Here is a 72,089-nt window from a genome sequence, read left to right on the forward strand (position 1 = left end):
ATTAGAACCAAAGATAAGTAGATCATCCACATATAGGCTAATAATCACATGTGCATTTTCACAAGTTTTATAGTATATGCACTTATCACATTCATTAATCTTATAGCCATTCTCAAGCATGCAGGAATCAAATTTCTCATGCCACTATTTAGGAGCTTGTTTTAAACCATAAAGGGATTTAGTTAGCTTATATAGGTTGCTTTCTTGGCCAGGCTCTACAAACCCTTCGGGTTGGTCCATGTAAATCTCCTCATCTAGATCTCCATTTAAAAATGCTATTTTTACATCTATTTGATGAATTTTTAAATCATGAATTGCAGTCATTGCTATTAACAGTCTAATGGATGTAACTCTAGTAACCAGAGAAAAAGTATCAAAGAAATCAAGATTAACTTGTTACTTAAAACCTTTAGCGACAAGTCTTGCTTTATATTTATCTATAGTTCCATCCGGTTTAAGTTTTTTACGAAGGACTCATTTACACCCAATAGTTTTACAACTTGGAGGTAAATCCACTAGCTCCCATGTTTTATTTGAAAGTAGTGAATCTAACTCATCATTTACAGTCTCTCTCCAGAAAATAGCATCAGGTGATGATAAAGCTTCTTGCACTGTAAGATGAATTTCTTCCACATTGTAAAGATAATAGCCAGAGCCAAAATCTTTTTCAACCCTAGTGCGTTTACTTCTTCTTGGTTGAATTTGAAAATTTTCTTTTTATTGAAAAACTTGAGAAGGAGTAGAAGAGCTAAGCATAGATAAAATATTTTCTGAAATTATTTGACCCCCACTATTTCTAAATTTGAAAGGAAATTTATTTTCATGAAAAATAGCATCATCTTATTCAAAAATAATATTATTTTCCATATCAAAAAATCTATAAGTCGTACTATGCAACGCATACCCAAGAAAAGCACAGGTGATAGCTCGTTCACCCAATTTAGGTCGTTTAGGATCTACAAGCCTCACAAAAGCTAAACAACCCCAAACCCTCAAATAACCTAGATTTGATTTATGCCCCTGCCACAACTCATAAGGTACAATTTTAGTCTTTTTGTGTGGCATTCTATTTATCACATGGCAAGCTGTAAAAATAGCTTCGCCCCAAAAATTTGAGGGAGCACCTAAATCAATAAGCATAGCATTCGACAAGTCAATTAATGTTCTATTTTTTCTTTCAACTACACTATTAGATGAAGGTGAATATAGTGGAGTAGTCTCATGAATAATTCTCAAAGACTGAACAAAAAAGTTGAATTTAAGAGATTCATACTCTTGGCCTCTATCACTTCTAATTCTTTTAATCTTTTTACAGAATTGACTTTCCACTTCAAAAAGGAATTCTTTAAATTTCTCAAAAGCATCACTTTTATTTTTAATAAATATACGTTTGTGTATTTTGAAAATCATTAATAAAAGTGATAAAATATCGGTTACCATCCCGAGTTAAAATTCCTTCAAACTCACACAAATCAATATGAAATAATTCTAGCAATTCGGTATTTTTTTCAACACTTTTATGAGGCCTCTTGGTAATTTTGCTTTACTGCAAACTTCACATTTCTCAAAATTTTTTGTCACTTTAGGAATTAATTCTAAACTACTCATGATTCCCACATATTTACTGTTAATATGACACAAACGAGCATGTAAAAAATTAATAGAAGACAAAGTGTAAGTAGTGTCATAGTAATAATCATAAAATTAATCAGCAAGTAAATTTAAGAGATAAAAGCTACATTTATACTCATCCGTATTATAGAAAGCCACTTTTACTTCATGTGCCTCGTAGTCTTCATCATTTATCACATCGGTTGGGATTTGGTTTCGATTCTTCTCGGTAAGAACATATGCAACTTTCAAAAGGCTAAGGTAAAAAATAACTTTTCCTTTTCACCTCTTAAAATGAACTCCTTTGAACTTGAAAGGCTTGTTAAGATCTCCAATTCCATCATTGATTTTTTCTGGTACTTGTTCCGGGCTTGATCTCCTTAAAATTGTTGGTGAATATACCAGAAAAAATTATATTTTATTGATAAATAATGCAAAGAAAATGAAATACAAATAGATCAGGCTGAGGCACAGATATCTCATTTTCTTTAAAGATATCAAGCCTACTGCGGTAGGAAGAACCCAAATACCGATGCAGCAGTCACAAAACTATAACTTGTCCCCTCCAAGATACAACAGCCCGATCACTTGTCGTATGGTTCAGGCCAACTCTGCACAAGATGGTGAACCCAAATCTCCACCAAGAAAAACACCCTTCTTTGCTAGTAATCTCTCTTGTATAGAAAGTAGTTGATGTGTTGGTGTAAAAAAGAGTAGATGAGAGGAACTATTTATAGGCCATTAGGACCTTACAAATTACACCAAAAAATAATGACCATTAAACAAGAGAAAATGGAGAGACTCCAAATAATAACTCACCACTAAGTTCATGAATTATAATTAACCTCCATTCATGAACAAAAGAAGATTCATGAACAAAAATATATAAATAAATAAATAAAAGATATTAAAATGATTCAACAAAAAGATATAAAAAGTAATATTAAAAAAAAATCTTAAAAACTTCATTAAAGACAAAAATATTTATATGTTTTTATTTTATTTTTATTTTTATTTTTGCAGTTTGTCTAGTAGAGTAGAATTTAAAAATAAATTAATTTTTTTTAATAAAAATTCATTGAAAACATAAAAATCATGAAAAAGGCCATTCCAGAAATCTATATATTATATAAATAAAAAGGAATTTTTAGTGATAATAGCTAAGAGAGATCTAAGTGCCCAATCTATGTTTCTTGATTTTTCAATTTAAAAAATAATCAATAAATCACACGCTAACACTTTCTATTTTAAACAAAGAGTACATTTTTTATTTCTAAAATCATTTCATTCCTTACCATCAAGCAAGGAAAGAGTTTTTCAATTAAAAAAAAACAAAAATGAATAATGCTATATGCACTAATTGGTATACCAATTAGTATACAAACAGATGATGTGACATAATTTTAGAAGTTTTGAATATTTTTAATTTGTATAATGGGTGAGATCATAATTTTGAAGTAATAATGTTATAACATATGTTAGTACACTAATTGGTATACCAATTGATGCATGTAGCACCACCAAAAAATAATTAATTAATTACACACTCAAAAAAGGAGTTTTCCAATTAAAAAATAATAATAAATCACACACTCAAAAATATGTCATCATAAAATATTTTCTGTTAAAATATTTTAAATTCTTCACCATAAAGTATAAAATAAATTATATAATTAAAATTTCGTAACTTTTTTTTTTCTTTCACCATGGCCATTACTACTCAACATATATATATCATATTTCATTATTTTCATACACAATAAACGTTAATAGGGATTTTTTAAAGTTCAAACTCTCAACTCAATTTTTTTTTTTTAACTTTTAATTTTTTGAATAATAAAGATACTAAGTGTTATTATGTGTTGCATTTTAATTAGTTCATAATTAAAGTTATGAAGTTTATATTAAACCCTTAAATTATGCCACCTTAATTACCATTTGAAATTATTTCTTTAATTTATGTTTACCATTTCAAATTTATTTTCAAAATTGCTTCCCAAAGATTGCATTAATACATGATTTTGATATATTCACACATACACATATGTAAAAATAATTAATTTTTTAACTTAAAATTTAAACATTATTGATTCTTTAACATGGTTTGGGCTTCTCTCCAATCCTCTATTGGACTGGAGAGGTGCTGTTGGGCCTCGTGGGCCAACTTTTGGATCCCATTTTAATAATTTGAACTATACAGATTTTAGAATTCATCGAGGACATCATCCTTATAAAAAATTCAAGTCGATCAGATAACGGTAATCTTGTATTTGTATCAATTTTGTATGAAAAAAATGAACGGTGAGAAAAATAAACGGTTCATACAAAGTTGATTCAAATACGTGATTTTCGTTATCTGATCGACTTGATTTTTTACAGGGATAATGTACTCGACGAACTCTAAAATGTGAACGGTTCGGATCATAAAAACGGGGTCCAAACATTGGTCCATTGAATGTTTAATCCGATATTAGAACCTCCAAACTAACTCATACCGGTCACGAATCGATAAATCATGATATAATTTATACATAATGTCTAAATTTATTATTATAAAATATTTTTACTAAGATTAAAGCTAAAATATGACATATAATTTAGTGCAGCTCTATCTTAGATAATTTTTTGATATATGAATATATGTAACTATTTATTTCATAGTGTTAACATAAATATATAATTTTTTACCTAAGTTCAAATTTTTTAATAGATATGCATAAAATATGTTCACATTTCTTATTTAAAAAATAAAAAATACTTATAGATATTTATTCATCAATTTAATAAATAAATAGGTCAAATGATTCATAAGTTGGGGCATAGACCAAGAAAATTTTTAATGATTAGGTGAAGGTCATGTTGGCATAAATATACAAGTCATTTATGTGTAACTCTGATAAAAATGAATAAAATCTAATTGATTATAAATCATTTTCACTACATATTTTAGATAAATTTTATATTATTATTTAATTTTAAAACTAATTTTTGATTATTTATTTATATTCGTGCATAGCACTACCAAGACCACTTTACCGGCTCTTGAAATAAAATTAAAATGAAACTAAGGATCCAAAAAGAAAAGTGATTTTTTTTTTTAATTATTTAGTAGTTTCATAATACAAAAATTGCTCAAATTTATAGGTATTTACACAAAACAAAATTAAAATGAAACTAACTAAGATTTTAAAAAGAAAAGTGATGCTATTTTTTTTTAGTTTGTAGTTTCAGAATATAAAAATGGTTGAAATTTATAGGCTATTGATACAAAAAAAAAAATAAAAAAAGTGATCCCTTTATTTATTTATTTTTTTATAAAAATTAAGTAGCTTTAGAAAACAAAAATTGTCAAAAATTATTAGTAGTAGACACAAAATAGAGTAAAATTTGTATAATAAGATATCATAAATGCTTGTTTTTTAACTACACAAAATTTAAATTTCAAAAAATTACAATTGTCATTTAACTCTTATCTAATTTTTAACTTATTGCATCTCAATTCTTATTTTTGATATATTTTTTTTTTTACAAATTTTAAAAAATTATAGGTGGCATTTCACTCTTATCCAATTTTTAAACTACTACCCTCTTTTGTTCTTCTATTATCAGAGTTATATTAATTTTTTTTTCCAGATTTATCTTATTTTATTTTTGAATTTTTAAAATTTAACTTGATTTCTTTGTTTGATGTTTACTGAATTTCTCTTTACCTTATTTTTCTAGAATTTAGTTTATTTTCTCTTTCTACATTCTCATATTTAATCTTCAAATTTAAACTTAATTTTTTTTTTAATCTTCATCTCATATTTACTAAATCCCACTCTCACTTTTGATTTTCAGTTGAGTTTATTCTTTTTCAAAAATTTATCTAATTTTCTATTCCTATACTCATCTTCAAATTTAAACTTAATTTTTTTTTTAATCTTTATCTTATGTTTATAGAATTTTACTTTTACTCTTCCTTTTCAATTGAGTTTATTCAATTGAGTGTATTTCAAAAAAATCAATTAGTCCTGCATATCTATATAAATATAGTGAAATCACTCAAATCTATTATTTAAATACCCATCTAAATTAATATCATAATATTTAATTAATTTTTAACATGTTTAATATTATTTATCATATTTTGTTACCTGTCCGTGCATAACCCGAGTTTTACGCTAGTACCTTATGAGACTCTTTCTAAAGTAAAAATTGACAATTTCTATCATATTATGAGACTCTTTGTTATACTCCTATTATGAATATCTGTTTTAGATTGATCTTTGTTGCACTGATTATGAACTTTCCTCAGATTGGTCATTGTTGGGTTTGCTATAATAATTGCACTCTAATTATTCAGATGTAATTCATTTTATATGATAAAATATCTTCTACTAATTATATATATATATATATATATATACATTTTAATTATCTTTATATTATAAATAATCTAGCGTCGACAAAAACAAAAGAACATTAATCATACAACTTTGTTTAGAACATTATCTCAAAGATAATTGGAGGTATAAGGTAAATAATCTTGATTGGTCATGTTTGATTTTGAAATGACTGGGTGGAGAAATTAAAAAGATTCCAAAAATGAAATTATTCACACTTGGCATGACTTAGACAAGGACAATCACGATGTTGATAGAAGTAACTTTCATGAAATAACCTAGAATGGAGGGGAAAAGTAGGAAAGAAAGGTAGAGACAAATTTTAAGAATTCTTTTTATGCGCCTTGATTTCCGATTTCATAACTAAATAGGCATTATAACATATAAGATTTTTAAATATTAAATTTTTTAATGTTTAAAAGTAAAATTTTGTTATAAAAGATATTTAAGAACTAATTTTTATTATTGTGAGAATAGTCGTTAAAAAATTATCTCGAAAAGTCAGAAAACAATACTTTTAGCAACAAAATTTTGAAAATGTCATTAATAAATAGACTTTTAGGGACAAAATAATTTGATCTCAAAATAATTTCTTTTTTGAGACAATAAAATTTGATCCCAAAATGATAATAATTCATCACGAATGTTCAATTTTCGTTACTAAAAATATAATAATACACTTTTCGCAACAAAATTATTTGGTCCCTAAAAAATAATTTTGTCCTTAAAATTTAGTCTCTAAAACCTTAATTTTTTTTTTTTTGTAGTGAGGAAATTTAGTTGGAGAGCACGCGGCAGAATAGATTAAACCAAACACTTACCAACAAGAAGACAAGAATACCATGGTGACTCGTCTATCCAGGAGCACTCCGATGATCGAGTCAGTCAATTTTATCTCTCAAAGATATCAAACAAATACTCTATGCACAAGTCAAAGCATACCTTAAACCCATACATGTGCCTTACTTTTATAGCTAATAGTGACCTCGTCCCTTAGAAGTCTCATTTCATAAGACTCAAGCATAACGTGTATCTCGGATTCTTGGTTAAATATAGATGAACTCCTCAAAAGCCTCATCCTTATCCGAACTAAGCTCATTACTTATCTAGGATTCTTGTCCTCTATCCAAATATATTGGATTCTGATATTACCACACCATATCTCGGCAATACCATAATCATCTTCGCAATTTGGCTCGTCTACGTGGCACCTCGGCCACATCGAAAATACATCTCCACAACTGTCCTTAGGTTCTATTACCTTGACAACTTGAAGTGATGAAATCTATATCATTTGATCTTCTAACATGTCGGCTAAACAACATGTTAGAGATACTCATTCCACCGAAATCGTGACTCGTCAACATCAAGAAACGGGGACTCAAATGTCCACTCATCAAGATCAAGAATCAAGAATCAAGAACCAACATATTCTTTCATCTAAGATTCACATCTCAATCGAGACCGTACTACTAACCGACGTCATGACGCACTAGTTCAAGAATACCAAGAATCCCAAATGTGCATGAGTTGTCACGCATAATTATCCTAACCGTTTCATTTATATGTCATCGCCTAACTGGTCCATACTCGTCATACGTTAGATACATCGCTTCGCCTCTGGCCCACACCACTTGGCATCAATATGGGCACGTCTACCTAGGCGGTTAAATCATGGTTTTGCCGCCCTTTCATCTTTTCAAAAAAACTTCTCCCTCTCTCTCCGTCTCTTCACTTTTGCCTTTACCAATTTCTCTTCCTTCTTAGAGCCTCTCTCTCTAGACCTCCATTAACGGTCTTTGAAGCTTTCTGCAACCATCCATGTTCATCACTTCCAGTGAGCATTTAACCATTCCATTCTGATCAAAGACACCGTCTAACTTCGGCGAATGCGATTTCGGTGTCCATTTCTGCAACTTCCATCTGTAAGTCCTTGAATCTTTCCCTTTTTGATTTTAGTTCTTTACTACTTCTTTGTTCGATTACAATGAATCTTTACTCATGTTGTCCCCATGCTCATATCCTCTGATTTCATTATGAATTTCAAGTTCTGTTCTTCATTCTTCCATACCAAGTTCTAAATTCATGTTTATCATTTCTTCATGTCTCTATGTTTGAATCTGCTCGTACTTTGAATGTGTTCTTGCTTCTTCATCTTTTGAATCTATGCTATCTTTGTCTCTATTTCCAGATTTTTCCACCCAATTCTTGCTTATTTTCGTTGCTCTTGCATAGATTTAGGTTTGGGATTTGTTAGGTCAATATACACTTCAAAGAAATTAAAACAGATTGTGTCCTAAAATCTCCCATAGGTTTCAAGAATCCCTAACTCAGTGTCCCATAGGGTTACACTGAGGTTCATCAGTCGCCAAAAAACACTTCTGTACTGAAAATCGTATAAACCTACTCAGCCGAGGTCATGGATATGTTTAAATGGAAGGTAGATTCCCCTAGTAAACTAGAATATTTTTGCCGGGAGTTCAACATCCCTGCCGGCGTCCAGATTAGGTTAGCTGGTGAGAACGACTTGATTATGCCTGAGGAGAATTATATACATTTTCCTGTGGCATCAATCATTGAGGGTGGGATCAAATTTTCTCCTCAACATCCTCTTTAGAGAAGTGATGCACTTCTACAAACTCAACCCCATACAACTAGCCAAAAACACCTTTAGGGTTATTAATGGGATAACCCAGCTATGTTGCGGGCATAATGCTAGGATCACCCTTTCTGATATCTAATACTCTTACACCATGTGTGGCCTTAAATCCACCAACAGCTACACCTACTATCTCAAACCATGATCCACTGCTTACAAGTTGATATCCGAACTTCCAAACTCTAACAAGAGTGCTATAGAAGACTATCTCATCGTCTCGGGTAACTGAGAGTTTGTACTAGATGATGATCTTCGCCTCTTTCCCTTACGCTGAGGAGTCTTTAGGGAGGATGAGGGTAAGAACTTAATCCTCCCAAACCCCACATCCTAGACATTGATGCATATACTTAGTTCAATTCTAATGTCTTATCTTTTTCATTCTTTTTGTAGCGCTACCTTAACCAAACAAATCCTTCCGAAAGTCATACATCCAAAGCCAAGTCTTAACCCGACTTCTAGACTTACTAATTAAGGACTGCAAGGACTGCAAGGCCTGCATGGCCTGCATTTTGCTCAACTACATCCTGATGTACCGGTCTCCTCTGCCCGATGTCCCAACTAGAAGTAGAACTCCACTGTCTACAACAACTTCACCGACAACATTCTCTTTCTGAACAGACCAGGCTTCCACCTCTGACCCAGTATACCAGTCGTCTACCTCAGCTCCATCATAACACATTCCACCAGCTTAACACCAGCATCATCGCTGACCTTCAAACGCTTTGGCTGGAAGGACACGTAGCAAGAAGTGTCGAGGTGTAAACGCTCCAGCTTACAATCTTATCAACCCTCCTCTTGCTCTTCCTACATTCAAACTCGGCACCAGAGTGATCGTCGCCACCACCTTTACCAAAACGGGTCGTAAACCAGCGGTCGTCGAGGACTTATTCGCGCAGCCTACCTAATGTTATCACAGTCCAGTCCACTCATTCTCCTCAGCCTGTCTAGAAGACCATGAGGTTGAAGAAGGCAAAATCAAAAGCCAAAGTCATAGTCATCCCTTATGGTAAGGAGAGGGACTCTAAAGACTCAGTGCCAATCTCCAAGTTGGTCGAGGCCGAGAAGAGCCCAGCTGTGATTGATTTTATCAAGGCCCCTCCAACAAACAAGCCGAGGTCCGTCGGCCCTGATGGCAAAAGAGACGTTATCCCCGAAGAATCTAGGCTCTACGAGATCCAGGTGGGCGAGCGACTTCTAAAAGTAGGTGATAGTGCAATCAAAGACATCAAAGTCGGGGCAACACTGACCACGGGCCTCCTTCTGCCCGCCAACATGGACCAGATTAATGATTACAACCAGTATGAAAACTTTGCGTTTGTAGCGCCCCAAAGTAAATATACAAACCCATCTTATAAATGGAAATATAATTGAATTAACATGCTTTCATTCATTAGAGTTTAGTATACATGAGAGACAGATACAATAAGGAATAAAAGTTACATAGATATTCATTTGCCCTAATGGCTTACACTTTCCAAGTTGCTGCTTAGTTACAACAAAAATGAGCTTAGCTCAACACAATTTTAAGCCCTCAGCTATACAAAATAGATACAACAAAAATGGAAGCTCTTGCTCTAAATTCCTCCAAGTTACTGCCTTGGCGGAGGCATATCACCAATACCTTAAAATGGTTTTCCCATATAGGGTGAGTTAAAGCTCAGTAGAAACAATCCAGTACAACATATGAAACTTAACAAAGATATGAGGGTAAAGATGCAATTACAATGCCATTGATAAACCGTTTCATAATTTCTTTGCAAAACATGCAGCAGCAACAGTATTATTACACTTCATAACAACAGTCCATTTTATTCAGACAACCAAACTGAGATTACAACCTAATAAGTCTTTAACTAGAATAATCATCATACAATCACTTCTATTTGCCATTTTAAAGACATTTTGTCCGCGAGAAACGGCACCCATGTATAATAGTGATTTTCAGAACTTTCACCGTGGACGCTCTAGCCAACTTAATTCAATGGAGTCCGTCCCCTATCTCCTTCCAAACATCATGCATATACAATGTAATTAAAGACATAATCATGCATGGAGTACATCCCTATCTCCTCCTAAACATCATACATATACAATGTATTTAAAAACATAGTCATATTCAATGACAACAGATGAGAAATGAGTTTCAATTTACCTAATCCTCATGTAATTTCTATAACAATCATAGCTACCCTTCACCGATAACCTAAAACAGATATTTCTAAACAGATATACAATCTCAAGACAGATAAATTATCTAAATTTCCATGGGTGTGAGGTAATACATACCTAATTCCACCATTAATATCAACATTCATTCAATTTTACATTTACAATACCAATTTCGTTTATTTATACAAAATAAATATTTAAAACACTTTAGGCAAACTTCCTATTTTTCCAAACTATTCAACCCAAGTATCAAAATCAACTATTTTGTTACCATATAACCTCATAACCACTTCCATAACCATTTTCGATACTCCCATTTGAAAACCCGTCTTTTGAATTTAAACCAAAACCCTTCTTTTGAATTTAAACCAAAACCCTAGGTTTGTTTCAATCCTCCTAAAATCACAATGATGTTTATACAAAACAAATAACTGAGTTAAAAATCATATACAAACATAGAATATCCCTACCTCAAGTTTAGAAGACCAAAGGAAGCAATGGAGGGACTCCAAAGACATCAAAACCAAGTTCTATTCGAATCAAAATGTAACCCCTGAGATGCTCTACCTTTTTAACAAAGGCACACGGGTAGAGAAATCACTAGATCTAGGTAAAAATGTAGAGAGAATATAAGTTTTAGAGAGAGAGGCTCTAGATCTAGGGTTTTGAGAGAAAAAGATATGAAAAAGTGATGTAAAAAAGTGCTGCTGCGATTTGATATATGCACAGTCCGCTCGAGCACAAGAGTTGACGCTCGAGCGTTAGACACAATAAGTTGTTCCGCTCGAGCATAAGAAGTGCCGCTCGAGCGCCAAGACATAATGAAAAAGACGCTCGTCGCTCGAGCGCAAGAAGTGACCCTCGATCTTAGAAAACACACATTCAGTAGTTTTGCAAACAGAAGAACATCTTCGAGCGCAAGAATGGCCGCTTGAACGCATATTCGCTCGAGCATAAGAAATACTGCTCGAGTGTAGAATGCACTCTCCCAGTAGTTTTACAGACCTGTAAAAGTACTGAGTGTTTGTAAAGCCCGCTCGAACAGAGGACTAAAAATCTGGGCAACAAAAAATTTGAAAAATAAGCAACCAACCTGTCCAAACACAACCACAATAACCTGAAAGCCCAATTTAAGGAGATACAAGGGGATCAAGAGGTAAACAATAATGTGAAATCATTAAACCTGAATCTGGGATGCAACCAGAGTTTGGTTAAAACCGGGATCGCTATAACCTTCCCTCCTTAAAGAATTTCATCCCCGAAATTTCAAATCAAGTTTAACAGTTATGCTTAAAATAAACACAACATCGATAGATAATCAATTTCACCATCTTGACTCATTCTCCGGTCATCCATTCCCATCAACTCGATACACAAGTTTCAACATAGAAAGTAAAATTTACATTTTCCCAAAACATATGCAATGTTTATGATAAACTCGTATTTTTCCAAAACATAAACAACATATACAATGTTTCTACATTTTCAAACATATACAATGTTTTCGTATTCCATTTATCATAGTAATAATACACTAAATGTTCAAACATCAACAAATAGGTCCGGATACTTCTCACGAACTTTCAACTCACGTTCCCAATTTGTTTCCTCAACTCCGTGATGTTCCCACAGCACCTACCTATTAGAAACATCTTGCTTCACAAGACTTGACTCAACGACAAAAGGCGAACATGGATGCCTCCGTAACCGGCAAAACTCGCGGCGGTTTATGAGACAAGAACAAATATCCCCGATAACGATAATAATGGTAGCAATAACCCCAACAACAATAGCACTCTAAGACATCCACCACGTCTTGACTACCTATAATACCCAAACCACCATTGAGTGCTTAACACTCTAACATAGGTAATAAGGAAACCACTCGCACACAAGGCTTTCGGTTAACTCTCGTAGAACGAGGACGCAAAACAAAACACGATTAATTAACAACGTTATAGCACATCAATGCCCAATCATCTAAGTTCTTGCCCAAAAGACATACAACATGTAACTAGTAACTTAGGCTAGATCAAAATGCGACTTCTCAACATTAGATATAAGATATTCCGTTCAGGTTAAAGAAAATGCTTCATTTATCCACATTTGTCTCAAAACACTAGGTTTTCCCCAAAGGTGTTCAAACTTACACGGTCACAATTTCAAATACATTAACAATTGGCCACAGCAAAACTCAAAGATTTCCAAACTATTTTCCCTAAAACCAAAACCGCAAATTCACATTTCAATCCAAAACCGTTTTAGTTTATGAAAAGTACTCAAGGCTACAATACTAAAAAGAGAGTTTGGTTTTCCTCCAGACCTCATCAACATTCTTCTAGTGAATCACAACATAGTCACCCAACAAAACCCATCACATTCACGGTGGTTCCACAATACCCAACACAAAATTTCCATAATGAGGACCCATATAAATTTTTGAAATGCCAGCAACGCAATAACACGAGGGAAAAAAAAATTTCACACCACTAATCACATAATAGCGCAAAGCATTTATAAGACTAAAGTTCTCAACCGAAATTCCAAACCGGTTACTATAACTCAAAATAACCTTCTAACTATCCATACAAGACTTACATCTCACACCAAGACGCCGTTCAATTTCACAACCCTCAATTTCGACCTATTTCCGAGGTGACTATAGGTCAACCAACCCAGATACCAACCATCCAACACTGTTCACCCGCACCAGCCTTCAAAATCCATCATAACACTTAACTCCACCTAACTTAGTATTAACACCCACGTCTTGCCCAACCTCACCAACTCCAAAATGGAGTTCCATGTACAACCTCCCATGTCCATTGAATCACTCCGGATTCTTCAAAGTTAACTCACGATACTCTGATTCTTCGTTCACCCATCATACGTATGCCTATAAGGCACGCACATCCTCACTTCACATTTGAGTCCCAACTGGACTTCTCATGTTACACACAACACACCCTCTCAAGTCAACGCATACACCAGAACCTTATACCACACACACAAGGACCGAATGAGTCCAAACGACTCTGACAGAATGCACCACTCACTCCACACAGTCTTACTACCTCACTGTAAGTTCCACTTATCCAAACTAGACGACAAACACTCACACAAAAGTGACCCAGTACTATCGAATATTAAATTACTCAATTCAATTATTTAACCACACTATTGCCCTATGACCGATCCTCTTTTACACATCATCTAGCAACAATATACGAACCATACACCATACTTGCAAAACCACCTCACTTATTGCATGGTATCTTACCCTTAACCGCAAACAAGTTATCTTCATCCTGAATTCTTCATTCTGAGAATGTACTCATAACCTTGACAGAATTCACAATAACAAAAATCACTTACTTATTCTTTCGAACCAAGTCAACTCGTAAAGGCCTACTACATTACAACTCCATCGTTATCACTTAACCACCCAAATCGAACAGCATGTAAACACAACTCTTCTATCCCTCAGTAACCAATAAGGTCAACTCTTTAATCCACATTCTACTCGTCACTCAATACACGAGCACAACCAAAATATTAAGTCTTCTAGTCAATCCACCAGCTGTTAATACTTATTAAACCATTGCCTTGAACTAAGCCTCGAGCACGTACACACGACACCTACAAGGCTTTCAAAATCTTACCATCCTAACTCTATAGAAGAACAAAAGAAGTTCTCAACTTCCTTACCATCATTCCAAACCTCACCTCATAAACACAAAACCACTGTGACCCTACACATAGGTCACACACTAACCATGGATTATACACCCGACCAATCCTTCCAACAACATCTCTTAACTTAACCAGAATCGAGCCCAAATACAATAAAGGAATCCTAGAACCTAGGAAATGCCCACTATACCACTTTTCGAAATATAATACCAGCTATTCAGAACACGCCACCCACCAATGCCAACAAACAATACTACGATAAGGGACTAACATCTCTCCACAAGAAACAACCACCCAGATAATACGAAGATCCGCTACCATTACTACCACTTACAAGTCTACACCCAATGAAACTATACACGATTCACTCTTAAAACAATGCGCTGCATGTACAAAACCTAGTGCCAATCGTCCACTTCACATCCTTTCGAGGAATTCTCACGACAGTAGACCAAAACCTCTACCACACATACAAGACCAACGGAGAAACGCTTACGAAATTACACACACCCAGCAAGTATAACTGTTCTTGCCCCATGGTAACCCCGACCGAACACGCATCCTTCAATAATTCTTTTTAATTTCAAAACATGGCTCACTGGCCATCACCTTCCCAAACCAACTCACAAACGTATATATGTATCAATACGAAAATTTTTCGATTCCACAACACTTATCATATTAATAAAACTTTAGAGTCATTACATGCCCCAACCCGCTCAATCCATAGAAATAATAAGCAAAGGTACATATATACATACATATATATATATATATATATATATATATATATAAACAAGCAGCTACGATGTCTCAACATCCGCAAAATACATTGGTTACACAACAGAACATAATGATTACAAAACAATAACACACCGGTTACAAAACAGAATAACCAAAACGAAATCACCCCGTTGGTACTACCACCGTTACCGTCCCTCACTGGACCGCTAAAGTTGGTTATTCTCAACCCAAGATACCCTAAGAGCTCACAAGCCACAGACAAAGACTACTGATGCGTCCTAACTGGCCACACCAGGAACAGATGCGTAATTCCCTACTAGGGTTTGAAAATTTGGCTCTTCCAAGGCCCTTGAAGTCTAGCCTACTCGGTTCCCATAATGGTATTGTCCCTGCCTAAACGAATAAGGTTGAGTCTGACTAGGTTGCAAAACTCCCAGAGAATTCTCCTGTTGGGTACAAAGACGTTTAACATGACCCGATTGATTACACACCCAGCAAACAAGTGATCCTCAAATACATCACTAGTTCGAAGTCTGAATTGGTAAGGACCCCAATGACTATTCCCCCATCGAGCACTCTATGACTCCAAGTCTTGGCTGGTTAGATGATCCCTGTGGTGCAACTACTGGTTGAACCATCAACCCTGCCCTCTTCTTCTGTGGGCAAGCCAGAGACTTGTGACCCAGTTAACCATATTTGAAGCAAGTGAAACCCCTTTGCTTACCCTTCCCCGAACCCAAACTCGGCACTAGAAAGGTAGAACTAGACTGTGCTCCCTGAGACTGTTGTGGGTTGGAACCCTTCTGCCACTTAAATGGTCTACCAACACCCCGGGTTACAGGGGTTGCCAAAATGGCCTCCTCCTTACTCTGTTCCATGACTAATACCGCTGCCTCTACATGAGCCGCTGCTTCATCAAGCACACTATAACTCCTATGCCAAGACCCAACAATCCTTTCTCGGATGTCGTCACACAACCTACTCTCAAACTTCGAACAACGAAGTTCCTCGGTCTCCACCAACTCCAGAGCAAATCTTGACAGGTTAATAAACCATACTTCAAACTGTACCAAAGGTGTAATACCTTGGCGTAACTCCACAAACTATTTTCGTAATTCTTCCCGTGTGGAATAAAGAAAATTGTCACTTCCTCATCTAGTCATTCTAATAAGGGTAACCCAAAGAGATTAGCACATTCACGAATGTGCCAACGCTAACTCACTCACGTCCTAATTCGATGGACAACAATAATTTACAGTCAGATAAACACATACGAATTTCATTCCTAGATAATGATCGTCCTGTGACGTTGCTAGGGTTCCAATTAGAAATAGCAACGATCAAGTGCTCTTTTAATAGGACTTCCAGAAATCCGTAGACCCAATCAATAGCTTAGAAACTAAACCCCATACCCATATAATCATATAAGCATGTTATCACATAAGTATACAATACATACTAATGTCTCAACCAAGCGAGACAAATCCATTGTGGTAATAACCACTTCCCACATACCCAAGTATTCAATCCCGGTACGCTCTGATACCAAGCTGTAACGCCCTAAAGTAAATACACAAACCCATCTCCTACATGGAAATATAATTGAATTAACATGCTTTCATTCATCAGAGTTTAGTATACATAAGAGACAAATACAAGAAGGAATAAAAGTTACACATATATTCATTTGCCCTAATGACTTATATCTTTCCAAGTCGTTGCTTAGTTATAACAAAAATGAGCCTAGCTCAACACAATTTTAATCCCTTGGCTATACAAAATAGATACAACAAAAATAGAAGCTCTTGCTCTAAATTCCTCCAAGCTACTGCATTGGCGGGGGTATATCACCAACACCTGAAAATGGTTTTCCCATATAGGGTGAGTTAAAACTCAGTAGAAATAATCCAGTACAACATATGAAACTTAACGAAGATATGAGGGTAAAGATGCAGTTATAATGCCATTGATAAACCGTTTCATAATTTCTTTGCACAACATACAGCACCAACAGTATTATTACACTTCATAACAACAATCCATTTTATTCAGACGACCAAACTGAGACTACAACTCAATAAGTCTTTAACCAGAATAATAATCACACAATCACTTCTATTTGCTATTTTACGAACATTTTGTTTGCGAGAATCGATATCCATGTATAATCGTGATTTTCGGGACTTTTACCCTGGACGCTCTGGCCAATTTTATTCAATGGAGTCTATCCCCTATCTCCTCCTAAACATTATGCACGTACAATGTAATTAAAGATATAATCATACATGGAGTACATCCCTTATCTCCTCCCAAACATCATACATATACAATGTATTTAAAAATATAGTCATATTCAATGACAACGGATGAGAAATAAGTTTCAATTTACCTAATCCTCTTGCAATTTTTACAACAATCATAGCTACCTTCCACCGATAGCCCAAAATAGATATTTCTAAACAGATATATGATCTCAAGACAGATAAATTATCTAAATTTCCATAGGTGTGAGGTAATACATACCTAATTCCACCATTGATTTCAACATTCATCCAATTTCACATTTATAATACCAATTTCATTTATTTATACAAAATAAATATTTAAAACACTTTAGGGCAAACTTTCCCTTTTTCCAAACTATTGAACCCAAGTATCAAAATCAACCATTTTGTTACCATATAACCTCATAACACTTCCACAACCATTTTCGATACTTCCATTTGAAAACTCCTCTTTTGAATTTAAACGAAAACCCTAGGTTTGTTTTAATCCTCCCAAAATCACAATGATGTTTATACAAAACAAATAACTAAGTTAAAAGTCATATAGAAACATAGAAAATCCCTATCTCAAGTTTAAAAGACCAAAGGAAGCAATGAAATGACTCTAAAGACGCCGAAACCAAGTTTTATTCGGATCAAAACGTAGCCCTTGAGATGCTCTACCTTGTTAGCAAAGGCACACGGGTAAAGAAATCACTAGATCTAGGTGAAAATGTAGAGAGAATGTAAGTTTTAGAGAGAGAGGTTCTAGATCTAGGGTTTCGAGAGAAAAAGATATGAAAAAGTGATATAAAAGGTATTGTTGCTATCTAATATACGCACAGTCTGCTCGAGCATAAGAGTTGATGCTCGAGCATCAGACACAATAAGTTGTTTCGTTCAAGCGTAAAAAGTGCTGCTCAAGTGCCAAGACACAATGAAAAAGATGTTCGCCGCTCAAGCGCAAGAAGTGACGCTCGAGCATAGAAAATACACATCCAGTAGTTTTGCAGACAGAAGAACATTGCTCGAGCGCAAGAATGGCCACTCGAGCGTAGAATACACTCTCCCAATAGTTTTGCAGACCTGCAAAAGTACTGAGAGTTTGCAAAGCCCGCTCGAGTGCAGGAAGTACCGCTCGAGCGGAGGACCCAAAACCTAGGCAACAAAAGGTTTGAAAAACAAGCGACTAACCTGTCCAAGCACAACCACAACAACCTGAAAGCCTAATTCAAGGAGATACAAGGGAATCAAGAGGTAAACAACGATATGAAAACATTAAACCTGAATCTGGGATGCAACCAGAATCCTGTCAAAACCGGGATCGTATAGCCTTGATGATAAGGCATTCAATTCTTGTAATGTTCTTTTATCCATACTTTTCAAATTATGTCTTCATACTTAGTGAAATGTTTATTAATTCACTCTTTTTTTTTTTTTTTTGGTAGGCTATCCAGCATGCACATTCCCACGTAGTGAAGACTAAATTGGTAAGGAACGACCTGACCAGGAAGATGCAAGAGGCTGCAGGCTTCCTTTCCCAACTCAACAAGATTGAGACCAGGATTAAGAGCTTGATGGATATGGTCAGCGCAACCAAGGTTACCGAAAACAAGGCCAAGGCCACTGCAAAAGTCACCAAAGAAAGGGCTGTCAAGGCCGAGATCTCACTGAAAGAGGCCCTAGAAACCAAAGAGACCGAGATCAAAACGGTCGATGAAAAGGCCTACAAGGAAGGGTAGGCCGACGTTCGAGACCAGTACAAGAAATAAGTCAACCTAGCTTGCAACAAGGGTTACTACCTTGGCTGGGTTGCTACACTGAAGAAGCTCTTTGTCCCCGAGGACTCCTCTCTTTACGACATCGGGCAACTTGATATTCCCTTTCCCCCCTCTTTTGTCTAAGTCGATGAGGAGAAAGAGAAAGAGAAAGATAAGGAGGCTGCTGCCGATGTTGCTTGTAGTACTGCTGGTGCCAGGTCCCCAACTCTAATGATTAGGTCATGGACCTGACTGAGGATGATGGGGCTGAGGTCTCCAAGAGCACCCCCCCAAGGAAAACCGATGTCGAGGTCACTGTTACTAAGAAGAGGCTTGACAAGACCCTCAAGAAGATTGATTAAGAGATAGCGGCCGACGCCGAGGCTGGGAAGGTTGTGGAGCAAGCCGAGAATGTTACCCCAAAACTTAGCACTTAAAATTTTTTTCTTCTTTTAGTTGTGCTTTTCTTTTCCTTGTTAGGCCGAGGTGCTTTTTGATATACTAGAACAACTTCTTTTCTGAATGCAAATTTGTTTTTTTGACTAAGTGTTGCATGCTTGTTTCTTCTTACTACTTTCATATGTCTTGTATAGTCTTGCTTCATTTTAATGGATTCTTTCAAGTATGGCATCTTCTTAACATAATATATCGGATTAATGCATCTCAGATAGACCTGCTATCAATTATTTCGAATAACTTCAACTCGTAAAATTTTTTAAATTTTTTTACAAGTGTCATATTCACTTACTCATTTATGCTTTTTGCTCCCAATGTGAATCTAAGTATTACTTAAGCTCACATTAAGGATGGATCGTCTGAATCTTGCCTAAGTTTGACTTAGACATCTATGTGTCCTTTTGGACTTCTCTACATCTATCACGTCGTCAAAGTAAAGGCCCATCCCATTGACCTGCCGAGATCCCCTGATCTAGGTTCTTTTGGTTCTCGAGGTTCTTTGGGACTCTTCCCGCGGTGATTCTGTCTGCTCGGCGTTTTGGGATTGTCGATGCGAATTCCCAGGTCTATTCTCATGTTAGGGGACTGTTAGCACTGTAGTCAGTCCTTCTTTCTGGGCGTTGGTGTTTTCTGCTAGAGTCGGCGTTTTCGGTAAAGGCAACATCGGCTACATCACCTTGTTCTACATCATGAAGTTCATCACGATTTACAAGTCCATCAACTTGTTTGCCAAGTCCTTCAGCTCATCGTCTCTCCTCAGGCATCTTTGTTTCCATACCTAGCAGTTGCTTTCGTTGTAGTATTCTTCCCGGTTGCCTCTTCTCGGGCCATTACCACCCCTTGTAGCGCTGTTGGCCTCAGGATTTACTTCCTGCACTTCTTCGTCATTGCTTTCTCCTCTAGTGTTTGGATCTATGTACTCCTCTTTCTCACTATGCATGTCGTCCCCGACTCTCACTTCTTGTCCGGCGTTGGCTATCTATTCTATACTAAGTTCCCACATATGGCGCCAAATTGTGGATATTAATTTTTGACCTTACAACCAAACAGGGAACTTAGTTGGAGAGCACGTGGCAGAATAGATTAAACCAAGTACCTGCCAACAAGAAGACAAGAATACCACGGTGGCTCGTCCACCCAGGGGCACTCCGATGATCAAGTCAATCAATCTTATCTATTAAAGATATCAAACAAGTACTCAATGCACAAGTCAAAGCATAGCTTAAACCTACAGGGGTACCTTATTTTTATGGCCAATATTGCCCTTGTCTCTTGGAAGTCTCATTTCATAAGACTTACATATAACGCTTATCTCCGACTTTTAGTTAAATATGGATGAACTTCTCAACAGCCTCATCTTTAGCTGAACTAAGCACATCACTTATCTAAGACTCTTGTCCTCTATACAAATATCTTGGATTCCAATATTACTGCACCATATCTCGGTAATACTGCAATCATCTCGGCAAGTTGGTTTGTCTATGTGGCACCTCAACCATCATTTCGGCAACACCTCAACCACGTGGCTCAACCTCGAAAATACATCCCACACTTTGATAGTTTTTACAATTGAATGAAGCTCAAATTTATGTTTCATGTGAATATGTTACAATAAGGTAGGACAATTTATTTAGAATAAAAAAACCCATCAAAATAGAACTTTAATTACAAAATATAATCATCATATTCAATAAATTTGAGTGTACATTTTCTAGCGTGTCTAACCTTTTTTTTCTTCTTTTATTTAAATGGCTTATTTTTTTGCCATAATACAATATAGGGCAAATTACATATACACCCCTCCAAGTTTGGTTAAATTATAGATACCCCCCTGAGGTTTCGGAAATTACATCCCGTCCCCTGAGGTTTGTATTTTCATAACAATTTACCCCCTGAGGTTTATATTTCATAACAAATTACTCCCTAATTTCTTATGCAAATATAGCATTCAGGGGGGAATTCGTAATTTCTCAAACCTCAGGGGGGTATCTGTAATTTTGTCAAACCTGGAGGGGTGTATATGTAATTTGCCCTACAATATACAACACACTTTCCACATACTTAGATACATAATTATATTTTATTGTGAGATGTCTTATATTTATTGTATAAGTAGAATATTATAATAAGTTTTTTATAGAAGCAAAAGGCTAAGACGTTGAGCTAGAATAAAAAACCGCAGTTGAGATTTTGCTCAAGCCTTTTGGGGGTGTTGTTTCAGCTTTTTAGAACTAATTTATGATTTTTAGCTTTGAAAAAATTATTTTGGACTGTTTAGTTAAACTTATTTTAAACAGCTTCTGATTTTAACAGTTTATTTTAACTCAAAAAAGCTGATTCTCAAAAGCTATTCACCCCTTGTTTCTGATTATCAGTTTCTGCTGTGGACATATTAATTTATGGTTATACTCTTAAATTTTTTTATTTTTTATTTTTTTAAAAATAGAAAAAGACTCAAATGGATTATAGATTATTATTATTATTTTTTATGAGAAATGTAGACAAATAAAAAATAAAAATTAATTGAAAAAGTTATTTCACAATTTATTTAACAAACACTACTCAGCAACTTAAATCTATAATCCAACAGCTACACCAAACAGATTAATAACTTCTGATCAAAGTCATAATCTATAATCTGTTAAGTTATAATCTATAAGCTGTTTTAACGACTACACCAAACGGGGCCTTTGTAGTAGTTCGTGTGCTGGGCCCTCGACTTGAAGATGTGGTATATTATAATTTGCGTGTGGCTTTTTTTCAGACCTTTATCGGAACGGAGAAGTGTTGTTAGGTCTTGTGGATTCATTTTTGGATTCTGTTATAATAAGTCAAATTATTTACATTTTAACTTTCATCAAGTACATTATTTTTATAAAAAATCAAGTCGATCGAATAATGATAATTATGTGTTTAGATAAATTTTGTATGAAAAAAAAAAAACAATGAAAAAAATAAACAGCTCATACAAAATCGATCCGAATACATGATTTCCATTATTCAATTAATTTTATTTTTTGCAAAGATAATATATTCGACGAATCTTAAAATATGAACTATTCGAATTATCAAAATAGGACCCAAAAATAAGTTAACTAAGCCAGACTAGACGGTCCAATCTGTAATCAGACTAGATAGTCCAATCCCTTATAATTTTTAGGTAAGGTTTCAGGGAATTGTTATGGAACAGAGAGCTGCATTGAGATGTTGAAAATTTTCTTATAATCCTTATCGATTGTAGTGGATTAGTTCTCTGTAAACAGTTTGCCACCATATATATCTTGTAGTATTCTTCCCTACGTGTGTGCTTATTTGTGATTGAAACTACAATTTTTGCACAAAATATCCATATGTTTCATGGGGGCAGAAAAAAATAAGGTAAAGTTTAGTATCTTCAAAAAAAAATAAAAAAATAAAAAAATCACTATCTTATTTAAGTTATATCATTTTATTTAAGTCACATCATTTTTTTATCACATTATTTCAAACTTAATTTATATTTTACAAAAAAAAATCAAAAAATATACTTATTTCAAACATTTCAAACAATCCTTAAGTAAAAATTGATAATAAATAAAGAAATGTTACATGGAATGTGTTTTTTTTTTTATTCATGGAATGTGCTTTTGATGCTATCGAGATACCTAATAGGAAGGTTTAATGGCTTTTATAGTACAATAATGCAAACTTTTTCTTCAAATTATCTAAACCATGCATTGACATTTTCGAGAAAAAGAGTATAGACCAGACTTCTAGTTAAGGACAACCAAGAATTGATGTTCATTCAACTTTTTTGTCCCCCATAATCAATTTCACTCCACATCTTTAATTTCAAGCAACTTCAAAAGTCAATACCTAAATCCAAAGCACTTAACCCACAATGGAAATTTAAGCATATAATTTCAGTACAATATATAAAAATTTTAGAAATTAATTTGATATTTAAAAGTAAAAATTTTATTATAAAAGGTATTTAAAAATTAATTTTTATCGTCGTGAGGATAGTCGTTTAAAAATTATCTCAAAAACAAGATTTTAGCGACAAAATTTTGTAAATGTCACTAATAAATGAACTTTTAAGAACAAATTAATTTGGTCTCAAAATGATTTATTTTTTGAGATAAAAAATTTGTTCTCAAAATGATAATAATGCATCACTAATGTTCAATTTTCATTGCTAAAAATATAATGACGATACTTTTCGCAACAAAAATATTTAATTTCTAAAAAATAATTACCCCTAAATTTTAGTCTCTAAAACTTTAATTTTTTATAATATTTATAAGTAGTGTTATATATAAGTGAACATTTTATATTTTTTTTAAAGCACTCACGTTACCAATTTATTTTTACAAAATTTTGAATAAATCACAAATATACTTCTTAAGATTGGTTTAAAATATAAATTGCCACATATGATTTGAAAAATTATAAATATTCCATAGTCAGAATTTTTTTATTTAACAAAATAAATTAAAAAAATAAAATTCTCAACTACTCTCGTATACAATAATAAAATTATCTGAATTATTAATTAAAATATATTGATGACGTCATTAAAAACTATTAATTGATTTGATAAATTATTAATAAAAGAGGTTATTTGTTATGAAATTAGAAATTTCAAAGTGCGAGATATAATTTTCAAAATCACAAGGAGCAACTCGTATTTAAAACAAATCTTAGAGGTTTATTTGTAATTTACCCTAAGAAAATTAGTTTATAAGCTTAAAATTTAATCTTTTGGGGTCAAAAAGGAATTTTATTTATCCAAAATAACACCTATTTGTAAAAATTCTATCTATTTGTCTACTATCCAAATATTACCCATTTATACACAAGTCACCTATCCATCCACCTTATCACCACCAGTTGTTGCTGTGGGGTCACTGTTAGTGATTTTTTCAACCAATTTTTTAATGACTATTCCGACAATTTTTTCTGGCACGTCATTGCCATATAGGAATGGCAACGGGGCGGGGCGAGGCGGGGCGGGGTCGAGGATCACCCTCCCCGTCCCCGATCCCCAATGGTAAAAAATTTCCGGGTCCCGGCCCCGATCCCCAACGGGGAACCTGTCACTGTCCCCATCCCCGCCCCTTAACGGGGATCGGGTTTCTCCGACCCCAAAAATTCCCCGCCCAAATTTGTTTCAACATCATCTACAACTTTCAACATCAACAAAATCAAAAAAATCATCAAAAAAAATCATGAGATCTGTGTGTGCATCATGCGATGGTGAACAAATCTGAGTGTGTGCATCATTAATCAAGAACATCATCAACATGCATCAACTACCAAAAAAAAAAAGACAAATAGAGACAGATCTCGGTGGCTGCGACGAGGGTGGACCACGGTGGCTGCGATCGGCGATGGTGGCTGCAATCGGCGATGGTGATTGCTACGAAGGTAGACGACGATGGCTGCGATGGACGACGGTGATGAACGAAGGCGATGAACGACGAAAGTAGACGACGGTAGTTGCGAACGACGGTGCGAGGCGACAGAGGCGGTAGCGCTAAAGGGGAGGAAAGGTACGAGAGAGAGAGAGAGAGAGAGTGAGTGAGAGGGAAAGAGAGAGATGAGAGGCAGTGAGAGGATGAGAACGAGAGAGAGAGAGAGAATAGAGGGAAGAGAGAGAGAGTGTGCAAATGAAAGAGAAAGAAAGAGACAGAAACAAAATATATAAAAAGTATATTATATATATATATACTAAGTCGAGGACAAACGGGCTGGGGCTAGGGCTGGGGTTGGGCCGGGGCCGGGGATTCGGCATTAATCACCGTCCCTGGCCCGAAATTAATCGGGGATTAATTTTTAAATGTCATCCTCTCCTCGTCGGGGGTATTTTTCGGAGAAAAATCGATCAAATCGGAATCGGGGAATCGGGTCACCGTCGGATCGGTTTCAAATTGCCATCCCTATTACCACACCAAAAAAAAAAAAAAAAAAAAAAGATTAGCCCTAATGTTGCATTCCCCTATAAATATGGACGTCTCATCGATAAGCCTATTTTTTTATTATTTATTATTTGATGCAAAGTGAGACCACATTAATAATACAAATGGGTTCATATATTTGTGTCTAGCAATAAGAAAAGGGAAATCTATATATTGGTGTAGTTTTTAACCCAAAAAAAAAAAAAAAATTCAAATCAAATCAAATCAATGAAAAATCTTATAAATATTAATTATTAAATTTATAATTTTTTTTATTAATATGTAAATATTTTGTAAAACTTTTCATTTATATGTAATTTTCCCATAAGAAAATGAGGTAACAAATATGTTTATGTATATCATTTTTCATATTTTATATAATAATGTCATACAAAAATGAATTTCTCATCAAATTTACTTATCAGTAGACACAAGTCAAAATCTACAAGATCAAGCCTATGGGACTTAAGGAATGATATAAAAAAAGAGAGGGAAAAATATTAAGTAAAAATAAAATAAAAAAAAAAAGAGTAAATAAAGGGGAAAATATTAAGTAAAAAAAAATGAGTAAATAAAAATGATGTATATGAGACCAACAATGCTAGAGGCCCACATTTTGCATTGACAAATGCATCTACAATAATGGCCTCGTTTGGGAAGTGGCTATTTTAGTAGGCTATTTGGCTTTTTGGCTATTTTAGTAGGCTATTTTAGTTTTTGTGTTTGGAAAGATGAGATGGATTTTATTTGAGTTGTTGTATTAAAAAATGTGTTGAAATGATGTTTGAAATTAAAATGACAAATTTGTCCCTAAAAAAATATTTTTTTAAATTGCTATGAAGGGGAAAAATCGTAAAATGTTCATTGATGGAACATTTTCTCTAGCTGACAGTGTAGGTTGCCTACACTGCGGGCTGTGCAGTCCTCTTTTTTTTTTTTTTTTTTTTTTTGAAAAAGCTTGCAAAAGGGGCTTTTTGGCTAAAAAAAATTTTTAGGCTATAATAGCCTCTTTAGGCACTTCCCAAACAGCGTCAATGTGATAAGGGTGGGGTTCCCATATCATTCAGTGTTTAATCAATTAAAAACTAACACTTATCAGATTATATCATTATAGGTTGAATTGATGAAGATTTATGAGAGTTTGAAACATTTTTCATGTGAGACTCATGTATTTATTAATATGGACTCCACTATCTTTATGTCTAGTAGTAAGAATTTATGCTAGGGGTGGGCAGCGGATATACCGATCCGCCAAAACCGACCGAACCGAACCGATCCGCCGCATGTTGGACGGATGCATGATGACGAGCGGACGGTTGCGGATTGATTTTTTCCAATCCGCCAATTTGGCGGACGGATGGCGGATTTGAGGTTCTTTTGGCCGCAACCAAACCGCCAAACCGCGAGTACCCTTAGTAATTTATAAGATTTTGTGTTTTCAATTTGTTTAAATATTTTGTTTGTGTTTTCAATTGAAAAAGAGTTCAAATATTCTGTTGAAAAAAAGTTTTCAACTTGAATATATTTTTTGAATTGAAAAAATAAACATATTATTTATCTATATTTTTTTGTTTTTAAATCTAACTCTAAAAGTAATAAATAGAAAATATGAAATATGCTGGTTGGTTTTAGTTTTCAAAACATATATAAATGTAACAATACAGAGACATACAATCTCAACTATTACTCTGTTCATGGTTTTTGTGGTTTGAATTTTTTTTATATTTGAAGAACCACAGATTGTAATACTTTATGTGGAAGAGGCATGCTGTGATTGTAATATGTGGATGAGGCATGCAGTGATTGTGATATTCTAAAGTTTCAAACTTTCTTTCTTTGGATGAGGCATGCAGTAATTGTAATACTTTTTTAAGTCATTGACTGTAATACTTTTTTTTTTTTTTTTTTTTGAGGAAGTGCACAAGTTGAACTATGTTGAAAATTTATAAAATTTCAAACCGCTAAACCGATTCGCATCCATCCGCCAAACCGTCAATCCGCTCAATCCGCATCCGCCGGATTGGCGGACGGATGTGGATTGATTTTCTCCAATCCGCCAATCTGGCGGACGGATGGCGGATTGGAGGTTTCGTGGCCGCAACCGACCCGCGCCCACCCCTAATTTATGCAACACATTTTCCTAATTGGCATTGAAGACCCACAGTTTTTCATTGAACATTTTTTTTTGTTGTCGAATACAAATTTTATAAATAAACTTCGGCTTCGTACAATCACTTGAAAATCACGTGTATCGATTAAGTTTAAATATTTTAAAAAAAAATTATAAATCAATATAAGTTTTTGAAAATAATTTTAAATTAGTGATAAATTTTATTAATTCTAATAATTAAAAATATAATTTTTTTTAATAATAAATCTATAAATACTTTGTGAAGTTTCAACTGATTTACAATTTTCTATATTTTTAATCAGGTGAGAATTCAACATGTGAACTCCAAAAATTGTCTTATAATAGTGCTTGAATGGTCAATCCCTTGGACCAGTATTATTGTCATATTCTATGGATCCATATGCATTTTGTTGGATTCTGAACACTGTTGTTCTGTTGGCAATGCAAAAAAATTGGAGGAACTTGGCTTAGAAACTTCAAATCATCACTAAAAAATTCACTTGAAAAAGCTAGTGGGAATTGACATATGACTTTCTTTTCAAACTCTGTAATAAAATAAAATAAAATAAAATGGTAAGAAAAATGTCTAGGTTAAATGAACACTCAGAGAACATTTCATTAATTTCAGCCTTCTTTAGAATAATTAAAATAATAAAATATTAATACCCATTGCGATTCGAGAGAAAGAGGATAAGGTCATGCCATGGCGGCCGCAGCCATCTCCTCCCTCTTTCTATACTAAGGCCTGGTTTGTTTGATAGATTAGCTTAATTGAGATTATAAGGAGGGTAAAATTAAATGAAGAGATTATTAATGTAGTGATATTAAATTAAAATAAAAAATAAAAGTGTTTGTTTGTGTATTAGTGTAGTAGTATTAGTTGATTGTGATTAAATTTATGAAATTAAGTAAAAAATTTCATTGTATAAAAATTAACTTTGTTATTTTTGTAATGTGAGGGCAAAATTGTCTTTTAATACACAATTTTATAGAATTGGATTAGTAACCCACCCCTCCATAGGGCGAGCTAATCCCATCATGTGAGAGGATTCATAGTCTGATAAGACTACTAGTCTCATTATATTTTTATCAACCAAACATGAGTTATGTAGGATCTATAAAATTGCTAGTCCAATCTCCTCATTTATAGAGCCAACCAAACATAGCCTAAAGACCACCAAATTCACTGTTAAAATCACAGCTCAAATAAGGTATATACTTCATTAGTTTTTTTTTTTAATTTAAATTTCTTGTCTAATTTATTATTAATTTATTCATACTTTTCTCTTGACGTAGTAAAATTTGATCAACTTCAACTTAAAAAAAAAAAAAAAAATTATTTCTCCTATGACAATTCAATTGTTTTAAGAAAAAAGTCCATAGAACTTCATTTTTAGATTACTAATACTAAATGTATTGTATGGTTCATTGAAATGAAATTGAATTTAATAGAATGATCATTCTTTAGTTTTTTATTTTTATTTTATTATTTATTTATTTATAGAAGGACTATTTTCTCACAATAATAAATGATGATTTTGTTTGTAATATATTATTATTTTTCAATAAGCCAAACGTCAGGATGACCATTATGATGGGATGTTATTTCATTTTAGTTCATTTCAATGAACCAAATATAATTGAAACATCAAAATTATACCATCACTACAATGACATTTGACGTGCTTGGATGAGCGATTACATGTATTCCTGAATCTAGTTTATTTGGTTAAATGTTTTTCTACTTACTGTTTTTTTAATTGTGTGGCCATACCTGCCTTGCCTTAGGGCCGGCCTTGGCTTAAAAGATTAAATTTTCAATACTATTAAAAGAATCTTTTATTTTATTTACTTGTTCTGAGACACAAAATTAGTATTGAAGGTTTTCAAGCTTGGCTAACATATCCACTTCAGTTCATAGTACGATTTTTCTTAAATTATTGATTTTGCTTTAAAAAAATTTCTTTCCAGACAAGTACTTCGTTATAAGGATTGTCATCTATTATTTGTGAAAGCTGAAAGTTTTTAATTTAACACTTTCAGTACAGCTTTCTTAATATATTTGTGACAGTAACTTTAGACTTGATACATTATTTTATGTACAAAATCAAATATAACTATATCACGTACAGGTTAGCTATAGCATGGTAAAGATGACGCTAATCAACATTCAATTTCACACAAATTATGAATGTGAATTTGTTCACACGGTGTGAACAAAACACACTCCCTTATTAGCTAAATCAATAGGATTATCAATTTAATCGCATAATAAGGAGAATGGGAAGAGGACAGTAATATAGTAGTATTAATTTAAAATGTTTTGAAACTATATAAGCTTGCTCATTAAGGAAATTTTTTACATTTTTTTAATATTGGCCCACATTCAAAAAATATATATATATTTGAAAAAAAATTAGATTTTGAGAATTTTCTGCCTATGTTGTTTTTTTTTTGGGTTAGTCTGCCTTTGTTTTTTTTAGGTAAGCTAACTTTCATCTTGTGAAGGAAACCATCTAATACTTTTTAACAGAGTCAATAACTTTGAGATTAGACAAAACACAGTCCAAATCTAGGGAAGAGAGACTAAATCCAACAAAAAAATTTATTTAAAAAAAAATGAAAGAAGAAAAAGTCTTTTTTAGCTCATTGCATAATTTGTAAAAGGATAGTAATGCGTAGCATGTTTTCTCCATGTCTCTAATGCTGTGTTTGGTTGAAGATTAAGAGAGGGATTTAAAAAGGAAAAGAGAAAATGTGTGTGAAATTAGGTGAAATAGAAGTATATTTTATTCATATTTCACTTAATTTTCCCTTTTCCTTTCCAAATCTCTTCTCAAATCCGTAAACCAAACATAGCGTAAAGGGGACAAAAAAATCTATGTAATGTGTATGCACTATGACAAGATATGCATATCTACTTGTGTGAATTTAATGATGATGTTTGTTTTATGGATATTAATTAATAAAATTTCAAATAATTATATATTCTTTATGAAAATCCTTTCAGTATACCACATAAACCTGGTTACTTTTTTTTGTGATAATATTTGAACCACAAAATGTACAATTTTATAATAAAATTGTGTAATTTTATTTCTAAATCACAAATTATTATAATTTTATAGTAAAAAAATTATTATAAACATCTATAACATATATAAAAATAAAATAAAAAAATATAATAAGATGCATATAATACATGCTCTACACAAAAGATGTGTAGCAAAGGGATTCTCATTCGTCATATAATTTTTTATTTTAAAAAAAAGTTGGTTAACAAGAACAAAATCTTTTTTAATATTATATTATAGGGACTAAAAGCGATGTTTCAAAGGCTAAAATATGTTTTCTTGATCATGCGGACAAAGTTTTGGAACTCATTCTAAGGATAAAAGAGAGACAGGGGAATGCATCTGAGAGGCTGCGCTACGAGTTTTCAATGTTCAAATTTCAGCTCCCACTAGGGTCCTGATGCTTGATGACACACCCAACTCAATTCAATATTTAAAATGGGTGCTGCTATTAGTATTCATAAATTATTTTAGATTTTTTAATTTTTTTATTACAATAATAATCTTAAATGAAATTACTAAAAATGATATTATTAATTTTGGAACATTCTATCTCATAATTAAACCTTCACACTTACTACATCATGAATTACGGTTTATGCGAGAATTCACCTCCATCACCACCCATCAATTTTCTCCAAATTCCACCTTCAAAACCTACCCACCCTCAAAAGCTTGAAAATCCTTTGGCAATAATATTTCGGCGGTAACAGTGGCAACCATTTGACTACATACACTTCTCCGACAATGACAATATTCCGGCGATAATAGTGGCAACCCTTTGGTTGAATACAGATCCAAACATTACTTATTTGTTCGGGATGACGTTCCCAAACATTACTTCCTGAACAAATAAGTAATGTTCGAGAATGCTGGTCTAAACATGGAAATTTATTAACACATTGAACAATCAAAATTGTTAACGCTTGTAGAAGTTTTCTTTTTTTTAAGTTTGAGAATGTAGGTCCGAACATGGAAATTTCTTAACACATTAAACGGTCAAAATTGTTAACACTGGCAGAAGTTTTTATTTTTTCAAATTCGGGAATACAGGTCCGAACATTACTTATTTGTTCGGGAAGCCATTCCTGAACAAATAAGTAATTTTCATGAATGCAAGTTCGAACATAGAAATTTCTTAACACATTGAATAGTCAAAAATTTTAACACTTGTACAAGTTATCGGAAGTAGCCCAAATCCATTATCAGGTTCAAAAGTATTCCTTCATCATGTAGCTTTGATAATATTGCTACGTAATTCTCTATTGAACTCGTAATTTTTAATATCTATCAATAAAATCAACCAAAACAATTATTATAATTTTTTTTTCTACAAGTGAAGAAATTATTACGAGAAAACTAAAAAATTATGTATATATATATAGAGAGAGAGAGAGAAAGCATACCAATTATGACAATAGTGGATGAGGCAGAAGAGACAATAATGGCAATAACTCTTTTTCTTCTTGGTGGTTTTGTTTTTTTGGAAGAGGGTTTTTTTGGGGGTGTGAGAGGTGTGGAAAGTGTGCATTTAATGGGTGAAATGTTTTCACAAAAATAATTTTGGTATTATTTGAGAAAAAAAAAAAATTTTGAGAATTTCAAAATTTATAAGTAGGGGTCTAAAAAAATAAAAGGTCTAAAATAACTAATACGGTGCTAATAACACCACTATTTAAAATTTAGAAATTCTTTTAGAACTCACTTTAAAATGGCCAGCAAATGGGCCACGTCTAAACAATATATATCTTCCTACAATATATGATTATTTATATGAAACCTCTTAAATTATAGAGAAATATTACTTTCATAGTCTAAATTATAAATAAAAAAAGAGAGTATAAATTAACCTTAGAAATTATTGAAAAGTGTTATTTTATCTCCTAAATTATGAAGACGTACAAGTAGACATCCTAAACTATTAGTGTGTTTCATTTCGATCCCTTCTATTAGGGAGTTCAATTTGTACATTTATATAGTTTATGGGATTCATTTGTATGTTTTCATAATTTAAGAGAAAAAAATGATATTTTTCAATAATTTAAATAATTTATCTCTACGTTTCTATAATTTAAGGAGTGAAAATAATATTTCTAAATAGTTTAAATACTTTTCGAGTAAATAATCCTGCAGTCCAGTATATCGCGCCCAGCCCATTTCCCTTTCAAAATTTGAGATCCATATTTAAATCCATGGGATTGAGCCATGATGGACTTTTTAGGCCTATTTATTAAATGGGTTAGGCTTAGGAATGTTACTAGCAACCAAGCCCCGACCCAGTCCAATTGATTATGATATATTATATAAATTATACATGAATATATATATATATATGGTAAACTATTAATAGATCTTAATAGTTAAATTTAATTCTTATTAAGTTTTGTTAAAAATAAGTCATAGTAAAATCATCGCTAAAAATAATTTTTTTTGTGACAATTTTTTATGTCACTAAAAATTGACAATTAATGATTTTTTGTTACGATTTTTATAAATTATTATTAAAACTTACAATTAGTAACGCTTTTTCTGTGATGAATTTTTCGAATTGTCATTGAAAGTTAAAAATTAGTGACTTTTTATGACGATTTTTTTAAACTATCACTAAAACTTATAATTAATGACATTTTTTATGACAATTTTCAAACTGTTACCGAAAATTAACAATTAGTGACGATTTTTAATAGTAATTAATGAAAAACACTATTAATTCTCACAGGACCTATTAGACAATAAATCTACTTATTAGGACTTACACGTAAGTTGCCGATATATATACATATATAATTTACTTAGTTTTATTTATTTTAAATAAACAGCTGCACTTAAAAGGGGAAATTGTACCTAACTAAGATGTAATTGCTAAATATTAAGCTTTGTTACCAACTAAATTACAAAATTATTAATTTATAATATTTATTTTATGTGGGTTTGTAAATATAATACCATTTTAGAGCCGAACTTAGGAGAAACTTTTAGGCCTGAAATTGAGCCGGAAAAAATTAGACTCACTTTTAAATCTAATGATATGACAGTCGATTAGAATATTTAACAATTCTTTCTTTCATATTTTCTCTAATTATCAACCAAGTATCTTACTTACATATCACTGGATTTAAAAAATAAGCTAAAAAAATAAACTTTTATATTATTTTTCTTATAGGACATCGGTCCAGCAACATATATCAAGCTATCATTATTCTTGTTTTCTTCAATGATTTATGACAGCTAAGCCTGCATTAGCTGTCTTAACAGAACTGCAAACCATATCAAATTGATACCTAAAAGTGGGCTCCTACAAAGTCATAATGTGTGTGTAAAGCTATTTACTTTATAACATGAAATAGCTTCAGAAGCAGAAAAAACAATTTGCAAAATCAGTTTCAAAACAGTTTTGTAAAACAATTCCAAGGAGGGTGAAGATTACATACCAGTTAAAACTTGCACTTCTCTTGGTGGCATTTGATTCACATGTCATGGAACTTTCACTTTCCTTCTCATCCGACGAGTTGAGCCCTTGTAATTAGCACCTTTTTGTGCAAATTGAGATGTTCTAGTCACTCTAATGTCATGAACTGTTCTACCATGATGACCATACTTCATGGAATTTCTCTTGTTCACATGAACTGAATCCCCTCTAATCCCCACTCGAACACGGTGACTCCTAGGCCTCAAAGATCTTCTCAAGTGATCTCCTCTGTAGTCCTTCCAATGACGAGACAATGATCTTTTGTCCTCCATGTGTCTAGGTACATGATAGGGAAATGTTCTATCTTCTTCATCGGTACTGCTTGAATTGAACCGTTTGATATCTCTTTTACGCTTTCTGTATTTCCGCTTAAGCTTTGGAAGCTTATAACAAAGGAAAGTGCAACCATGCTCAACCGTGAAGAAGCATGTAGCAAAGCATGCCCATACCGTTTTGCATAGTGTCCGGGCAAAACATCGGCAAACGCCCAATTTGTATAATGAATACAAGAATAAGAGAACTGCACATCATGATTAAAGGAAATCATGGAATGTAAGATGCAAGGAATGTACATCAAAACTTGCACTTCTTCTGGTCTTTCTATTACTATAAAGGCTAAAATTATTTGGGACCCCTTAAATTGTGTTCAAATTGGGGGCCCAAGGCAGCTTCTTTGCTAGTTTCTCCTTAGGGCTGGCCTTGATGCTAGGCACTATACCTTGGCATGAGATCCTCTATCCCAAAATTTTTGTCTCTCTTATCCTAGTGCACTCGTAGCCACACAATTGTGTCTTGAGATTGTTGGACAATCTTCACCGTATTTAAAAGGATTTAATTCTGTGTACAAAACAACAACAAGAATAAAAGAAATAGAGAAAAGGAGAGAATATGTTTGATTACAAAAATCAAACTCGAAATAAAAATAAATAAATAAATAACAGATTTTATTTTGTTACAAAAACAAAATTAAAATCTAAATAAATAAACAAATAAAAACAACACTGAAAGTAATTAAATAACTTACTTGATTTAATTTCTTCGAATTATTTTTTCTGATCAAGTCCAGTGTTTAACACTGTGTCCTTAAGACAGATTCGTCCTCTCCACGGTGCTTTCAGAATTCGGACGTCTATCTCCCAGGATGAAATGATCTTCTACAAACAATAGCAGCACTACTAATTGTTTGCCTCACGAACACACTAAGTGTTTACACTCTTTCTTTTGAAAAATAAAATGCAGCAAGATGAAGAATAGAAAACAGAAGTGAAATACGAAATTTCTGAATCCAAAATATCAAATGAGGGTGGTCCTATTTATAGATGTGAAGGTGGCTCTTGGATTTGAAATAAACAGGTATGTAACTCTTGGTTTTGAATTGAACAGGTATCATACCTGTTGGGTTTTGAATTCAAACAGATTTGAATTAATTCAAACAGATAGTAAAACGGGAAGGGCCCTGTTTGGGTGTGCATTAATTCCAAAACAGTTTATTTCTGTTTGAAACCGGGAAGGGCCCTGTTTGGATGAACAAATAATCCAAACCAATTTAATTTGAGGATGAATTTTATTTTTAATAAAAAATAAAATTAAATTCAAATGTTTTTGGCCCAAAAAGATTAGAAGCCCAACCCAACCACACACCACGCACCCGCGCCCAAGCCCAGGCCCAGCCCAGCCCAGCCCGACCGACCGGACGGACGGCGGCGGCGGCGCGCGCGCGCGTGTGTGGTGATTTTTGGGTCCAATGGGTCTAGCCCATTTTGCCCATAACCTCTCCCTCTAAAACACTTGGGTACCCCTTGGGGCACACCCCAAGTATCTCACCCTAAGCCTTATAAACCCTTTCAAAACCTCCCACCAAATCAATGTGGGACAAGCCAATTTACAACCTTAAGGAATTTCCACCAAAACTCCATTTTCATGGAGCACACTTTGGCTTCAATTTCCCATTCACTCGGTAATGGTTTTGAGCAACCAAATATACCACGTGAATCACAACGCGGCATAGAACGCGTTACCACTTTGACCCGAGTTAATCGACACTCGGGGCCCACCTAAAAAATAGACCTAACTTAGGAAAAATTAACCATTTCCAACAATCCCCCACATGAATGGAATTTGATGACAACGGAAATGCAACAATATGCAGACTTTAACGAAAGAGTATAAGTCGAAAATATCTTGCATCAGGATAGGTAGTTTTCGGCTTTGAACCTTCCCTAGTGATAACCTATCGGACTTACTGGCTAACCAATGGACGCGATGCCTTGAATTGTTCAGCCGTTTGTGTAAGCCAAGACAATAGATTTCACACAAAATATCCTCTAACACATCGTGGTTCTCACTGTTGTGTTCATTTTGGCCTTGAACGCACCTGGTTTTCATAAGTGTTTCTAGAGAATTTAGCCTTTTCATTCTCATAGAACCGGCCCCAGTTCAACACTCATATAGGTGATTCTTATTGTGAGTATCTCTTTATACTCGTCTTGATTTTATGCCTTAATCAAGATATAAGTAATCATTAAAAGCAAAGCTTATCCTTATACCCCTGCAGACAACATATGTTGCAGATATCACTCTCACCATAGGAATGGGTAGGAATTTTAATCCCTTGGTGATTTCTGGCGAGCCATACATAACTTAGTTGTCCCTTTGAACTTAGTTCTTGGGATCTCCAGTCATATAAGTAGGGTTACCATTATGACGACTCTTATGTAATAGGCTTTAATCCCATCCCCTTTGATGAACTATACACTAGCTCTTTTGTCAAACCTTTTGTTAACGGATCCGCAATATTCTCTTTAGATTTTATATAATCTATTGAGATTATTCCGTTTGACAACAATTGCCTTACGGTATTATGTCGACGACGTATATGTCGTGACTTACCGTTATACATGTGATTCTGTGCCCTGCCTATTGCAGATTGACTATCACAATGAATGCAAATAGCTGGCACAGGTTTTGGCCACATTGGAATGTCTTCTAAGAAGTGACGAAGCCATTCTGCTTCTTCACCTGCTTTGTCTAAAGCAATGAACTCGGATTCCATTGTGGATCGTGCGATGCAAGTTTGTTTCGTGGACTTCCAAGAAACAGCAGCGCCTCCAAGAGTAAAGACATATCCACTAGTGGATTTTGAATCTTTAGTATCCGATATCCAATTGGCATCACAATAACCTTCGAGTACTGCTGGATATCGAGTAAAGTTCAAACCATGATCACGAGTAAATCTTAGATATCTAAGAACTCGAATGATCGCTTTCCAATGGTCTTCTCCAGGGTTGCTAGTGTACCTACTCAATTTACTGATAGCATAAGCTATATCAGGACGAGTACAATTCATTAGGTACATTAGGCTTCCAATAATTTGGGAGTATTTTAACTGAGACACTGCATCACCTTTATTTTTCGATAAATAAAGACTGATGTCTACAGGTGTTCTAGCTAAATTCAAATCATCCTTGATAAATTTATCAAGAATTTTCTCAATATAATGAGATTGAGATAATGCATATCCGTCAGATGTTTTAGTAATTTTCATTCCTAATATAACATCTGCGACCCCCATATCTTTCATATCAAATCTTTTGTTAAGCATCTGCTTAGTTGATTTGATCATGTTTTGACTGCTTCCAATGATAAGCATGTCATCCACATAAAGACAAACTATGACATATCCTTGGTCAGTGTTCTTAACATAGACGCACTTGTCACATTCGTTTATCTTAAACCCATTAGTAAGCATTGCATGATCAAATTTTTCATGCCATTGCTTAGGTGCTTGTTTTAATCCATAAAGGGATTTTACAAGTCGACAAACTTTCTTTTCTTGCCCTGATACTACAAACCCTTCGGGTTGTTCCATATAGATCTCTTCATTTAGATCACCGTTTAAGAAAGCTGTCTTAACATCCATTTGATGTATTTCTAAATTAAACAACGCTGCTATAGCAATAAGCATGCGAATGGATGTTATTCTTGTCACAGGGGAATATGTGTCAAAATAGTCCAGACCTTCCTTTTGTCTGTAACCTTTAACAACAAGTCTTGCTTTATACTTGTCAATTGAACCATCTGTTTTCATTTTTCTCTTGAATATCCATTTATATCCAAGAGGTTTAGAACCTGGTGGAAGATCCACCAATTCCCAAGTATGATTTTGCATAATGGATTCAATTTCATTATTAACAGCCTCTTTCCACAAAGGTGCTTCAGGACCTGTCATTGCTGCCTTAAAGCTTTGAGGTTCATTTTCTAACAAGTATGTCAGAAAATCTGGACCAAAGGATTTTGATGTTCTCGCTCTTTTACTTCGTCTTGGTTCATCATTAGTTAAATCCTGTTGGTCGAGACTATTACTAGTCTCTTGTGTTTGATTGTCATTAGTCTCTTGACTTTGTGTACAATCATAAGTTCTTTTCTGTGAACTTAATTCCTGTCCTTTCTTGTAAGGAAAGACATGTTCAAAAAACACAGCATTCCTTGACTCTATAATAGTGTTCACATTTATATCAGGTATATCTGATTTATAAGTCAGAAACCGATATGCACTACTATTCTGAGCATAACCAATAAACACACAGTCTATTGTTTTTGGTCCAATCTTAGTCTTTTTAGGAACAGGTACTTCAACTTTTGCCAAACACCCCCACACTTTTAAGTATTTGTAGGAAGGTGGTCGACCTTTCCACAATTCATAAGGAATGCTTTTGGTTTTCTTGTGGGGTATTCTATTAAGAACATAATTAGCAGACAATATTGCTTCCCCCCACAAGTTCTGTGGTAAGCCTGAACTTAGTAACATGGCATTCATCATTTCTTTTAGAGTTCTATTCTTCCTTTCAGCAATTCCATTTTGCTGTGGAGAATAAGGGGCTGTAGTTTGGTGAATAATGCCATGTTGTGCACAAAATTCATTTAATGGTGCATCATATTCACCACCCCTATCACTTCTAACCATTTTAATGGTTTTACCAAGTTGATTTTCAACTTCTGTTTTGTAGAGTTTAAACATTTCTAAGGCTTCATCTTTACTTCTAAGTAAATAAACATAACAATATCTTGTGCAATCATCGATAAATGTTATGAAATACTTTTTGCCACCTCTAGTTTGAATAAACTTTAAATCACATACATCAGTGTGAATTAATTCTAGAGGTTCGGTTTTTCTTTCAACCGATTTAAATGGAGCCTTAGTTAGTTTCGCTTCTACACAAATTTCACATTTATGATTAGGATTAATTTCAAACTTTGGTATATAATCTAAACCAATTAATCTACGCAAAGCATCAAAATTCACATGTCCTAATCTACCATGCCATAAATTTGACTCAAAAATATAAACAAAAGATGTGTTATTCTTATTCATAGCAACTTTCGGTACAACTGTCATTACATTTAACTTAAAGAGACCATCACTCATGTATCCCTTACCAACATACATACCACTCTTTGTTAATACAAACTTATCAGACTCAAATACAAGCCTAAAACCATTTTTACTTAACAAAGACCCAGAAACTAAATTCTTCCGGATGTCAGGTACATGTAGTACGTTGTTGAGGGTCAGTTCTTTCCCTGATGTCATCTTCAAGATTACTTTTCCTTGTCCAGCCACAGTAGAAGTAGAAGAATTTCCCATGAAAAGTTGTTCACCATTTGCAGCCTCATTGTAGGTAGTGAACATCTTCTTGTCCGCACATATGTGACGAGTTGCTCCAGTGTCAACCCACCACTCTTTGGGATTTCCAATCAAGTTAGCCTCAGACACCACAGCAGAGAGGTTGATGTCATTCACTCCATCAGAGATGTAATCCAATTCTGTTACATTGGCCTGATTGGTGGTCTTCTTACTTGTACTTCCATGATTCTTTTTAGGGCGGCGGCAGTCAGAAGCTCGATGTCCAGTTTTGCCACAGTTATAGCATTTTCCTTTGAACTTCTTGCTACTATCGCCTTGTATAGGACCATCTCCAGTAAACTTTCTCTTTTTGTTTAGGACCAGCTCGATGTAGTTTCTGCACAGGAAATCTGAATGTTTCCAAGCATCTACAGCGGCAACAACTTGCCGATCACTTTCACCCTCTTTAAGTGCTGGAGCCTCTTCATGGAGAAACCGGGCCAAATTAAGAGTTGTAAGGTAGAACAGCATCTTCTGCTGCCATCTCTTAAACTCGGTACCATTAAATTTTTCCGGTTTTTCTCCATGATGAACATGGTTCTGGATAGGGACCGATGTAGGTGTAACAATAGGAGTACCACTGCCAGATGCAGTTTCAATTGTAGTAGCCATAATCTCTGATTACAAAAATCAGAAAATATTAAAACACAAATTAATTTTCTAGTTACTAAAACCAGAAAATAATTATAACAACAAAATAATTTTATTTTCCTTGTTACTAAAACTAGAAAAATAAAATATCACAAGAATTTTCTGTAATACCAAATAATATTCTGAATTGTTAATGACACCAGTATCGTACTACTAGTAGTTGTCAAAGAAAAGAGACAGTATATTACTACTATCTGTCAAATAGCATAAATCACTATTTGTTTTTCCAACCAGAATATTAATTTGAAAACACAGAAAATTAAATACAATGAAGATACCCAAAAAGGATTCTGTCTTAAGATTGTTGGACAATCTTCACCGTATTTAAAAGGATTTAATTCTGTTGTGTACAAAACAACAACAAGAATAAAAGAAATAGAGAAAAGGAGAGAATATGTTTGATTACAAAAATCAAACTCGAAATAAAAATAAATAAATAAATAACAGATTTTATTTTGTTACAAAAACAAAATTAAAATCTAAATAAATAAACAAATAAAAACAACACTGAAAGTAATTAAATAACTTACTTGATTTAATTTCTTCGAATTATTTTTTCTGATCAAGTCCAGTGTTTAACACTGTGTCCTTAAGACAGATTCGTCCTCTCCACGGTGCTTTCAGAATTCGGACGTCTATCTCCCAGGATGAAATGATCTTCTACAAACAATAGCAGCACTACTAATTGTTTGCCTCACGAACACACTAAGTGTTTACACTCTTTCTTTTGAAAAATAAAATGCAGCAAGATGAAGAATAGAAAACAGAAGTGAAATACGAAATTTCTGAATCCAAAATATCAAATGAGGGTGGTCCTATTTATAGATGTGAAGGTGGCTCTTGGATTTGAAATAAACAGGTATGTAACTCTTGGTTTTGAATTGAACAGGTATCATAGCTGTTGGGTTTTGAATTCAAACAGATAGTAAAACGGGAAGGGCCCTGTTTGGGTGTGCCCCAAAAAGATTAGAAGCCCAACCCAACCACACACCACGCGCCCAAGCCCAGCCCGACCGGACGGACGGACGGCGGCGGCGGCGCGCGCGTGTGGTGATTTTTGGGTCCAATGGGTCTAGCCCATTTTGCCCATAACCTCTCCCTCTAAAACACTTGGGTACCCCTTGGGGCACACCCCAAGTATCTCACCCTAAGCCTTATAAACCCTTTCAAAACCTCCCACCAAATCAATGTGGGACAAGCCAATTTACAACCTTAAGGAATTTCCACCAAAACTCCATTTTCATGGAGCACACTTTGGCTTCAATTTCCCATTCACTCGGTAATGGTTTTGAGCAACCAAATATACCACGTGAATCACAACGCGGCATAGAACGCGTTACCACTTTGACCCGAGTTAATCGACACTCGGGGCCCACCTAAAAAATAGACCTAACTTAGGAAAAATTAACCATTTCCAACAGAGATTCCCACCATATCGTGTGGCTGTGAGTGCATTAGAATAGGACAGGAAAATTTCAAGACAAAGCAACCCCGGCCATGCATTTTTCTTTCTATAAGGGAGAAAATAAATTGTAATGGACATATGTACTTGGCATGTAGAGTAGATTGGGATGTCAGATTTTTCAAATTTGTTAGTAAATCTGTTGTTTCAATACAAGTAATTTTGATAAATGATTATAGGATTTCTTACAACAATGTATACTCACCAAAGTAGAAAAGAACTGAAACCATAGCCAACTTCAACAGATGAGCAACGCAGAAATTCTCTATGTAACAGATGAAATCCCATGTTGAGCCACATGCTGAGCTGAACAACAAATGACAATGGAAGAAATGTCTCAGTATGCAAATACAATATGTAAATTAAAACACCATTTGGCATGTTATTAAATGCGATGCATATAAAACTACGAACTTAGTAAGATCGTGATTATTTCATGAATCGCATAATTATGATAATTGTAAAACATAAGCATATTTTGGGTTTGTTTGGTAAACAATTTTACGTTGTTAAAAAAGGGCAAGAACATGTAGGAAGAACAATGTTAAAGTTTACCTGCAGGATTTTCCAGAAAGAAAATTGAGTGGAGAGCCAAGCAGATTATTGATAACGTTACCAACTCCTGAAAGAAACGAGCCGATCACATTCCCCATTTAAGTTCGCTGAGTAATGTCAGTGGTGCCAAAGAACTGTTAAGGAGTACTCCACAAGAATCAGAGACTACTCTCTCCTTTTAATTTTCACTCCTAAAAAGTAATAAAATACAAAATAAAAATAAAATTAGGATTCTCTCCAATGCACAAGATTCAAGAAGAAGAAATGGCATAAATGGAGTAGGAAAATATTTATTAATTTTATTCTCTAAATCCCTGTAGGAAATGTGTAACAATAACATGGGAAATGGATGAACAATGACCTAAATATAACTCAATCCAATTTACTATGTTGAAGGCTGGTACAATAACATAATGTTTTTGTTGTGATTTTTTGCTCATTTGGTAACAACTTTTGATCCAACTTTTTTTCATCAAGACATTCTTCAAATTTGATTCATATTTTAATTTTTTTTTAGCCCTCCTAGTAATTGAAAAGTCCACTAAAAGAAAAGGTGGCTGCCAAACCAGGTGTTCATTTGGGTTTGGCGTCTTTTTTTTCATTTAATTAATGTTTCACTTACGCTGTGTTTGGTTGGGAGATTTGGGAAGGGAAATGGAAAGGGAAATGGAAATGAAAGGAAAAGGAGAAATAATTAATAGAATTCCAAATCCCAACTATGTTTGGTTTTGTTGGTTATAAAATAGAATTAATGTCCTAAATGGTCTTTTATTTCTTTATTTATTTCTCACCCCCTTTCCTTTCCCATATATTTTTTATTATAACCAAACATAAATAGGATTACATTTCTCATTCCTTTTCCAAATCCCATCCCAAAAATCCCAACCAAACACAGCATTAGACTGTCAGGATTATGGATTTCAGTAGTAACTTGGAAAGGAAAAGAAAAAGGAAAAGACGAGATAAATGAAGTCAGGCTTTGACTTGTATTTTTGTCACATTTTCCTTGACTTTTTCCACTGCTCTCCCTTTCTAAATCATTACCCAAATCACAATCCAATCCAAATGCAACCTTAAAGATGAACCACTGGAATGCATGTTGTTAACGGTTGTTGGTTCCCACATGACAAAGAAATAAACAAATGATATGCAGGACGACATATGATATGCAGGACTTTTGGGTTGTACTACGTGCATGAAATGCTTACAATTGATCACCATTTAACAAAGATATTAAAAGTTCAATGCAAAATCCAATTTAATTTTATGGATGGTTAATAACTCATAAGAATCCGTCTTCAAATGTTTGTTAAAATACCCTCTCAATTCTCAAATGAATATTAGATGCAAAACTACAAGAGCATTGAACCACAAACACATAAAGAGAGAGAGAGAGAGAGAATGTGCCGCTTTATTGAAGGATTAGAAGGACAGCCAAGAAGAAATCTGCTATTGCGGGCGTTAAGAGTGAGTGAAGAGAGCATCTCTGGATACAAATACAAACCAGAATTAGGCGATGAGAGAGAGAGAGAGAGACTGTCATTCCAATCCAGGAATTTCAAAATGCATTAACTGACACATATAATGCATGTATGTATAACTTAACTGCCCTTGAAATTGCGTTGGTTAGCCACACATTGGCCAGCCTCGTCACTCTTTAGTCCCATCATCAGTGCACCTGAATTTTTACATTTGCTATCTTGGATTAGTGGAGAAAGATAAAATCAAAATAATAATAATAATAACAATAATAAAAAGATTGAAGTTTATTTTTTTTTATTTTTGTGGTTAAGTTAAGAAAATCAGAACATTCATAACACTGTTACATTCACAGAATTTATTTAGTCCGAATTTGACTGAATTCCTAAGAAGTCTTCTATGTGGGAATCTCTTTTCGAAAAAAGACTCATTTAGACAAATTCAGACCAAACAAATTCCGTAGATAAATCATATATATATATATATTTGACAAAATTTATTACCATTTCACTTTTAATTCCCATTTCACTTTTAATTCCCTTTACAATCCGACATATAAACATAATTTAAAGAAAAATAAAAATTAATAAAAAGTTCAATCCAAGTGGTCAAATTAAAAAATAAAAATGTAATGTTTTGAAGCAAAGTTGAGACCTTGGATAATTTAATCAGGTGATTATAAAAAGAGCACTTAATTGTGTTGGTGAATAAAATTTTAAATTTGAGTCTATAGAAAGACATTAGTCAGCATTGTAATTTAACTACTAACATAATAACCTCTATTTTATGTAAGATAAAAAATAAAAAATAAAAAATTTTAAAAAAAAAAGGAAAAGGACAAATAGTTGAACAAAAACAAGTAGACACACTACGGGTATGTGAAACAATTAAATCAATCATGATAGTTACTAAATTAGACACAATTGGATTTAAAAGGAATATTTGAAATATTGAAAAAATCGTGACAAAACTTCAAAGAGTTGTTATATAATAATAATAATAATAATAATAACATAGATGGTATAAATATGCAAGCATTCATCTGTGTGGATTATCAAGCAAGGACACCTTGTGCCAACAATTGAACAGCCACAACGAGTACAATCATATACAAACTTTTATATCTGGTGGAAGCTGCTCAAATGCAGTCTTCATCTATATTGTAGTTCCCAAATGGTCATTCAAGCCTGAGACAAGACAAGCCAAGCCCTTGTCCCAAGTTCTTATCCAAGGGATTGTACATAACAACTACAAAACAACCAACCATATAAGCAAACATACACAAGGCATGTCATGCAAATGATAAAAACTCCACCAAGCATAACTGAATATGCTATCAGAGAACAAACCAAAAAAAAAAAAAAAACACACATAAAGAAGATCGGGATAAGACAGTAAAGCAGCTGATAAAGAGAGATCAAGCTGGCGTATAAATGTAGAACTCAGAAACGAGTCTAATTTTTTCATGAATTTAGCATAACAAGAAGCTAATTTGAAACTAGGTGAATCCAATTTTATATTATCAAAGTACATCAATTTCAAAAGGTAGAGAACATTTTAAGGCATCCCCCTAGTCCACAAAGAATGTGGAAGGGTTGCCCCTTCATCAGCAAGTTGACATGCAATGAAGAAATGCAAGTTCCGAATGGGACAGTAAAAAGAACGACTTCGACTCTTCTACTGAAACAGATCAATCCATCCTTCCCTTCAGAATTCTCTCTGTTACTTCTGTTGGTGTGCTGCACCAAAGAAAACAAACAAGATTATATCCATTATCACTTGCACTTTGGAAAATGAGAAACTCAATGCACCAAAATGATCTATCAAGGAGACAGATGAATCTTTCTTGTGAAAACAATTCTCTATTTTGAGAGGAAAAAAAAAGACCAATTCTCTATTTTGAACCCAGCAACAAAATATGATTCCTAATAGAGTAACACAGCAATATATAAGGTTAATAACAATGAAAGATGAATGAACAGAAGCATGTGCATGTACGCGTGCGCACGAACTCTAATATGCTTAATTTACTCTCCACGGTCTTATATATCTGCATCTCTAAGTACCACAACCAATTAAGAAAATATATAAAATTCTTCGAAGAGAGAAATTATAATCAGAAACAAAAGCAGTTCAATGAGGCTTACACAACATAGACATGTCCTCCCCAACCACTCAAGCAGTCACGATCTACTGATGACAGAAGTGCTTGAGAAATAGTCTCAAACAATTCTTCAGCTTCCTGCGTGATAGAGACAAAGGGTTAATAACAGCAGTTACCAACAAAAGCTTCAAGCTGAGCAGTAATATAAAATTTTGAACTTTAAATCAGGGGTTAGCGCGCTTGTTTGGTAATATTTATATTTACAATTTTCTAATTATATTTACAAAAAAATATGAAACTGTAAATAAAAACTCATTTGGTCTCTATTTTTGTTTTCAAAAACTTATGAATAATGCCCAATTACTACATATTAATGTGTTTGGGAGGGAAAAAATTGAGTACATACCTAACCTTTGGCATAATGCACAAAGTGGTGGCCCCAAGACTTGAACCCATAACCTCAAGGTTATTAGGTCAAGTCTTAATTATTGAACCAATGGTCACCCCACCTCAAGTCAAAAACATATGAACAATTTACAAAATTTACTAAATTTTTGTAACCATAAAAAAGTTGGTTTCGTTTGTTCAGGAAAAAAAAAAGATTTGTTCATTCCTCCTCTCACCTCCTTCACCCACCGCCTACCACCCATCACCACCACCAGCCAACCTCACCACAGTGACCTCCCCCGACCACCAACTCCCGTGACCGGAAACCACCTTCGACCACCACCTCCCGCAGCAGGAAACTACCTCTGGCCACTACGGCCAGCAACACCTCCAGTCAACACCTTTGGAGATCCAGCCACCATTTCCGACCATTGAGAACCATCTTCGGCCACCACCTACAGCCAACCACCTGTTTCACTTGTTCAAAACAAGGTTTTAAAACACGTATACCAAACATGTTACTTATTTTCGTTTTTACAAAAAATAAACACAAGTTCAATGTTTTCTGTAAACAAAAAACAGTAAATTGTAAACATTACCAAACGGCACTTTACTATCCTTGCTCAATGAACAGATGCTTACAAGCATCGTCAGCAAATGAATTCAGAACATAATTTCAACTCTCTTCTAAGTCAACGAAACAAGACTACTCACTGAATATGCTCAATGAATCTCTCCTGCGCAGATATGAAGAAATCTGCATACATACATACTTACAACTTTGCATGTGCATAGTGCAAATTCTTGATCAGTAGAGTGTGTAGGTCACTAGCAACTCCACATGATGTCATATCTTATCCTTCAAATACCTTCAAATATATGCATTTTCTGATTTATTAACTCAAGCTCAAATAGGAAGGTTTCAAGACAAGGCTTGAAAAAAAGTTTTGCCTATTTGAAATTGAGCGTGACATAATTTTGAATGTATGCTTTCTTGCTGCTATAGTATATATTACGATTCCATATATTAATACATGCACATGCATTCCATTTGCAAATCAATTGAAATGTTATTTGTAAAAGTAGTTCAAGATTAAATTGTGACAAACCATGTCAGGCTTGAACATTGCCTCACAGGCACCGTAGAGAGACTCGGAAGCTGTACCAGCAACAACAAAATCTTTTGCAAGCTCCCTGCATTCAGGAAGACAAAAAACCAACAAGCAAAACTGCGTCACTATCATGCCAAGTTTATACCAACCAAGAACAATAAGTGAGCAAGCTTCACTTTGGTTCTTAGCAAAGCTCCACTAACTGCCTTTTTTTTTCATATAAGCAACAAAGAAGATTGTATTAGATAATATGCCATGTAGGCACAACCCAAGTACAATCAAGAAAGAGAAAAGAAAATAACAAGAAAGAGAAAAGAAAGTAGCTTCAAATTCCCAACATCACACCAACAAAATCTAAACCACTACACCGAGTTACGAAAATACATCAATAGTGTCATTGATGCATTCTTGGTGGAAGAAGAATAAAATTACTACTGATGTAGAAAAACAAAGTTCCATGAGCATCTGTCATGGAGATTAATATTGAAAGAAAAATGGATACAAGTTTCAGAATAGAAAATTAACCCCTCTTCCGTCTCTCCTGTTCTATCTATCATTCACTCACCTTACTTCAATTTTACTCCTTTTGCAAGATTCAGCCAATTAACACCCTAACTGTTTATCTCAGCTGATAATCTAACAAACACTAACTACTACAAGAGAAGACGGTTTACATACTTGGCTCCAATTGTTTACATACTTCTTATAGTATGTTGATAGTTTTGAAGAAGAAGAAGTAGAATCAAATAATTCTTAGTATGTTGATGGTTTTGAAACAATGGAGAAAACAAGAGAAGATGGTTTACATACTTGGCTCCGATTGAATCCATTGTGCAAATGAAGGGCTTGTCGTCATCTCCCAATCCAGCAATCACAGGCTGGCAAAAGTATGGACCAAACCTACACCAAACAATTGTATGCTTTTATGGCCAAAACTTACTTCATCAAATCAGAAGGTAGAACAAGAGGATAGAAAATAGAATAAACACAACAAACCAAACCAAACTAAGCCTTGTTCCCACACAATTGTGGTCAGCTACATGAATCTTTTTTTACCATTCAAATAACAAAATTGAAAGGCACAGACAAACAGAAAAGCACAAGTATGCAAAAGACAAAACAGCATCGCTTCACTTATGCCCAATAAATTTTGATCTGGAAGTCATGCACACACACAAGGAAGAATCACTTGAGTTTTTCCCAAGAAAGAAAATACTTAAAGAAGAAGAAAAATATTCAAAAGGACTCTTTGACAACAAAGGTAGAAACAACAAAGAACAAAAATGATGATGCAACGTGCAAAAAGTACCAAAACTAATTGATGATAATACTAAATGTTAATATGATATAGCTCTTTTGTTAAGGTCGTACGATTCACAATTCAAATCGTACCTGAGTCATATCAGAGAATCGCATGAATCTATTTTCTACATATGTCACGGACCTGATCGGCCCCGACTCACATTTTTTTTTTTAATTTTTACCCTTCTTTTGCTGGAATGGGTCTCAATCAAGTCACTACAGACCTTCTGTGTTACTTTTTACCCACCTTTCATCTTCTCTCTCTTTATTTGATCCCAATATTGAAACCCTAGAAAACAACAAAACTTTCTCCTATGTGGGGTCACAAAGGAAATCATTTTCAAGGCATTAAAGACTACTGCAAAAGGCTCAAGACATTTGCCATCTTTGCATTTGACATGACATTCTTAGAAATGAGTTCATGAAATTTGATACTACTTATTGAAATGAATTATGGATTAATTTGTCTAGTTTTAACATGTTTCAACGCATAGAAATATAAAATTTTAACTATGAAACTTACCAAGACTCAACTACTTAATAAGATGGAAAATGGTTTTCTCTTGATTGCATTCAATGAGAAACACATTGCTTGACATTTTGATTTCAAGCCTATCAGATATATTTTTAATATCAGAACAGAGACGTAATTACTATATTTTGTAAATAGTAATATTATTCACTTTTTTATGTCGATAGAATTAATATTGTATTTTAAACTTTTACAATAATTTTTTTCAACTATGAGTTGTCTTCCCAAAAGGTAGAACCATGGATTGTCCCTAATTAAAGCCACCTACTTATCATGAGGTGAGAGTATCCTACTAGAAAAATGAGTTAACCATGTAAATGAAAATTTATAAGTGAAAAGTATAATGCAAAAAGTATACGCGAAAAAGAAATAAGAAAGTAGCAAAAAATGGTATAATATTTTAGTGTACAATAGGAATAAAAAAATAAGAAAAACCATAAATGGAGTAAAAAGAAAGTTCTTATAAGATTCAACTACCAAGATCAAAAGATCCTACCTACAGGGGATTTTTTACACGATCTAGATTAATTTTTCCCAAATGAATCGTAAGATCGTAGGAACTGGATTGAGATTCTCATAACCAAACTCCAAATGTGATCACATATACTCTCTAAATTGTTCAAATAAATTTGAAGCAATGAGATTATGATAATATGCCACTGCATGAAGAGGCCTTAGAGGGTTTATAGGATCGTAAGATCCTATTGTAAAAGAAAAATTACATAATAATTTAATTTGAATAAACCTTTCTCAAAAAGTGTACACAAAAATAGATTGAATGTAAATAAGTGAAAATTGTATGAAAAATATAATGCTCCATGCAAAATGTAAACATAATATCATACAATAGAAAATTCAATAGTAAGAGTGTGTTTCATCAAAAAAAAAAAAAAAAAAGAAGGTGGTAAAGGTGAGTTCTATAACATAACATTTTGCAAAAATAGATTGAAAACTCAAAAGAGAAAAAAGAAAAGAAATGATAGTTATACACATGTCATAAAATTAAATATATAGCATTCTACTACGGTGGTAATACGTAAAATAAAGGATAACTTTGGACATCTTAAAAGAAAATAGAAGTATAATACAAAAAGTATACGTGAAAATAAAAAGAAGAAGAAGAAATAAGGAAACAATGACAAATAGCATCATATCTTAGTGTACAATAATAGCAATAAAAAAATAAAAAATGAAAAACAAAAACATAAATAGAGTTAAAAGAAAGATCTTACAAGATCCAACTATCAAGATCAAAAGATCCTTGAAATTTTTTTTAGAACCCTAAAAAAGGCTTTCCCAATTTCATCCACAATGATGTGGCATGATAAGTCTCAACTTTTGATTTGTCACACAATCAATCATATAGGGCCCAACTCCCTTGCTACATCATTGTAGGTAAATTTGTGGGTTCTGAAATTGTGGGTGTCTAGCATTTCTCAAGATCCTTCCTAGAACGGATTACATGATCCCGATCAAGTTTTCCCAAATGAATCATAAGATCTAGATCAAGATTCTCATAACCATGCTCCAAATGCGATAATATATACAATCTACATTGTTCAAAAAACAATTAAGCAATGAGATTACGATAATATGCCACCTCATGAAGAGGCCTTATATAGGTGTATAGGATCGGATCAAGGGTTGTAAGAACCTGCCATAAAAGAAAAATTGCATGATAATTTAATTTGAATAAACAAATCTTAAAAGGTGTATACAAAATAAGCCTAAATTACACTAAAAATAAGTGAAAATATAGTATTATACAATAGAAAAGTCGAAAGTAAAAACTTTGTATTTCATCAAAAAAAGGTAGAGAAGATGAATTCTATAACATAACACTTTGCAAAAATAGATAGAAAACTCAAAACAGGAAAAAAAAATGATAGCAGTATATGTGTCATAAATTTAAATATTTAGCATTCTACTACAGTGGTAATAAATAAAATAAAGAACAACTTTGGACACCTTAAAAGAAATTAAAAGCATACATGAAAAAGAAAAAGAAAAAAGAAAAAGAAAGTAGTGACAAATAATATCATATTTTAGTGTACAATTGCAATAAAAAAGAGGGAAAACATAAATAGAATAAAAGAAAAAGCATTCTCCAAGAAACCTAAACAAAGAGAATCAAACAAATAAATAGATCTTACACTACTTCATTAATGATAACAGGGAGTAAAAAAAACAGCTGAATAATCTTCTTATGCAGTGAGGAAGATGGGAAAGAGTACAACAAAGCGTAGTTGGAGAAGAGATGGAATGAGTTTAGTTTTTAGACTCATTAGTTTTTCTAAATTATTGCAATACTTGAATTTGGTCTTCTTAATCCATTTTAATTAAATATGAATTATTTTTTGGACTACATAAAATTGATATTTGGAAGGACAAAAAACATAAAATTTAAAACAAATAAACATACGATACAAAACAACGCTTAAAATTTGGATCGGGTATGATCAAATCAGATTGGGATTTTACAATCCTACAAAATCTAGCTATCAGGATTGAAAGATCCTAGAAGGGATTTTTTACAAGATACAGATCGATTTTCCCTAAATGAATCGTAAGTTCTAAATTGAGATTTTAATAACCAAGCTCCAAATGCAATCATATATACTCTTTATATTGTTCAAATAAATTTGAAACAATGAGATAATGATAATATACCACCGCATGAAGAGACCTATGGAGAAAGATAACATGCCGCCGCATGAAGGGGCCTATGGAATTGTAAATTCCATCTTCGAAGAGACCTATGGAGAAAGATAATATGCCGCTGCATGAAGGGGCCTATGGAATTGTAAATTCCATCTTTCATCATCAATCCTCTAAATGTGATCATATGTACTTTGCACCACCATACACAAGCCTTAAAACTTTCACCAAAGGAAGCACGTAGTTCAACAAATATTTGATTGCTTTCCAAAATCTAACATCTCCCAAAATTGTCCCTTGTGCTTTATGTAAGATATGTGGTGGAAAATCAAGTATCAATCAGCCACGTCAACTCCTCCTTTGTATATTTTCTAAATAAATGAAGCACCCAAGCATACCTATAAATGTACACAGTAATTTCTTTTGCTTTGGTTAGTGCATTTTTGAAAACTGCCAAATCACTTATGTAGCTGATACACTATTAGTCACCAATTTTTGTTGAACTATTTAGTCACCAATTGAACCACATTTTCCCCCAATCTCCCCTTCACTGCATCATCAAGCAACTCGAATAATTTCATCGAATACTTAATTACACCAGATGTCTATTGATTTAACAAACATCATTCCACTTAGACGATTAACCAAAAAACTAGCAAGGGGCCAAGATTTTCCAATCTGTCCATCCATCGGACATCAAAATGCAACTCATCTTCTTTCATTCTCTCCAATACACCTCTAAATTTTCATTTACATGGTCATCTCTTTCTTCAAGTAGGATACCCTCACCTCATGGTAACTAGGTGGTTTTAATCCCACCACATAATATACACCAACCGATTTAAACATCTTTATAAACAAAAGGACTTTTAACTAAATTGAAAGCCAATGCATGCCCATAAATTACTCTCCAAATATCCCTATTCATGGATTGCTTTTGTTTCATCATTTGATTTAGAGTTTGTTGTTTTCCCTTCCTTTTTTCGTGACATGGACATCCACAGTCCTTACTTTTAATCCCCCAAAATTCTTCAAAACATTCAATATCCACAAATATCATTTTCGTTTCACCCAAAATTTGTAAAAAATATTTTTAACATCATTTGAAACTTGAGTATATAAAGCCAACATTATCATGCTTCTCGCCAAATAATTTTTCATACAAATTATTGCACCCTAAAAGTCTTTCCCACAATAATTGCACCTCAAGTGCATCCTATTACCCTCTCACACAGGTACAATGGTTCCATGTAAGATCATAACCTTTTCTTTTTCCTTATTAACCATTTCTAAAAGTCGTTTTCTACTATGATTTCAATATTGAGATCAAATAAAGAGAGAGAAGACAAAAGATGGACAAAAAGTAGCACAGAAAGTTAGTGATGACCTAATGAAGACCCATTCTAACCAATAAATAAATAAATAAATAATAAAAAAATAAACTGTAAAATAAAAAATTTAAGAGTTAGAACCACCAACGTAGCAGTTGACCTGCGATATATGCAGCAAGCAGAATCGTGTGATTCTTTGATTTGTAAGCAATTCAATGATTCAGGTACAATTATGTGCCATATTCAATTTGTATTGATTGTTGTATTTTGTATTGAATTGTATGATTCAAATCACGAATTGTATGATTTGAATTGCAAATCTTACGATACTAGCAATAGAGGTCATGTATATCAAGAAGTACTACTACAAAGTTTGATAACAACATCAAGAATCATTATAAGATATATATATATATATATATATATATGCCTAGTTCTATTAAAGCTTTAGTTAGCACTTTTATATTCAAATAAATTTATTTTGCAACATATCTTGTATGCATTAACATATTGCATACTTACATATACCCATGCTAGCATAAACCTTAAATGCTTAATATCAAAATCAGTGTTATTAAAGGCACGCCTAGGCCCAAGTCCCATCTAGGCTCAAGGTTTGCGCTTTATAGTGTTCCAGGCCAAGCGACTTCGATAAGGTGCGCCTAGGCACAGGGCTGGCCCTGAGTTTTCAGGGGCCTGAGGCGAAATAATTTTTCAGGACCTTTTTAGATATTTAAAAAAAAAAAAAATCACTATGTTTGGTTTAGAGTTTTTAAAAATAATTGTTTCAATTTGCAATTCGTATTTTTTTATATTTTTTTGTATTTGGTAACTTTTTTTTAAAAAAAAAAACACAAATTTTATAGTTTTTAAGCATTTCTAAATTAGATGTATCTACAAAATAAATAAATAAAAATTGTGCGAAATATTTTTTCAAAAAATACTAAAAAACACATAATTGGACCCATAAAGAGAAAAAAAAATAGGCCATACAAAATTAGGCTAACAACTAATACATATAAATATATTTTGTTTTTTTAATTGGACTAACAACTAATACTTATAAATATTTTTTAATTGGGCCTTTTATCAATTGGGCCAAATAGATTTTTTGAAACCCCTTTAAAATGGCCTAAATTAATTAAACAGAATTTGGCCATTTTAAGTTTTTAATGTAGTGCAAGAGTAATAAATTTGGGGCCTTTTTTTGGGCCTAATTTTTGGGGCCCTAGGCACAGGCCTCACCAGCCTTAGCCTAGGGCCGGCCCTGCCTAGGCGTGCGCCTAGGCCCAAGTCTCGTCCAATCCTAAGGTTTGTGCCTTGTAATGTTCCAGGCTAGACGACTGTAATAAAGCGCCTGATTGGCCGAAGGCTTGCGTCTTGAGGGCTTTTTTTATTGTTACTTTAATTGGTTTTGTTTAAAATCTAACCATTGATTTAATATGGTGCAACTACAGAAGATCCCTACTCTTATTACAGATGCCGATACATTAGGCATTCAACCCCAAATCAATAATAGAATAAAAATTAGCCCTAATTCCTAATCTCCAAAAAACACTAAATGCTTAACATGTCATTTTGTTTATATCGAACCCTAAATTATTTACTTATATTAAATTGTATATTTTTTTCCGTACAAGGTGTGTCTCACTTCGGTGAAGCCTGCGCCTCGCCTATGCTCCAGGATACCTTGGCGCCTTGGTACGCCTATTGCCTCTAATAACACTGATCAAAATCATATTGACTTTTTAAATCTGTAAATATGTGTGTCAGACACATATGCAACTAGTTAGGATGGGCGATATGGGTCCAATATGTATAGTTACATACTCACCTAGCAAGCATGTCTAGTACAACTTTACCATACAATTGTACCTAAAACTCCCTTCTTATGTTACTTTTGATACATGTTTGTTTGAAAATTAGTTCAATACCATTCTTAACACCTTATGTTAAATGAAAACACCACTTTGGTTAGCCTAGAAAACAAAATGAGAATATTTACACTATCCTTTGTCCTAGGACTTCAAAATTTGATGAATCCAACACTAGAGACATACCAACAAACCACACCCAACACTCATACCCTTGTCCACATAAATGTAGCCTAATATTTATTGAAGTCACTAGCCCACAATTTTCTAGCACACTTAAAGTAAGTTTAATGCTATAACCAACTCCATCGCATACTCTTTTGTCCAATAGACCGATACAGCATCTTATTCTTAACCAGTTACGTATGAGTAAGAGATCAAATACCGCATACAGTAAAATTACCTTCCCATGGTACACAAAAACCCATGATCATTGTTTTCTTTAACTAAACCAGTCTACAATTAATGACAAACTATCTATTGTAAATCAAATGAAGGTAGTTCATTTCCCTGAAAATTCAAATCAAGCCATCAGAGGGAATGCAATTTAACATGTGCAAGCCATACAAAAAAATTTGCCAGAAATGGTGACTTCATATGCTAACCACAAGTTAAAAAACCAAAGTCAAATGGGTTTAGTACAAACCATAACCAACCAAGTTATTTACAGCAAACCCCAAAGTTTCAAACAGATTACTGAAACATTGCTAGAGTACAAGAAATCCCACCTAGAACTCAATTACAAGTTAGAACTCGATAATTCAGTTATATGGACATAAAGAAGCAATATACACATACACATACATATATATGCATATAGTATTTACCAACCTTTTCTCGTAAAGAAGGGCAGAAACAAGGCTAGCGAAGGTTTGGGGCTTCATATCCCTCTCTTCTCGGAGCTGATATAGCTTGTGACGAAACACAAGACGTTGATACCTTTAAAAGTAAAAACGAAACCATAATGACAACCAAATATATTGACCCCGAAAATAAAAATAAAAATACAGGATTCACTTACATAGTTTGAGAGTCAGTGGCGAGTCCAGCTAGACCAATGAAAAGCTTATCGTGAATCTTGTAGATTCTCTGGAAATCAGTAGCGATGGTCTGAAGCTGAACGCCCAGTCGGCGATCGCTGGCAATGGCGAAGCAATTCTTGCCGACCATCGCTACTAGGGCACTTCCATTGTACTCGAAGATCTGTCAATCAAACCACGCAATTATAATCTCAACAAACTAGGGTTTCCAACAATTATTAATGCATATGCATACGTATATATATATATATATATAGAGAGAGAGAGAGAGAGAGAGAGAGAGAGAGATGAAGAAGTGACATACCGACATTGGAGGAGACTATTGATGCTTCGGATGAGTTTTTAGGGTAACAAATTGAAACAGAGGACTCTCAACTCTGCAAAAATGGAGGGCTCTTCTGTTCCTTTCTGTACCTACTTCAAGTGTGGTGGCTTGGACGACAATCCGATATCAATAGGTTAAGAACCAAATTAACCGGGCCGGATTAGTTCTTGAACCCACCAATTCTCGTACGTTTTCAGACCGATCGGTTTGTTCCCCACTACTTTCATTTTTATTTTAGAAATGAAAAATTATATTTAAAAAATGGATCCTTTCACAGACTTGTATCACAATCAGTTGCTAACATATTTTTATATTCCACCATATCATATTGGAGGTATTTTACAAGCTATTTTACCCTTATAAATATTTTATTATAAAAATTCATAAAGGAGAACAAGATCCCCACAATTAGGGGTGGGCAACGGTTTATCCGAACCGTTCAACCCGCCCACCCCGCATATAAATGACCGGTTTCGCAAACATAATGCGGGCGGATGCAGTTTGAAATATGACAAATTTGTGGGTTGCGGGCGGGTCGCGGGTAAAGCCCGCAACCCGCAAAACCGCCCGCACTTTAATTATTATTATTATTATTATTATTATTATTATTATTATTATTATTATTTATATACCAACTTTGTAACTTTAACAGGAGCACCATTATATTCTCTATGACACTAGAATCCTTATTTTTAAGTATTTTTCAACTTTCTTAATGCTGTAAAATTATCAAGTCCTAAACTTGGTTCTTATATGATTTTCATTGGTGATTCATCTACTTTTTCCTAATAAAATTTTCCTTCTAGTGGTCGATGGAATTTCTAGTTTGATTATTGATTACTGAATTGGTAATTCTAATTGAGTACAACCTTTAATGCATTGATATACATTTTTTTCATAGAAAAATGTTAGTATAGGGTCTCTTTGTTTTGGGTACTTTCATTTAATGTATTGATATTCAATTTTTATTTGTAAACTCATCAGAAATTTGTTATCAAATGATCACAAATATATAAAATGAATCTGATGCTTAAATTCGATGGGGAAAAAAAAACTCAAAAATTAATTTTTAAAGAAAAAAGTGTGAACTGCAAACCGCCCGCAACCGCCTGCACATTTGCAAACCCTATCCGCATAAACCACAAACCGCACTACGGGCGGTTGCGGGTTGGCTTTTTCCCAAACCACATAGATGCGGGCGGGTCAAAACCAAACCGCAAACCGCACAAAATCGATCCGCGAACACCCTTACCCACAATGGTGCATACAAGGATCACTATTCTGTCCCGAGATATGACAGAAGCACTTTTTTCATGAGGGAACCTTCAATGGTGTTGGCGGTGATTCAGCAGAGAGGCGGCAAAGGAAGGGTGGTCTGACAGCTGAGTATACAAAGTTGAATGTTCAGGCTCTTTTGGGATGGTGGTGAGAGAACGGCTGGAGTCCATTTTTGGGTTTGCCGGAGTTAAGGACCGAAATGGATAAGAATGGTGTGCGGGACATGGATTTGTTGATCCCTCTGTTATTAGAATCTTATGATTCGCAATTTGATTCACTATTTGATTCATAATTTTTACAAAATAGATAAGAATCTATAGATAAATCTATTTTGAAAGTGAATCGATAGTGAATCGAACAATGCACAATCGATTCACGATTCGATTCATTTTTTACGATTCATATAATTCTTGAAAATATCATGTCCAACATATTTCCGATTACTTTTTCTCTATTTTTTAGTGAAAAATGACATAATACAACTTCTAATAGTATTTAATACCAAAATAACTAATTACATAATGACTTGTTGTTAGTTTAGTAATTATGCATTTTTTAATAGGATCCAATTAGATCTAACATGTTTTTAATCTTTCTTCTCATTTTTTTTTTCCCTTAAAAAATCTTCTTTAAGATTAAAGTACCTTACACCATAATTATCTGTTGCTATTTTATAAATTAAATATAGTTGAATATTACATAAATGATGTCAATTATACCTTTGAAAATGTTTTAAATTTTAAAATAAAAGATCTTATATAATATTTTTATTTGGTCATTATTACTTGAAAAAGTATGTATGCTTATTGTCTAAATATCAATATTGTTGTTACTTATTGTTACTTTGAAAATTGAAAGTTTGTCTTTATGTACTATCTTTATTAAGAATGGTTGATAAGAAATATCTAAAAAAGAGAAAAGATAAGATCGTGATCTTATATAGGAACTTTTGTAAACTTCTTAGTTATTAAATTACATAGGGGTGCTCACAGATCGATTTTTGACAGTTCAGTTTGCAGTTTGAACCAGCCCACATGTCTGCGGTTTGAGAGAAATTGAACCCGCAACCGTCCGTAGTATGGATTGCGATTTGTGCGGATAAGGTTCGTGAATGTACAGGTAGTTTGCAAATTGGGCTTTTCGTTTAAAACTTAATTTTTAAATATTCTTTTTGGACTCATTTTTTAATATTATTTTGGGTTATAAAATCACATATTTCTTATCATGAAATCATTATTTTCCAAATGATTTATGCCAAATAAATTACAGCATATCTATCTAATTTACTTCCAAAAGGAAATAGACCATAAACACATGCCAGAATCAATCAATTGACTCACATTCACTTTACAGAAAAGGTATACGCTAAACAAAACTCATAGTTGTTTTAATAAAAATGGAACAAACATCACTTCTGAAAAATTGATTCTAGGATTTGCTGAACTTACCAACTAATGAAAAACAAGAAGCATAACCATGAATAAGCCCTTTTACTCATTTTATTACAAGTTACCAATATTTGTTGGGTTTCCACATTTGCAATGCAAAACAAGTTACAAAACATTTGTTTACTTGCAAGTGAGTGAGAGAAGAGAATATAATGGTTACACACTTATAAAACTTACAAGAAAATCTAATTGTCTAGATTTAAAAATATGTATATACACAGATGCGGGTGGATGAGTGCGGGTGCAGGTAAAAACCATAACTTGCCAGCAACTCACACAATAGAAAAATTCTAACCCGCATCCGACCCTAATGATGATGCAAAATCACCCAAATAGATGCGGGCAGTTCAGGTTGGGTGGTTTTCATGGGTCGGATAACCCTATGCCCAGCCCTAGAATTACGTAATCATCATTCAAAATAACATTTTCATCGATATAAGTTTAAATATTTCATATTCACAAGATGTAGTTAACATCCAAGGGTGTAGATATATTTTTCTAAGTAATTTAGAAAAAGTGACCGAATCTTTATGCTTCACAATTCGATTCGATTCGATTCGATTCGATTCGATTCACGATTTAGTAGGAGGCCATTTCGATTCACAATTCAAATCTCGATTTGACATTTATAGTTGTTAGGTTGAGTTAAGAGTGGTCTGTTGTCCAACTTTGTTAGATATATATATATATATATAGAGAGAGAGAGAGATGGAGAGGAAGAGAGAGAGAGAGGAAAAATGTAAAGTGTGGTGTTGTGAATTTAAAGAGAGAAGGGGAATGTTGGGAAGAATAGTTGGAAAATAAGAAAATGGTGTCAACATTCACATAATTGCAAATATTCAAACAAAGCTATGGGGTAGTCGAAATGTGAACATTCACATAGGCCATGATCACACCATTGTCATACGAGAGAGAGAGAGAGAGAGAGAGAGAGAGAATCTAAAATATGTGAAGTGTGGTGTTTTGAATTTAAAAAGAGGAATGCAAGGTGGGTAAAAATAGTTGTAACGTAAAAAAATGGTTGAACATTCACATGACTGCAAATATTCAAGCAAAGCTATGGGGATAGTCAAAATCTGAATATTCACATAGGCCATAATCACACCATTATCATATGAGAGAGAGAGAGAGAGAGAGAGAGAGAGGAGGAGGAAATGTGAGAAAAATGTGAAGTATCGTGTTGTGAATTTAAAGAGAAGGGAATGTAGGGAAGAATAGTTGGAACATAAGAAAATGGTAAGAATATGTTGGGAAAAACTACTCACATTATATAATTTCACATTGCATATTGCAAAATTATTAGATGAACAAAACAAACCTTCAATCCCAGGAAAAATAACATGCTGAATAAAATACAGATAAAATATAAAATGGTTAAAGGAAGCAAACCGAAGCCTGTGTGATACCACAGTCTCCTTAAAATAGATTCGCCGCTTCACCGTTGGGTGCTGGAGGTACGCCGGCGTCTACTTCTCAGGATACGACGGTTTTTACCAGCTACAACAGAAGCACCTTCTGATTAGCTTAGCGAACGAACAACGGCAGCACTCTCTCTCAAGAAGAAAATTATAGGAGAAGTAGACTGACAGTGTATGGATGTTAAGGAAAAATTCTATATTTCTTTTCAAGGAATAGGGCCTCCTTTTATACACCATAGGGGAGGGGAGAGGAGAGGAGCCCCTAGCCATCAAGGCTGGCAACTAATGTTAGCAAAACTGCCCAATCAATTTTGTAAAACTGATGAGCCTTAAATGTGTGAGTTATATACACATTTATGAGGTAATTTCTTATTCAACCATTTTTCTCCAAAAATCCCCCGCTTGAATAAAAATTGACCGAATACAGCAAACGCTCAATGTTTATCAACAAAGACTCAGAAAAAGAGAGAGCACATAGACTAACCCTACATCAGAAAATGTAGCTGTTGGCCTTGAACCTTTCGTAGTGAAAGCCTATTGGATTTACTAGCTAACCAGTGAACGTGATGTCTTGAACTGTTCTGTCATTTATGTAAACCGAGACAATAGACCTCACACAGGAGTTAGTCTAACCATTGTTCTTATTCTCACTGGTGTGTCCGGTATGGCCCTGGAACACTAGCCTGGTTCTGTGAGTGTTTTTAAAGAATTCGGCCTTGGCAATTCTTAAAGAAGCGGCCCCACTTCACACTCACATAGGTGACCTAGATACGGTATTTCAGTATACCACATCACTAAGGTCATTGAAAGCATTAGCTTAACCTTCCACCCCCACAGGGCATCACTATATAAATGAATGGGCAAGAGGATTTACCTCTTCAGTGACTCACCCGTTACACGAAGTTAGGTTGTCCCTTTGAACCTAGATCTTGGGATCTCCAGTCAACTAGGTTGGGTTTTCCGTTCCGGTAACCTTTACTAAAGGCCTTAACCCCATTCCTCTTGACGACTTTTCTACTAACTCTCGAGTTAACCCTTTGGTTAGCGGATCCGCAATGTTGTCCTTAGACTTGACATAGTCTAGAGAGACAACTCCATTTGAGAGTGGTTGTCGTATGGAATTATGTCTACGACGGATATGTGTAGACTTTCCATTATACATACTCTGTGCCCGACCAATCGCTGATTGGCTATCGCAATGAATACTGATAGCTGGCACAGGTTTCGGCCAACGTGGAATATCCTCAACAAACTGGCGAAGCCATTCAGCTTCTTCAGTTGCTTTATCTAAAGCAATAAACTCAGATTCCATCGTTGATCTCGAGATACACGTTTACTTGGCAGATTTCCAAGACGTGGCTGCCCCTCCGAGGGTAAACACATAACCACTAGTGGATTTGGAATCTTTTATATCAGATATCCAATTTGCGTCACTATACCCTTCTAGTAACGCTGGGTATCTGGTATAATGCAGCCCATAATCCAGGGTGTAACGGATATATCCCAACACCCACATAATTCCCTTCCAATGAGTAGCATTAGGATTACTCGTGTATCTACTCAACCTATTAACAGCGTAGGCGATATCTGGCCTTGTACAACTCATCAGATACATCAAACTCCCAATGACCCAAGAATATTCTAGTTGAGAGACACTCTCACCATTATTCTTGGTCAAATATAGACTTAAGTCTACCGGTGTCCTAAACATACTTGTATCTGACTTTCTAAATTTCTCAAGTATCTTATTAACATAATGAGCTTGAGAAAGTACAATACCACCAGATGTTCTGGTGATCTTAACACCCAGAATGACATCTGCAAGGCCCATATCCTTCATGTCAAACTTAGAGTTTAACAATCTTTTGGTAGCTTTAATCATTTCATCATTGCTACCAACAATGAGTATGTCATCAACGTATAGACATAAAATGACATAACCTTTGTCAGTGTCTTTAACATATACGCACTTATCACACTCATTGATTCGAAACCCATTTGACAACATAGCATTGTCAAACTTCTCATGCCATTGTTTGGGAGCTTGCTTCAAACCATACAATGACTTGACAAGCTTACAGACTTTCTTACTTTTTCCTGGAGCTGAAAACCCCTCGGGTTGCTCCATGTAGATTTCTTCATCTAAATCTCCATTTAAGAAAGTTGTCTTTACATCCATCTGATGTATTTCTAAACCACGTAAAGCTGCTATTGCAATCACCATGCGAATGGATGTAATCCTTGTCACAGGTGAATACGTATCAAAGTAATCCAGGCCTTCTCGCTGTCCGTATCCTTTGATAACTAGCCAAGCTTTATATTTGTCAATTGACCCATCCGCTTTCATCTTTCTTCGAAAGATCCACTTACTCCCCAAGGCCTTACTGCCTGGGGGTAGATCAACCAACTCCCAAGTATGGTTCTGTAAGATGGAGTCAATCTTACTCTTAATTGCTTCTTTCCATAAAGGACTTTCAGGTGAAGTCACAACTTTATGGAACGTTCGAGGTTCTCCCTTTAACATATAAGTCAAGAAGTCTGGACCAAAAGACTTTGTGGTTCTAGCCCTTTTACTCCTTCTTGGCTCATCTACTTCATCAGCTTGATCATCTACTTGATCAGTTATTTGATCATCCATGTGATCATCTATGTGATCGTCTTCGTGATCATCTATTTCTTTCATGGAACTCGGAACCCTGTCTTGGGGACGACACGGAAATACATCTTCAAAGAAAGATGCACTTCTAGATTCCATGATAGTATTCTTGTGTATATCTAAAATATCAGACTTGTGCACAAGAAATCTATATGCACTACTATTTTGTGCATAACCAATGAAAATACAGTCCACGGTTTTCGGACATATCCTAACCCGCTTGGGTGTAGGTACCACCACTTTTGCAAGACACCCCCACATTCGTAGGTATTTATATGAAGGCTTGTGACCTTTCCACAACTCATATGGAGTCTTGTCCACTTTCTTCCGTGGTATTCTATTAAGAATATAATTCGCGGAGAGAATTGCTTCCCCCCATAAGTTCTGTGGCAACCCAGAACTTATCAACATTGCATTCATTATCTCTTTCAGCGTCCTGTTCTTCTGCTTAGCAACACCATTTGACTGAGGCGAATAAGGCGCTGTGGTTTGGTGAATAATCCCAAATTGAGCACAAGTCTCGGCAAACAGGGATTCATACTCACCACCACGATCACTTCTCAATGCCTTGATTTTCCGGCTTAATTGATTCTCAACTTCATTCTTAAAAAGAATAAATTTATCAATAGCCTCGTCTTTGCTTTTAAGCAAATACACATAACAGTATTTAGTGCAATCATCAACAAAAGTGATGAAGTACTTGTTGCCACCACGTGATTGTACAACTTTCAAGTCACACACATCACTATGCACTAAACCCAAAGGCTGGGTACTTCTTTCAATAGAATGAAAAGAAGACCTTGTCAATTTTGCTTCTACACAAGTTTCACACTTGTGTTGTGGATTAATCTTGAAAGATGGTATGTGATCTAACTTAATTAATCTATGTAAAGAGTCAAAATTTACATGACCCAATCTGCCATGCCATAAATTAGGGGACTCAAGCATATAAGCAGAAGAAGAAGCTTTCTCAATAATCTTAGGCATAAGTGTCATTACATTCAATTTAAACATACCACCTGACATATATCCCTTCCCCACATAGACCCCGCCCTTGGTCAACACGACCTTGTCTGATTCAAACACTATGCGGAAGCCATGCTTGCTTAGGAGAGACCCCGAGACAAGGTTCTTACGAATGTCCGGCACAAAAAGGACATCGTTCAAAGTCAGTTCTTTTCCTGAAGTCATCTTCAGGATCACATTGCCTTTACCCTCAATAGCTGAGGTTGCAGAGTTTCCCATAAACAACTTCTCCCCGTTTGAAACCGGTTCGAAAGAAGTGAACATTCTCTTCTCTGCACAAATATGGCGAGTGGCCCCAGTGTCCACCCACCACTTCCTCGGGTTTGACCCCACCATGTTCACTTCTGACACGACGGCTGACAGATGCATGTCGTCCATATCGTGTGACAATTCCTCCATTTCAGCCATATGTGCTCGGTTTTTGTGTTGGAGAGGGTTTTTCCTGTAGGGCTTCTTCTTCAGACAATCAACTGCCTGATGCCCGTCACTTCCACAGTTGAAGTATTTGCCATCGAACCTAAAAGTAGGCTCCTTTGGCTTGTAGGCTGGCCTTTTGGAGATTCCTCCTCTAGCCCCCAACTTTGAGTTTTTGCCTGTCGGTGGTTTTTTCCTTGCCCCCGAGGACTCGCCATGCTCAACCATGTTGGCTTTGACAGTAGAGGTACTCCCTCCTTTCTTCCTGTTGTCCTCTTCAATCCGGAGCCTGACAACGAGCTCTTCGACTGTCATCTCCTTTCGTTTGTGCTTCAAGTAGTTCTTGAAGTCTTTCCAGCCGTTTCGCAGCTTCTCAATCAAAGCAGCTGCCTGGAATGACTCACTTAGGACCATCCCTTCTGCATGTATCTCGTGCAGAATCACTTAGAACTCTTGGACTTGACTCAGGACAGTTTTAGAGTCCACCATCTTGAAGTCCAGGAATCGGCCAACGGTAAATTTCTTTACCCCAGCATCCTCGGTCTTGTACTTTTTGTCCAAGGCATCCCACAACTCCTTAGCCGATTTCTTGGCATAGAACACATTAAAAAGCGGATCCGCCAAGTCGTTCAGAATGTAATTCTGGCATAAGAAGTCTGCTTGTTTCCAAGCGTCTAGAGCCATGAGCTTTTGTTTATCTTGCTAATTCTCCTCTACGGCTGGTACATCTTCACTCGAAAACCTCGCAAGGCTTAGAGTAGTCAAATAAAACAGCATCTTCTACTGCCATCTCTTGAAATTCACTCCCGTGAACTTCTCCGGGCGCTCGTGATGATTGAGCGGTCCTCCCGGAACAGCCGGAGTAACAACAGGAGGATTGACCATAGAGGTCACAGCAGGGGTTGGCAAGCCAGTCGCCCCGGGGTTCGGATCCCCACCAACATTAGCAGCAGCAGTAGCAGCATCAGAGACAGTTGCCATTTCTGAAAAATTACAGCAGAATTTTCACTATTCTGTATTTCCAGAAATCAAACTTAACACTAGAAAATCCCACAATTGGAAATTTAATTCAAAACTAGTCTCACCACGCAACCTAGAATCGAACATGGTCAGGAAAGTTTACAGGAAGACTGGAGGGGTCACACTGGTCCCACTTAAAACCCAGTTAACCTTAGACAAAACTTTCAAGAGCATGTTGACTCCTAGTCCATGGGAAACAACTTTAAGAATTAAATTTTCCAAGGGATGAACTAGGTTAAACACGCCAAGATCCAAACTGTACAAGCAATTTACAACAAAATTGCTACAATAATTACAAGCAAATAAAACGTGCTTTATATATTGGTGAATAACCACAAATGAACACTCAAGCAAACAATTGCTTCAAATATTTAGTCCAAATTAATCCTTTTTCCCATTTCCATAGGTATTCCTGCAATAAAGAGTTAGCAGCAAAATACAACAAAACCTCCCTTAGCTTTTCTTTGCTTTTGGCAAAGTAGTGATTGAAGGGGAGGGTACTAGCAAACAAACTAATAAATAACTGTAAGTAAAGATTAAAACCAACCCTTAAGTTACACATCTAGAATTTAAACTAAAAAAAAAACTGTAAAAAATTAATTACATAATAAACATGTAATTAACTATATAAGTTACAAACTTAAATTAAATATAATTAAACCATATTTTAAATTGGTAAAGGTTACATATGAACTTATGGTACACTAAACATGTAATTAATTGAGGCAAGTTACAAACATTTTATAACTCCTAAATACTTAAATCACATTACTAGGCAAGAATTGCAAATAACATGATTAACATGCAAATAATTCTAGAGAAATTAACATGAATTTAAATATAGGCAAGTTATAAACTTTACAACTCCACACCTAAAATAGAGATTAATAGGTACAAGTTACATGAAAATTTACTACCTAATAAACATGCTAGAAATGTAAATTACACTAAAAATTAAACCCGAATGAACATGTAATTTATATTGTAAACTAGAAGTATCTGAACTAGAAGCATGTAAATCTAGAAATAAAAGGCATGAACCGGTACACCATAAATTAATAAATTAATTAGAAAATACAGTGAATTAACGTTGCACCAATGGAACTTTTCTTCCCTATTGATAACAGTGGCCTATTTCATGCCATGGGAAGACCAAACAGTAGCATACACAAAATGACAAAATAAAAAGCTTAACCTTGTGTACATGCATTTAATAAACCAATTAACTCGCTAGTACTACCAGTGGCCAATTACATGCAAAATTATTACACACACCTATGAATCTATTAATCTAATTTTATGATAAACGTCGAATCTATTTTAAGCTTGTTGGGAAAAACTACTCACATTACATAATTTCACATTGCATATCGCAAAATTATGAGATGAACAAAACAAACTTTCAATCCCAGGAAAAATAACATACTGAATAAAATACAAATAAAATATAAAATGGTTAAAGGAAGCAAACCGAAGCCTGTGTGATACCACAATCTCTTTAAAATAGATTCGCCGCCTCACCGTTGGGTGCTGGAGGTACGCCGGCGTCTACTTCCCAGGATACGACGATTTTTACCAGCTACAACAGAAGCATCTTCTAATTAGCGAACGGACAACGGCAGCACTCTCTCTCAGGAAGAAAATTATAGGAGAAGTAGACTGACAGTGTATGGATGTCAAGGAAAAATTCTATATCTCTTTTCAAGGAATAGGGCCTCCTTTTATACACCATGGGGGAGAGGGGAGGAGCCTCTAGCTATCAAGGCTGGCAACTAATGCTAGCAAAACTGCCCAATCAATTTTGTAAAACTGATGAGCCTTAAATGTGTGAGTTATATACACATTTATGAGGTAATTTCTTATTCAACCATTTTTCTCCAACAGAATATTCACACGACTACAAATATTCAAACCAAGCTTTGAGGATAGCCAAAATGTAAATATTCACATAGGCTATGATCGCACCATTGCCATATGATTCCAAAGTATAGGACATTGACACAAGTAGGGCTGAGCAAAAGAACCGAAAAAATTGTAAATCGAACCGGTCCAATCCAATCTGGTAGGTTTATTTTGGTTTTTTGAATCCGTAGTTCTGTTCTGATTTGAAAAATTGAGGAACTGTTCTTCACGGATCAGTTCCGAATTGAAGTTCAAAGTTCCGAATTAGAACCGATTTGGACCGTATGTTATTTAAATCATATACATACCATACACCCTGTGAAACAGTGTTGTTATTGTTGCTATTTTTTTTATTTTTTTAAATTATAGTTTTGTAATTATTGTTGTCACAAACAAAATGTTTGTTTGATGAGAGTTTTACACTTGCTAATATGTTTATTTACTAGATATTATGTTTGTTTAAGTTAATGGCAGAACCATATGTATGTTTTTGTTAAGAAAAGTCTTGGGCAAATTAATATTAAAATAAAAATGTTATGTGATTTTTCTTTGTGAACAGATTATATGAAATTGTGGTTCCAAATCGAGCCGAACCGTGTTTAAATTGATTAGTTTGGATTGGTTCCATGATTTAAATGGATTCGTTTGATTACAATTTTTTGGAACCATAGACAACAGATTGGTCCTGATTTTACCCCAAACCAAACCAACCTGGACCATGCTCACCCCTAGACACAAGGAAAATATTCACACAAAATATCGACACGAACATTCACATAATCATATTTGACTAAAATCATGTCAAACATTTTTTAAGCAACACAAGTGAATGGTAAAATTTTCTTAGTGTGAACATTCACATAAGACATGCTGAGAACAAGATGAAATAATTTGAATGTAATATGCAAAACTTTACTTGTCATGGCAATTAGCATAATGTGAATCTTCATATGAATATGATTATTCAAATTAAGACATAATGAGAGTTACACAATGGCAAAAACCAAGGTCACATTGTTCACAGTTCACATAAATGTAAATATGGAATAAATTGTCAATAATGGGAATAGCAGAGTGTGAACATTCACATGATATTAACATTCACAAAACATCATCACAAACAGTCAACTATATGATGTGAACATTCATATTACTCTATTTTGTCAAACAAATCTATGGAGATAGTGAAAATGTGGATATTCACATTATACCATTCAAGTGAATGGTAAATTTTTCATGGTGTGAACAATCACCTGCACCAAATATTGAGCGAATTACACTAATAGTTCCTATAGTTTGGGACTTGTGTCACTTTGGTCTCTGACCTGTTAATTGTGATACAATTGACCTTGTATTTTGAATCTTGTTCCAAATAAGGACAATTGAAGGCATTGTTGCTCCATTTGAAGAGCAAAATCGTCATACAACTTATTTTGTGTTGGTTAACTTATATGTTATTTAAAATATAATGGCATTTTTTTTAATGAATATTGTTGGAACTTGTTTTGTTATAACGCTCTATTTGGTTTGGTTTTCAGAAAATTTTTCTAATAAAACTAAAAATTAAATTGGTGAAAAAAATAAAAACACATCATTTTTATATAATTTTATCTTTTGGGAGGGCAAAAATAATTTTTTAAAATAATTTTTTTTTATATTTATTTCATTAAATTAGTTTTTTATTTTTTCAAAAGTCAAATATGGCAACAACTTTAATATCATTATTAAACTAATCCATTAAATCAAAAAATTCAAAACTAAAAATATTTCATATATTAAACATATGGATTATACATTAAAACCCTAATAACCATCTATTAGATGATAACCATCTAAAAATATCTTTTACCAACAAATACAGCCATCTATTACATGATAACCATTAAAAAATATCAACAAAAATAACCACCCATTATATGATCATCATCCAAACATATACTAAAAATTAATCTGGTAAAAAAATAAAAAAATAAAAAATGTAAATGATTTTATCATTTTTATACAATTTTATCTTTGGTAAGTAGAAATAATTTTTAAAAATTTAAAAATAATTTTTTGACATTTATTTTCATCAAACTAGTTTATATTTTTATCAAATTGATAACTTTTCCCTTGAAATGGAGCAACAATACCTTCGATTGTGTTGATTTGAAACGAAATTTAAAATTCAGGGTCAAATGTGTTACAATTCAAAGGTTAGGGACCAAAGTGACACAAATCCCAAACTATAGGGACCGTTAGTGTAATTTGCCCTCAAATATTTAGAAACAATATGATAGTTCATATAAGAATCTGTGATCTAGAAATGAAAATGAGAATTTCCAAAATAAAAACCAAATGTATATGAACATCAACAGTGTGAACATTCCAAACAAACACAAGGCAGTACAAAATGAAAACAAAACCCACAATTAAAATCCATATGATGTAGATATCAACAAACTAAACCAGTTTTAAGAAACAAACTCAATGTGTATTTCACAGATTATTAAACAACTTACAAAATAAAACTCATATGCACATGAATAATAACATCATACGCTGTGGTCCAAAAATGAAGGTGGAAATCAGACTATACAAGCCATTGCACATTTGTTATATAAAGTTTCAACATAATATGGAAGAGGGATTCGAAACGGCTTATGTTTGGTAACCATTGCACTGAAATCATTGATTGTCGGGGTTGATTCGATGCGAATGTTAACAACCAAAGGCAATTTAGGTCACAGGCAACACAACGACGATGTGGAGTTGATTGCATGCGTAACAGAGACGATTTCAGATATTGGCAAAATATTAGGAGTATAGTGAGCAAAGTTTTCTATTGAAATAGTTGTGAATCTCTTTGAAAGTCAGAAGAAACGTTTTACACTAATAGGGGTGTTTTGGTAATTATGACATGTATAAGACTTATTGAAGAGTGATTCTACTCATACCACCAATCTAATTCCTTTCTCCCTAAAATTTTATTTTATTTTTTTAGTTTATATATTTATAATTTATATAATTCCTTTATTATCATCATCTCTAACATTCCTCCTTCTTATTCTCTTTACACCCAAAACCTAAAAAATCCTAACCCTGGTTCTCTCCCATCACCACCACTTCCACCAGCCTACTACCGGCGCCACCACTCCACCACCCTTCCTTTATCAAGAATATACAAAATATGTACCTAGATGAGAAATGTTTCCTGTGATTCAAAAAAAGAAAATAAAGTTCCCATGCAGCTTGCATGGATTCATGATCATATCAGAACTATTCACAATAGTTGTAAATCCAAAAACCCCCAACCACCAATATAAAACAGAATTGATTAATGTCAAAATCAAGGGTAGAAAAGTAAAGTGATGAACAATCTCCACACGGAAAAGTTGCAAATGCAGACAAATATCTCAGAAGATCATTTTGAATCTTGAAGATCAGACCAAGAAAAAAAAAAGAAAAAAATGCAAATCATAACCTAAAGAAGATAGATCTAAATGAAAGCCAAAGCTCAAGCGTCAAAATCGAATTCAGATTTGGACTCGACGTGCTCCTATTATGGTTTGAAATCACCAAAATCGACTCATTCACACCATCCCATTGGACTTCACAAGGCACCACAAATCACAATCATGAAACAAAGGTTGTGTTGGAGTTCTTGAAGGGAGGCAAGCTGTTGATCTCCGTTGTCAGATTTTGTCACTCCCGCGACGTCTTCCATAATGATCCGAAGCCAGAGAATCTCCTCATCAACGAGAACTAGGACCTGAAAGTCACCGATTTCAAATCACGTACGCAGATACACTATAGTGATTCCGATTTTGACTCGACCCATTTGATTATCTAGACTTGGGTTTTATGGTTTCTGGATGTTGTTCATGTCTTTCTCCCCTTATTCTTACTTGATTTTGGTAATTGGGTGTTATGGTTGCATTTGGAACAGGTTGGTTGCTTAGTTTTCAAACTTTTATTGCTCAGATTTTTGCTCCTCCGTGCGAGTGGACTTTGTGAACTCTCAGTATTTTTGCAGGGCTGCAAAAAATACTGGGAGAGTGTATTCTATGCCCGAGTAGCCTTTCTTGTGCTCGAGCGT

General features: G+C 34.2%; 2 protein-coding genes across 2 annotated transcripts; both read right to left on the bottom strand.

Annotated features, from left to right (window-relative positions):
* Positions 1-34,229: 34,229 nt before the first annotated feature.
* Positions 34,230-42,891, bottom strand: LOC114306032 (uncharacterized). Its single transcript, XM_028251185.2, has 3 exons — positions 42,706-42,891; positions 42,356-42,456; positions 34,230-34,874 (listed from the first exon to the last, which is right to left on the bottom strand). Exons 1-3 carry the CDS (start codon positions 42,801-42,803, stop codon positions 34,360-34,362), a joined length of 714 nt encoding a protein of 237 aa, XP_028106986.1. The 5' UTR covers positions 42,804-42,891; the 3' UTR covers positions 34,230-34,359.
* Positions 42,892-45,573: 2,682 nt separating this feature from the next.
* Positions 45,574-57,179, bottom strand: LOC114306037 (proteasome subunit beta type-3-A). Its single transcript, XM_028251189.2, has 7 exons — positions 56,829-57,179; positions 56,506-56,687; positions 56,316-56,423; positions 48,598-48,687; positions 47,785-47,869; positions 46,332-46,426; positions 45,574-45,923 (listed from the first exon to the last, which is right to left on the bottom strand). Exons 1-7 carry the CDS (start codon positions 56,832-56,834, stop codon positions 45,875-45,877), a joined length of 615 nt encoding a protein of 204 aa, XP_028106990.1. The 5' UTR covers positions 56,835-57,179; the 3' UTR covers positions 45,574-45,874.
* Positions 57,180-72,089: the final 14,910 nt, after the last annotated feature.

This window comes from Camellia sinensis, chromosome 3 (genome assembly GCF_055761805.1).
Source record: "Camellia sinensis isolate YWXY chromosome 3, ASM5576180v1, whole genome shotgun sequence".
In the NCBI taxonomy this organism is placed as follows: domain Eukaryota; kingdom Viridiplantae; phylum Streptophyta; class Magnoliopsida; order Ericales; family Theaceae; genus Camellia; species Camellia sinensis.

Bases quoted from the DNA above. Each gene is read 5' to 3' on its own strand.
- LOC114306037 (XM_028251189.2), bottom strand. The intron at 56,424-56,505 runs GTAAGTGAATCC...TTACTTTTAAAG, and splicing joins GCCACTGACTCTCAAACTAT to GTATCAACGTCTTGTGTTTC. The intron at 47,870-48,597 runs GTATGTAAACCA...TCCTGAATGCAG, and splicing joins ATGGATTCAATCGGAGCCAA to GGAGCTTGCAAAAGATTTTG.
- LOC114306032 (XM_028251185.2), bottom strand. From the start codon at position 42,803: ATGGGGAATGTGATCGGCTCGTTTCTTTCAGGAGTTGGTAACGTTATC. The intron at 42,457-42,705 runs GTAAACTTTAAC...TTTGTTGTTCAG, and splicing joins CTTTCTGGAAAATCCTGCAG to CTCAGCATGTGGCTCAACAT. The intron at 34,875-42,355 runs GTGAGTATACAT...CATGATGTGCAG, and splicing joins TTCAGTTCTTTTCTACTTTG to TTCTCTTATTCTTGTATTCA.